Source organism: Chenopodium album, chromosome 26 (assembly GCF_948465745.1).
Source record: "Chenopodium album chromosome 26, dcCheAlbu1.1, whole genome shotgun sequence".
Classification (NCBI taxonomy): Eukaryota; Viridiplantae; Streptophyta; class Magnoliopsida; order Caryophyllales; family Amaranthaceae; genus Chenopodium; species Chenopodium album.
The window spans coordinates 22,996,905-23,068,993 of NC_137859.1; the positions used below are offsets into that span (position 1 = coordinate 22,996,905).

The following is a 72,089-nucleotide window of genomic DNA, read 5'->3' on the forward strand; positions in this document are numbered from 1 at the left end:
TTGATTCAAATGAAAGTCAAATGCATTCAACAAAACTAATTGAGTCAAATGAAAGTCAAACAATTTCAACAAAGCTTTTAGAATCAAATTAAAGTCAAACACATTCAAACAAGCTTTTTGAATCAAACGAAAATTAAATGAATTCAACAAAGCTAATTGATTCAAATGAAAGTCAAACACTTTCATCAAAGCTTTTAGAATCAAATGAAAGTCAAACACATTCAAACAAGCTTTTTGAATCAAACGAATATAAAATGAATTCAACACAGCTAATTGAGTCAAATGAAAATCAAACACTTTCAACAAAGCGTTTAGAATCAAATGAAAGTCAAATACATTCAATCAAAGTTTTTTGAATCAAATGAAAGTCAACTGCACTCCACAATGCTAATTACGTCAAATGAAAGTCAAACCCATTCAACAAAGTAAATTGAGTCAAAAGAAAGTCAAACACATTCAAACAAAGCTTTTTGAATCAAATGAAAGTCAAATGCATTCAACAAAGCTAATTGAGTCAAATGAAAGTCAAACACTTTCAAACAAGCTTTTTGAATCAAACGAAAATAAAATGAATTCAACAAAGCTAATTGAGTTAAATGAAAGTCAAACACTTTCATCAAAGCTTTTAGAATCAAATAAAAGTCAAACACATTCAAACAAAGCTTTTTGAATCAAATGAAAATCAAATGAATTCAACAAAGCTAATTGAGTCAAATGAAAGTCAAACACTTTCAACAAAGCTAATCGAGCCAAATGAAAGTCAAACACTTTAAACAAAGCTTTTAGAATCAAATGAAAGTCAAACACATTCAAACAAGCTTTTTGAATCAATGAAAATCAAATGAATTCAACAAAGCTAATTGAGTCAAATGAAAGTCAAACACTTTCAACAAAGCTTTTAGAATCAAATCAAAGTCAAACACATTCAAACAAAGCTTTTTGGTTCAAATGAAAGTCAAATGCATTCAACAAAGCTAATTGAGTCAAATGAAAGTCAAACACTTTCAACAAAGCTAATTGAGTCAAATGAAAGTCAAACAATTCAAACAAAACTTTTTTTTTAAATGAAAGTCAAATGCATTCAACAAAGCTAATTGAGTCAAATGAAAGTCAAACACTTTCAACAAAGCTTTTAGAATCAAATGAAAGTCAAACACATTCAAACAAGCTTTTTGAATCAAACGAATATAAAATGAATTCAACACAGCTAATTGAGTCAAATGAAAATCAAACACTTTCAACAAAGCGTTTAGAATCAAATGAAAGTCAAATACATTCAATCAAAGTTTTTTGAATCAAATGAAAGTCAAACACATTCAAACATGCTTTTTGAATCAAACGAAAATAAAATGAATTCAACAAAGCTAATTGAGTCAAATGAAAGTCAAACACTTTCATCAAAGCTTTTAGAATCAAATGAAAGTCAAACACATTCAAACAAAGCTTTTTTAAATCAAATGAAAATCAAATGAATTCAAAAAAGCTAATTGAGTCAAAAGAAAGTCAAACACTTTCAACAAAGCGTTTAGAATCAAGTGAAAGTCAAATGCATTCAACAAAGCTAATTGAGTCAAATGAAAGTCAAACACTTTCAACAAAGCTTTTAGAATCAAATGAAAGTCAAACACATTCAAACAAAGCTTCTTGATTCAAATGAAAGTCAAATGCATTCAACAAAACTAATTGAGTCAAATGAAAGTCAAACACTTTCAACAAAGCTTTTAGAATCAAATTAAAGTCAAACACATTCAAACAAGCTTTTTGAATCAAACGAAAATAATATGAATTTAACAAAGCTAATTGAGTCAAATGAAAGTCAAACACTTTCATGAAAGCTTTTAGAATCAAATGAAAGTCAAACACATTCAAACAAGCTTTTTGAATCAAACGAATATAAAATGAATTCAACACAGCTAATTGAGTCAAATGAAAGTCAAACACTTTCAACAAAGCGTTTAGAATCAAATGAAAGTCAAATACATTCAATCAAAGTTTTTTGAATCAAATGAAAGTCAACTGCATTCCACAATGCTAATTAAGTCAAATGAAAGTCAAACACATTCAACAAAGTAAATTGAGTCAAAAGAAAGTCAAACACATTCAAACAAAGCTTTTTGAATCAAATGAAAGTCAAATGCATTCAACAAAGCTAATTGAGTCAAATGAAAGTCAAACACTTTCAACAAAGCTAATTGAGTCAAATGAAAGTCAAACAATTCAAACAAAACTTTTTGATTTAAATGAAAGTCAAATGCATTCAACAAAGCTAATTGAGTCAAATGAAAGTCAAACACTTTTAACAAAGCTTTTAGAATCAAATGAAAGTCAAACACATTCAAACAAGCTTTTTGAATCAATCGAAAATAAAATGAATTCAACAAAGCTAATTGAGTTAAATGAAAGTCAAACACTTTCATCAAAGCTTTTAGAATCAAATGAAAGTCAAACACATTCAAACAAAGCTTTTTGAATCAAATGAAAATCAAATGAATTCAACAAAGCTAATTGAGTCAAATGAAAGTCAAACACTTTCAACAAAGCTAATTGAGTCAAATGAAAGTCAAACACTTTAAACAAAGCTTTTAGAATCAAATGAAAGTCAAACACATTCAAACAAGCTTTTTGAATCAATGAAAATCAAATGAATTCAACAAAGCTAATTGAGTCAAATGAAAGTCAAACACTTTCAACCAAGCTTTTAGAATCAAATGAAAGTCAAACACATTCAAACAAAGCTTTTTTAAATCAAATAAAAATCAAATGAATTCAACAAAGCTAATTGATTTAAAAGAAAGTCAAACACTTTCAACAAAGCGTTTAGAATCAAATGAAAGTCAAATGCATTCAACAAAGCTAATTGAGTCAAATGAAAGTCAAACACTTTCAACAAAGCTTTTAGAATCAAATGAAAGTCAAACACATTCAAACAAAGCTTCTTGATTCAAATGAAAGTCAAATGCATTCAACAAAACTAATTGAGTCAAATGAAAGTCAAACAATTTCAACAAAGCTTTTAGAATCAAATTAAAGTCAAACACATTCAAACAAGCTTTTTGAATCAAACGAAAATTAAATGAATTCAACAAAGCTAATTGATTCAAATGAAAGTCAAACACTTTCATCAAAGCTTTTAGAATCAAATGAAAGTCAAACACATTCAAACAAGCTTTTTGAATCAAACGAATATAAAATGAATTCAACACAGCTAATTGAGTCAAATGAAAATCAAACACTTTCAACAAAGCGTTTAGAATCAAATGAAAGTCAAATACATTCAATCAAAGTTTTTTGAATCAAATGAAAGTCAACTGCACTCCACAATGCTAATTACGTCAAATGAAAGTCAAACCCATTCAACAAAGTAAATTGAGTCAAAAGAAAGTCAAACACATTCAAACAAAGCTTTTTGAATCAAATGAAAGTCAAATGCATTCAACAAAGCTAATTGAGTCAAATGAAAGTCAAACACTTTCAAACAAGCTTTTTGAATCAAACGAAAATAAAATGAATTCAACAAAGCTAATTGAGTTAAATGAAAGTCAAACACTTTCATCAAAGCTTTTAGAATCAAATAAAAGTCAAACACATTCAAACAAAGCTTTTTGAATCAAATGAAAATCAAATGAATTCAACAAAGCTAATTGAGTCAAATGAAAGTCAAACACTTTCAACAAAGCTAATCGAGCCAAATGAAAGTCAAACACTTTAAACAAAGCTTTTAGAATCAAATGAAAGTCAAACACATTCAAACAAGCTTTTTGAATCAATGAAAATCAAATGAATTCAACAAAGCTAATTGAGTCAAATGAAAGTCAAACACTTTCAACAAAGCTTTTAGAATCAAATCAAAGTCAAACACATTCAAACAAAGCTTTTTGGTTCAAATGAAAGTCAAATGCATTCAACAAAGCTAATTGAGTCAAATGAAAGTCAAACACTTTCAACAAAGCTAATTGAGTCAAATGAAAGTCAAACAATTCAAACAAAACTTTTTTTTTAAATGAAAATCAAATGAATTCAACAAAGCTAATTGAGTCAAATGAAAGTCAAACACTTTCAACAAAGCTTTTAGAATCAAATGAAAGTCAAACACATTCAAACAAGCTTTTTGAATCAAACGAAAATAAAATGAATTCAACAAAGCTAATTGAGTTAAATGAAAGTCAAACACTTTCATCAAAGCTTTTAGAATCAAATAAAAGTCAAACACATTCAAACAAAGCTTTTTGAATCAAATGAAAATCAAATGAATTCAACAAAGCTAATTGAGTCAAATGAAAGTCAAACACTTTCAACAAAGCTAATTGAGCCAAATGAAAGTCAAACACTTTAAACAAAGCTTTTAGAATCAAATGAAAGTCAAACACATTCAAACAAGCTTTTTGAATCAATGAAAATCAAATGAATTCAACAAAGCTAATTGAGTCAAATGAAAGTCAAACACTTTCAACAAAGCTTTTAGAATCAAATCAAAGTCAAACACATTCAAACAAAGCTTTTTGAATCAAATGAAAGTCAAATGCATTCAACAAAGCTAATTGAGTCAAATGAAAGTCAAACACTTTCAACAAAGCTTTTAGAATCAAATGAAAGTCAAACACATTCAAACAAGCTTTTTGAATCAAACGAAAATAAAATGAATTCAACAAAGCTAATTGAGTTAAATGAAAGTCAAACACTTTCATCAAAGCTTTTAGAATCAAATAAAAGTCAAACACATTCAAACAAAGTTTTTTGAATCAAATGAAAATCAAATGAATTCAACAAAGCTAATTTAGTCAAATGAAAGTGAAACACTTTCAACAAAGCTAATTGAGTCAAATGAAAGTCAAACACTTTAAACAAAGCTTTTAGAATCAAATGAAAGTCAAACACATTCAAACATGCTTTTTGAATCAAACGAAAATAAAATGAATTCAACAAAGCTAATTGAGTCAAATGAAAGTCAAACACTTTCATCAAAGCTTTTAGAATCAAATGAAAGTCAAACACATTCAAACAAAGCTTTTTTAAATCAAATGAAAATCAAATGAATTCAAAAAAGCTAATTGAGTCAAAAGAAAGTCAAACACTTTCAACAAAGCGTTTAGAATCAAGTGAAAGTCAAATGCATTCAACAAAGCTAATTGAGTCAAATGAAAGTCAAACACTTTCAACAAAGCTTTTAGAATCAAATGAAAGTCAAACACATTCAAACAAAGCTTCTTAATTCAAATGAAAGTCAAATGCATTCAACAAAACTAATTGAGTCAAATGAAAGTCAAACACTTTCAACAAAGCTTTTAGAATCAAATTAAAGTCAAACACATTCAAACAAGCTTTTTGAATCAAACGAAAATTAAATGAATTCAACAAAGCTAATTGATTCAAATGAAAGTCAAACACTTTCATCAAAGCTTTTAGAATCAAATGAAAGTCAAACACATTCAAACAAGCTTTTTGAATCAAACGAATATAAAATGAATTCAACACAGCTAATTGAGTCAAATGAAAATCAAACACTTTCAACAAAGCGTTTAGAATCAAATGAAAGTCAAATACATTCAATCAAAGTTTTTTGAATCAAATGAAAGTCAACTGCACTCCACAATGCTAATTCAGTCAAATGAAAGTCAAACACATTCAACAAAGTAAATTGAGTCAAAAGAAAGTCAAACACATTCAAACAAAGCTTTTTGAATCAAATGAAAGTCTAATGCATTCAACAAAGCTAATTGAGTCAAATGAAAGTCAAACACTTTCAAACAAGCTTTTTGAATCAAACGAAAATAAAATGAATTCAACAAAGCTAATTGAGTTAAATGAAAGTCAAACACTTTCATCAAAGCTTTTAGAATCAAATCAAAGTCAAACACATTCAAACAAAGCTTTTTGAATCAAATGAAAATCAAATGAATTCAACAAAGCTAATTGAGTCAAATGAAAGTCAAACACTTTCAACAAAGCTAATCGAGCCAAATGAAAGTCAAACACTTTAAACAAAGCTTTTAGAATCAAATGAAAGTCAAACACATTCAAACAAGCTTTTTGAATCAATGAAAATCAAATGAATTCAACAAAGCTAATTGAGTCAAATGAAAGTCAAACACTTTCAACAAAGCTTTTAGAATCAAATCAAAGTCAAACACATTCAAACAAAGCTTTTTGATTCAAATGAAAGTCAAATGCATTCAACAAAGCTAATTGAGTCAAATGAAAGTCAAACACTTTCAACAAAGCTAATTGAGTCAAATGAAAGTCAAACAATTCAAACAAAACTTTTTTATTTAAATGAAAGTCAAATGCATTCAACAAAGCTAATTGAGTCAAATGAAAGTCAAACACTTTCAACAAAGCTTTTAGAATCAAATGAAAGTCAAACACATTCAAACAAGCTTTTTGAATCAAACGAAAATAAAATGAATTCAAGAAAGCTAATTGAGTCAAATGAAAGTCAAACACTTTCATCAAAGCTTTTAGAATCAAATAAAAGTCAAACACATTCAAACAAAGCTTTTTGAATCAAATGAAAATCAAATGAATTCAACAAAGCTAATTGAGTCAAATGAAAGTCAAACACTTTCAACAAAGCTAATTGAGCCAAATGAAAGTCAAACACTTTAAACAAAGCTTTTAGAATCAAATGAAAGTCAAACACATTCAAACAAGCTTATTGAATCAATGAAAATCAAATGAATTCAACAAAGCTAATTGAGTCAAATGAAAGTCAAACACTTTCAACAAAGCTTTTAGAATCAAATCAAAGTCAAACACAATCAAACAAAGCTTTTTGATTCAAATGAAAGTCAAATGCATTCAACAAAGCTAATTGAGTCAAATGAAAGTCAAACACTTTCAACAAAGCTTTTCGAATCAAATGAAAGTCAAACACATTCAAACAAAGCTTCTTGATTCAAATGAAAGTCAAATGCATTCAATAAAACTAATTGAGTCAAATGAAAGTCAAACACTTTCAACAAAACTTTTAGAATCAAATGAAAGTCAAACACATTCAAACAAAGCTTCTTGATTCAAATGAATGTCAAATGCATTCAACAAAACTGATTGAGTCAAATGAAAGTCAAACACTTTCAACAAAACTTTTAGAATCAAATTAAAGTCAAACACATTCAAACAAGCTTTTTGAATCAAACGAAAAATGAATTCAACAAAGCTAATTGAGTCAAATGAAAGTCAAACACTTTCATCCAAGCTTTTAGAATCAAATGAAAGTCAAACACATTCAAACAAGCTTTTTGAATCAAACGAAAATAAAATGAATTCAACAAAGCTAATTGAGTCAAATGAAAGTCAAACTCTTTCAACAAAGCGTTTAGAATCAAATGAAAGTCAAATACATTCAATCAAGGCTTTTTGAATCAAATGAAAGTCAATTGCATTCCACAATGCTAATTAAGTCAAATGAAAGTCAAACACATTCAACAAAGCAAATTGAGTCAAAAGAAAGTAAAACACATTCAAACAAAGCTTTTTGAATCAAATGAAAGTCAAATGCATTCAACAAAGCTAATTGAGTCAAATGAAAGTCAAACACTTTCAACAAAGCTTTTAGAATCAAATGAAAGTCAAACACATTCAAACAAGCTTTTTGAATCAAACGAAAATAAAATGAATTCAACAAAGCTAATTGAGTTAAATGTAAGTCAAACACTTTCATCAAAGTTTTTAGAATCAAATGAAAGTCAAACACATTCAAACAAAGCTTTTTTAATCAAATGAAAATCAAATGAATTCAACAAAGCTAATTGAGTCAAATGAAAGTCAAACACTTTAAACAAAGCTTTTAGAATCAAATGAAAGTCAAACACATTCAAACAAGCTTTTTGAATCAAACGAAAATAAAATGAATTCAACAAAGTGTAGGGAATATTTCAAGCATTATGATAACCCCAAACTTGAACCCCACTGTGATCATACACTAAAGTACGGTGGCGTTCCAAAGGGAAAGACAAAGAGCTAAAACGAGTCGCCAACAAGTTTTAAGGAACTTGTACCCAAAAGACAATCCAAAAGGACCATCAACTACTCCATAAGGTCTTGAACCAAACAGGGTCCGGGGATGAGGGTACGAATCCAATCTACAAAAGAAAGGACCCGCCCTATAAAAATAGGCCTCTATTTTGTTCTGCTCGTATTCATGCGCGCTTTTCGAATAACATACAAACATTATATTAAACCTACCCTGTTTATCTATGTTGGTTGAATATTAATGCACAAATAATACTATTATTGGCGATCACTTGAGTTAAAATCACATTAGCCTAAACCAAATTATTAATTATCTTATTAAGCGTGATTTCAAGTACAAATTCCCTTTAAACCTGCATAAAAGGCGTGATCAAGCAATAACAATAAAATATCAAGCAACATAATAATAAACAATATTAAATAACGATGATAATAACATGATAAGGTATAATAAAGCTTAATAATAATAGCAAGATCCTAGGCATGATACTAACAAGATTAATAACAAATCCTAGCATGTCACTAAACAATAAAGATCGAAGCTTTAAACCTAACATGGTACTAACATGATATCATGATATAAGAAAAGATAAGAGGCACCCTAAACATGATACTAGAAAGCATAAAATAACATCCTAACATGACACTAGAAATCATTAAAAGCATCCTAACATGATACTAGGAATTAAACAATAATAAGCATGCAATCTACATTGTGAAAGAAATAGGGAGTAAGCTAATCTACTTACTTTGAAGCCTCGTACCTCTTTCTAATAACAAAATACACAAGTTAGTAAACTTCAATGAAAATCAAATAAAGAACAATTAAAGAATTAAATTGAAATCAAAATTAAATAAAGTTTTGACTAGTTTTGGACCAAACCCTCAGAAATTATCAAACCTTGTACGTCTAGGGCGAAGGAAACTTCGAACTTGGCTAGATGACTCTAAGTCTAATGTATGCGGAATATTGTAAAACTAGAAAAGAGAGAAAGAAAACATAAAGTGCTCAAGAGAGAAAAGAGAGAAAGAATTGATTGTTGTTGATGAAAGTTGATGATTCTGAAAACAGGGAATCCGGACACTATTTATAATGAAAATAATCCGGAAAAACACGGAATTTGATAAGGAATAAAACTCCACGCTGTCGCCAAGACTGGACTCTGTCGCGACACGACAATGTCTGTCGCGAGGCGACAGGGTCTGTCGCGTGGCGACAGACTTGTCGTCTGGCGACAGCCTGTATAAGCGCGTTTTTATCTTTACACAGAATCCGATCTTTAATCAACTTGATCTACGGAATCCGTACAGAAGATGAAATACATTTTTAGGATAATAAAATAATATTTTATTCCAAATAAAAAACCTTTAAAGATAATTAACTATTAATCCTATCAATATTAGAACTAAGAAGAACTTTCTAGAAACTTCTAGAAAACTATAATTAATCCTAATAGCTTTAGGAATAATAATTAACATTGGGCCCTCTTCTAGATCATTGGGCCGCATTAAAATAGAACTCCGGGCCCAGTTTAGTATTTTGGCCATAACTTCCTCAATATTCATCGGAATTGGGCTTATAATATATCGTTGGAAAGGGTCTTTTCAAGCCCCATCCAACTACACTATTATTGGACCTTAATCATGGACCAAAATAAACTGAAATGGACGTTTTCAAATAAATAAAGTCATTTTCAAAAACAGAGAGAAAAGAAATTAATTAAAACTAAACCGCGACACTTGACTTTCGAACCACTTTCACCTAATTCGGTTATGTTTCGACGTACAAGGCATTCATCACTGGGTTTGGTTTTGGGGAGACACAAATGGGTGTCTACAGAAGCTCCCACTTTGACTGAGTTTGAAGAAACTTATGTTTCGAAAAACGATAGTCAAAGTATCAATAGGGACGGAGAATGATTCAAAACGTTCTGCAATTCCAAATCATTCTTATAACGCCGATACTTGCAAACTAATCATTAGTTAAAACAGATAAAAGAGTTATGAAACGCGTATCTTGCACCGTCGAGCACACGTCTCTGAAAGTAACCATTTTACTGCATTTCATTTGTTGTTTGTGACAACCTCCACTGTGCCTCGTGAACGCCATCCTTGAAGATAACCATATGTCGCCGTCTTCAATATTCTTGATCCTCCACAGTATTTCGGGAACATCATCGAAAATAACTGTATGTCGTCATCTCCTGGGTGTGGCCATACGTCGCCACAGCAGTATGTCGCCGCTATAGACAATCTCTTCTTTACCTCGAGGGACCGCCGAAGGTGATCTTACTTTGCCATCTCCATTATTTGTGACATTACCTCGTCACGACCGTACTTCGCCGCTAAACAATTTCCCTTTATGTTGAGACATTGCCAAAGAATCACTTTACCTATTGACCCTTAATATCATTATTTATCATCACTTTTGTATTCGTGCCAGTGCTTCGATGCTTTTGCCTTTATAAACCATTACTTTGGTGCATTTGCCTTTGTAAACCATTACTTTGGTGCATTTGTTGAACTAATATTTCGGTGCCCTGAACCATTATTTCGGTGCCTTATTTATTGAACCATTATTTCGGTGCCTCATTTATGAGCCAATACTTAGGCGCTTTAAGCTAAAGTGAGACGATCTTTCATCAAGTCGATCACTTAGTGCATTTGATCAAACTGATTAAATCATGTCAATTACTCAAGGGGCTAACTGGCGTACCAAGGAACCCAAGTCACCAAACTGGACCCAAAAAACCATAAGGAAGAGCCCAGACCTCTGTCGCCGCACCAGCGCCGGCCAGAAGCATCTGTCTCGAGCATTTGCCTCTGTCGCCACGCGACAGGGTCTGTCGCCTCGCGACAGAGTCTGTCGCCTCGCGACAATTCTGTCGTTTGGTGACAGAATCGGGGTTTTAAAACCCGTCTTCTTCTTCTTTCTCATTTCGCTGCTCTGCTTCACGAAATTCACAAAATCTTCATTTTGCTCGTTCTTGCTCATTTTTCAACCGAATTCGCTCAAACTTGTTGCAAATCGAAGCTTTTCTCATCTATTTTCCCGATCTATGTAAGTTTTGCTCAAACTCTACTCGGTTTTTGATGAATTGCACGTTCTTTTTTGCGGTTTTTTCAAAAATTCGAAACTTATTTCGCTTAATTTGCTTTGTTCGTTAAATTTTATGCCTTGAATTTGTTTAATTATGTTTGTATATTACCTTGGGAGTATTTTGAGACTTGTTTGACTCAATTTGGTGAAGAAACGAACGATTCACCATTGTTGGACCTCTTAAGGTCGTGAAGAACAAATGTGAACCATTCTTGGTATTTTAACTGCTTTTTCTTGTGCAATTTGTCACAGATATTCATCATATGTTTGCAAGAAATTGTTTGTTTGCTCAAAGAATAATTCCATGCTTGTTTGAGATTTTTACTCTGTTTTAGTACTACGTACTCTTTTTTGTTGAACATAGTATCATGCGGCTTAGGCGAACTTTAGATACTGTAGAGACTTAAGTTTAATTACTTTTACAAACTTTAGCATGGCTAGACGCGTGGTTTGAGTTCTCGGTCGAGGGACACGCGTCGAGAGGACGAGCCCACCAGTGAGGGCGAGGACGTGCCTTCTACCTCCGGGTTGGGCGCGATGCCTGATTGGGATGAGCGCACTTTGTTTCACGCGCCAGTTCATCATCTGTCGGAGAGGATCCGACGAGGTTTAGCGAGTGGGAGGACCCGTAGCCATGGCTCGGGTAATTCCACCATCGGTTCTTTGTACGACAGTTTCATCTGCCGTGACGAGGAGCTTCGACATCTTTGGGAGTCATGTGGGTTGACTCCCATGTTGCAGGCCACCCGGGCCATGTTTTCATACGATGGGGGCAACCTCGTCGTTCGGACTTTGGTGGAGTTCTTTTGGGACACCACCAACACCTTTCACTTTCCCTGGGGTGAGATGACAGTCACTCCAGCTGACTTTAGTCTCATCACGGGGCTAGATTTCCAGTCTACTCCACTTCCCTCGACGCTGGCGTTACTGTCTATTCGCCAGAGGTTTTGGAGTTGTTGGGGCCGATCGTCGTTCGGGCCCGGGCTGAGGTTCAGTCGGGACAGCTGAGTTCCCGATGTATTCGTCGCTGCACATTGGCTGCAGCTTTTGAGGATGATGCGACAACCCGAGAGCAGCGGGTGCGCATCTTTGTACTGATTCTGCTATCAGGGACATTTTCCCCTGATCGAGGTAGTAGAGTACTACTTTACTACCTGCCTGCCGTCCGCGACCTAGGATTGGTCGGGACATATGATTGGGCCAGCATGGCCTATGCTGATTTCTTATTGGGCTTACGGCGTTCCTGTCGCCACAAGGCCCTATCTGGAGAGGTCGCCCTGTCCAGTTTCTGGAGGGTCGTAGAGGTATGCCTCTTTTTTATCACTTAGATTTTGCTTTAGATGTTTAGGAACATGTTTTCACTAATTTTTGCTTTTGTATAGATTTGGTTCTACGAGTACTTTCCCTCTCTCGCGCCAGCGAGGCCTTCTCCTCGCGTGCTCCCCATTGCTGCTAGCTGGGGAGGCCGCAGGGGTCCGCCGGAGGTGTTACGCCTTCGAGAGATGATCCTCACGGTGATTTTTTGTCTTAACTCTTACTTTTGGCTTCGTTACCTTTAGCATTAGTGTCTTACTTAGTGATATTTCAGGAGCCTAGCCCGGTGTATCGACCTTGGGCTGGTTTCCCCGTCTCTGCGCTAGCGGCGCAATACACAGCTGAGCGTCGCTACTTTCTAGGGACGTATGATGCGGTGGTCTACCTAGGGGAGCGGGTAGCCATCCAGCACTCCTCAGATTCTTTCGTGGTCCCAGCTCCTCCACCCAGGCACATGTTCCATGATGCCTTGCAGCGGGATCGTGCTGGTGGTCCTTCGCGAGGTACTCATTGGAGGTCCCACATTCTCCTCGAGCAGAGCTATGAGGAGGACCTGCTGCCGCTGCTGGCGCCGGCTCCTGTCCCTTCAGAGGAGGCAGCGGTATGTTTTCATTGGTTTAGTTTTATTTGTCTTAGGTAGCCCCCAAGTATCCTTTTTAACCTTCTATTTTTAGCAGGCTGGTCCTAGGGAGTTCATTCCTCCGAGGATGTCTATACGTTATCAGGGTACGTATGGACCGATCGAGGAGCTTATTCCGCCTGCTCTAGAGGGGGAGCAGTTTGTGGAGCGGTCTATCCCTCGTCACCAGACTCGGGTAAGTAGTTAGGCCATTTCATGTGATCATTGTACTGGCTTTATGTTTGCTATTCTGACTTGATTGTTTCGATAGTTTTCTCGCGAGGTGGTGACGGCTATGGCTAGGTGCATTGACGCCTTTCGCAGCCAGCTTGTGAGGTTGCGGAACCGTGCTACCTGTCGTAGCAACGACGTTGAGGAGGTATTATTTTACTTTCAGTGTTTTGGTTTTACTTTTGTTATGTTGGCTAATTTTGGATTTATTTTTGCAGGGGCAGCTTATTCCTTCTCCACGCACTCGGTCGAGGCCCGAGCCTAGGAGGGAGACTACTAGGTCCGACTCAGGCGTCGCCGGACTACCTCTAGTGGACGAGGTGGTCGTTCCGAGGCCGCCGCTGTAGAGGATTCGGCGTCATCGCCGGAGGATGCTCCGACTGGGCCGACTGTTCGAGGTGGGATGGGTGGTGGGACATACGAGTTTGGCTCGTCATCGCAGCAGCCCCAGCCTCTTTCTGTCGGGTTTCAGGGTAAGGTTAGGTGGCCTGGCCCTGAGCTGCAGTTTGCGTCATCTGGTGGTCCAGGGGACGATGATGGACATACTCCGCGGAGTAGGGCATTTTTTGATACCTTTGGTATCCCTCGCGATCTGCGACCGCCGGCACCATAGTTGTACCTGTATTTATTTTTATGTTTGACTTTTGTAGGACTTTGTCTGGTGTATTTATGCGACTCATGTACTAGACACTTGTATATATGCATTTATTTTATTATTATTATTAAACATTTTACTTAGTTTGTCATTTTATAATGTATGCATCGTGTGTGGAAAAGTGTGATTTTTGCGCGAAATTTTTCCGTCATTTTTAATATTAGTGGAGGGTATACCGACTCTCTCCCCCAAAAGAAAAAAGGAAAAAATGAGGGCAAGCTTGAAAAATGAAGCTTTATTATTATAATATTGATAATGATGGCTATAATAATAATAAATAATAATGTTAAGAATAAAGAATAATAAAAAATAATAATAATAATAAGGAAAATAATAATAATAATAAGGGATAATAATAATAATAATAATGATAATGATAATAATAAGGGATAAAACAGTAAGTCAAGTCAAATTCGAAGTCGGATACGTAAAAATACGGTTTCCTACGCGCAATAGGTGACGCTGTTTAAGGAAAATACTGGCGCCGCGTCATCCAGTCTGTCGCCACGCGACAGACTCTGTCGCCAGGCGACAGCCTCTGTCGCCACGCGACAGTTTTGTCGCCTGGCGACAGACACGTTTTCCTATTTCCTTGAGGAATGGAAGTCTGTCGTGCAGGAAAAGTTATAAATAGCCCCAAATAGTCCGTTTACTGCATAATACGATCAGCTTATCAAATAATTAAATTAATTAGTGATCATGTCTCTAGCTAAGAAAACCTTTTGTGGGTACATGGATGAGTGGTGTCGTCGTATGACTGCTAAAGATAAGAAATCATTAGAACTTTCTCATATGGGGGGTATGTTTGGGGTCAGGGGATGATTCTTGATACTGATTTTATTTATTCTGCTATAGATTATTGGAATATTGATACTCATTGTTTTAGATTTTTCCATGATGAAATATGTCCTTTACCGGAAGAATTTGGAGCCATTATAGGTTATTATTCTACTAATCTTGCGGTAATGCCTAGAGTCAATGAGTATTACTATAAAGATTTTGAGCACTTCTTTGATTTGAGGGGAACGGCTTTAAAAAACATGGTGCACGGGAATGTAGTTAATCTGACAGATTTTGCGCATTATTATTATGATAATCCTAATCCCGATTTTCGCATGTATAAAAGAAGGGCCTTTCTTTATTGTTTATTTAATCAATTGCTCTTAGTTAGTGGTAAAGATAACGAGGGGCAATCAATAATCATATCTGTTATAGAACAAGTTGAAACTGGGAGAAATCCAATGCCGTTAATTGTTGGGGAAACTATGCTATGGTTAGATGCATTGAGAAAAAACCCAAAAGCACCTTTTAGAGGTTCTCCAATCTTATTACAGGTATAAAATAATATTATTATTATTTAATCATTAAAGCATATTATTTTTACACTTGTAATATTAATGTAAACAAATATTTTGCAGATATGGCTCATGGAGAGATTGAAGCTTATTAATCCTCCTGACGACATTCAAACTTATGTTCCAAACTGCATCATCCGCCGAAAGAAGCGATTCTTGAAGATCGGTCCCCGTGAATGGAGCAAGGTGTTTGCTGCTGGTGATTTTACCATAAACTGGGTTGTTCCTTGGTGGAGGATCGACGCGATGATTGGTTGTAGTAACCAGGCATATTGTCGTCTCCCAAGCTTATCAAGACTAACTTTTTATTTTCCTTGTAGAGTCTTGAGACAATATGGTCTTGCACAAACCATCCCTACAGGAGATCTTCGCCGCCCTTATGAATTCCCTGTATCACAAGAGATTGAGCGCTTCGATAGATACTGGAGTGGTAGGCCTTTATTGGAGGTGATTGCCTATAAGGAACCGCCTTGTCTGTCAAACAAAGTGAAGCAGTGGCTTGATGGAAGATTTCAAAGACCTCAAGAGACCAACGTGAAAGATCGACTGGGTGACAAGAAGATTCCTGCTAAAGAGCGTCTTGGGGAAAGAATTGAATTCAAAACTCCTATTATGCCTAAGAAGAAGAGTGCTAAAAAGAATAAAGGAAAAAGAAAGGTGGATTCTTCCGAAAAGGAAGCTTGGGTAGAGAAGAAACATGGAGTCCTAGCGGAGGGAGAAACTATTGATACCAAAATAGAATGCAGATCTTCTAACGGTTGTCTCCTAGCGAAAGTTATGGATCAAGAGGAAGAGAAAGAAGACATAAACTGGAAAAGAATGAAGAAAGAGAAGAAAGATTAGAACACTGCTTGTCTTTTGATTTATTAGACAAATTTAAATTTTGTTTTAGTTAATTTTCAGCTTTTATTTTATCAATAATGTACTTTTCTTTATTAATTAATAAAATTCCAGCTTTTATTTTAATTAACTTTTAATTAAAGCAATGAAGACAATTACACATTTATTTTTCGGAAAATTAATTCGACTACGGAGAGTCGAAAAATTTTCCAGAATACATGAAATTTGTCCAGACACTCGCAGAAGATTGGCGTCGTTGCCTGAGGTACTGTCGCCGGCGATTTGACTCTGTCGCCTGGCGACAAACATTGTCGTCTGGCGACAGAATCTATTTTCTGGCGCCAGTCGCGAGACTTTGCAGACGTCGGCTTTTTGCCTCGGGGATACAGGATCTGAAAAAATTAAAGTGGCCGCACCCAATTCGGGTTGCCTACGTATCCTTTATTTAAGGAATCAGGCCGAACGTAGCTCTTTTGAGTGTTTACTCAAATATTTATGGGTAGTATTTTTTAAGTTGGTCAAGATTTGTCATGTTTGAAAATTCATTGCCATCCATGTCAGTTAATTTAGTTGCGCCTCCTGACAGGATTGTTTTGACAATGTATGGTTCGGACCAATTAGGGCGGAATTTGCCCCTTGGGTCTAATACATTTTTCCTTAATGCTTTTAATACCAAGTCTCCAACCTTGATATTTCTAGTCTTGACTTTTTTGTTGAAATGTCTAGCCATACGGGTTTGATAACATTGGGTATGGTGTAGAGCTTCTAGTCGTTTTTCATCGAGTAGGATTAGCTCTTCGTATCGTGCTCTGGTCCACTCAACCTCATCGAGTTTACTTTCTAACGCGATGCGTAAAGAAGGTATTTCTAATTCTACAGGTTGTACAGCATCCATCCCGTATACTAAATTGAATGGTGTATTTCCTGTTGATGTTCGGATTGACGTGCGATATCCCCACAGTGCAAAGTGGAGTTTGTCAGGCCAATCTTTATAATTTTCAGTCATTTTCTCGATGATTGTTTTTAAATTCTTATTAGCAGCCTCAACTGCCCCATTTGCTTGAGGTCTATATGGAGAAGAATGGTGATGTTGAATGCCATATTTTTGTAGTAATTCTTCACATTCTGCTTGAAAGTGAGTTCCATTGTCACTTATCATCTCATGTGGGACTCCGTACCGGCAAATTATGTTTCTTTCGATAAAGAGTGCTACATGTTTGGCGGTGAGTTTAGCATATGATTGTGCTTCCACCCACTTTGTGAAGTAATCTATTGCAACCAGGATGTATTCATGACCTCCTGTTCCCGGGGGTGTAATTTTTCCGATTATGTCTATTCCCCATGTAGAGAAAGGCCATGGTGAAGTATAGGTGTAGAGAAGAGATGGCGGAATATGTTGCAAATTTGCATAAATTTGACACTTGGGGCATCTTTTTACATATTGATGACAATCTTTGTTCATGGTAGTCCAGTAATATCCTTCTCGCATTATCTTTTAGACTAGCATTTTACCGTTAATATGTGTTCCGCATATACCCTCATGGATAACTCTCATAGCCCTTTGAGCATCCTTTTTACCTACACATAATAGAGCTCGTCCATTAGGTACCCTTTTGTGTAGTTCATTTCCTATGAGTACAAATTGGGAAGCTAAAAGCCTTAATGCTCTTTTTGCTCTTTTGTCAGCATGAGGAGGGTATTCTCCCTTAGTGACATAATTCAATATATCTACGAACCATGGTTCCTCCTCTGGTTCTTCTTCTTGAATTATTTCATCATCCTCTATAGCTTGAATGTATGCAGGTTTATGCCTTTTCTCTATGGTTAAAGGCATTTGTTCAATTTCTTTAGGTATTCTAACCATTGAGGCTAGCCTTGCCAGAGCGTCGGCGAATTGATTTTCTTCTCTAGGTAGATAAGTGTATTCTACCTTTTCCAGTTGATCGGTGAGAGTTTCCAAATATGTCTGGTAAGGAGCTAAACTCTCACTCCTAACTTTCCATCTTTTGGAAATTTGATTAATAATTAAGGATGAATCTCCAAATATGCGGAGTTTTTTCACGCCTAAGGCTAAAGCGGTTTCGAGGCCTACGACGCATGCTTCATATTCAGCTGCGTTGTTAGTGACGTCGAAATCTAATTTGATGGATATAGGAACATGTTCTTCCATAGGTGATACTAATAAGACTCCTACACCGCACCCTTTTTGGTTCGAAGCTCCATCGAAGTATAGAGTCCACGTGTCATCTTCTGTCATCATTAAATCTTCGTCCGGGAATTCGTTGTCTTCTAAGGGTGTTGAATCTTCTATCGGGAAATCTGCTAGAAAATCCGAAACCATTGATCCTTTGATTGCTTTTTGAGGCATAAATCTTATGTCAAATTGGGCTAAATTTACTATCCATCTTGAGATTCGTCCATTAAGTGTAGATCTTTCGAATAGATATTTTAAGGGATCCATTCGTGAGACTACATAGACCGTGTGTACGAGCATGTAATGTCTTAGTTTAGTTGTGGCCCATACCAATGCGAGGCACAACTTTTCCAGCGGTGTGTAGCGTGTTTCGTATTCGAGCATTTTCTTACTTAGATAGTAGATGGCATTTTCCTTGCTTTCTACCTCTTGTGCGAGCATAGCCCCCATTGTTTCCTTTGTGACAGTTAAGTATAGCCTTAAGGGTATTCCAGGGAGTGCTGGAGCTAATACGGGAGGATTTGCAAGATAGGCTTTGATCTTTTCAAAGGCTTTTTGACACTCATCGTCCCATATAATTGGTACATTTTTCTTGAGCTTCTTAAATATTGGTTCGCATATTGTTGTCAACTTAGATATGAACCTACTTATATATTGCAACCGGCCAATAAATCCTCGAATTTGTTTTTCGGTTTTGGGCGGTGGCATGGACATGATTGCTTTTATCTTTGTAGGATCTATTTCTATTCCTCGAGAACTTATGACATAGCCTTAAAGTTTCCCTGACGTAACCCCAAAAGCACATTTAGAAGGGTTTAGCCTCATGTTGTACTTTCTTAGTCTTTCGAAGAATTTCTTTAAGGCTATTGGATGTCCTTGACGGTCTTTTGATTTTACAATCATATCATCCACATAGACTTCCACCTCCTTATGCATCATATCGTGGAGTAGGGCAGTTGCTGCTCGTTGGTAAGTGGCACCCGCGTTTTTTAGTCCGAATGGCATTACCGTATAGCAATAAGTACCCCACGGTGTTATGAATGTTGTCTTCTCCATATCTTCTTCGGCCATGAGGATTTGATTGTACCCTGCGTATCCATCCAAAAACGAGAGAAGTGCATGGTTTGCCGTATTATCTACCAAAATATCGATGTGTGGCAAAGGGAAGTCGTCCTTTGGACTTGCCTTGTTTAAATCTCGATAGTCGACACACATTCGAACTCTACCATCTTTTTTCGGAACTGGGACCACATTAGCGACCCATTCGGGGTATTTGGATACCCGAATAAAACCTGCAGTTATTTGTTTTTGTACTTCTTCTTTTATTTTAAGGGCTACGTCGGGTTTCATTCGACGTAACTTTTGTTTTACAGGTTTCATTCCTGGAATTAATGGTATAGTGTGTTGAGCTATTTCTCTATTAATGCCTGGCATATCTTCGTATGACCAAGCAAATACATCGATAAATTCTTTTAGTAGATTAATTAAATCGGTTCTTTCTTCTTTGTTTAATGTCAATCCGATTTTAACTTCTCTTTTAATGGTTGGATCTTTTGAGATGTCAACCGTTTCTGTATCCTCAATTATTGGCGTTTTATTTTCAAGTGTTTCCATTGCTTTAATAATTTCTTTGTCATTTTCATCATTAGCCAAGCAATGTTCGTCATCTTTAGATAAAGAAAAACAAGAGAGATAAGGGGAAGAAGACATATTATTGAACTCGGAAATCATTACATCAAATAAAGAAATATCCGTCGGGATTTGATTACTAACTATCCTAGGAGTAGGAGAAGAAGAGGAAGATGCTACAACTAAGGACTTAGAAGACTCAATAGGGGGAGACTCTAATTCAGACTCTGACTCAGACGACTCTTCGAAAATTGGTCCTTGTCCTGTGGTTACTGAAATCTCCCTTCCACTTGTAGTGATGATTCTCACCGTCTTGCGCCATCCACGCTCTTGATCTTCTACAGGAGTGATAAGTTTGGAAGGATCGAAATTTTCGCTTTGAAGCACTGCTTGGATAAGTGATGAATTATCCTCCACATGTTTTGGTTCGTTCTTTTCCCTTCCAAAGAGGAGTCCCATGACATTAAAGTCAAAACAAGGAGGTGCTTTTTCCTTATATGTTGGAGCTGGGATCTCGTCTAGGAAACAACAATCCAAGAAGATTTCAAATCCAGGCTGCCTTATACAATTCACGACAAAGGGTTCGGGAAATTCATGACAAGGGTAATCCTCTCCTTCTCTTATAAATTGTCCATTTAAAGTGAGAGGATATTGGTCCATGGGTATTTCCCTTTTTTGTATGCGGGCATCTCTTCGTGCCTTTAATTTTTCCTGGGCCCATTTGAAATCTTCGCGAGTTGGTTCGAAACCAAGTCCGAAAGTATCCAATCTAGGAAGGCTAGGAAAAACCATGTGTTTAGCTATTCCCTTTTTCTTTCCTAGAGTCATTCCGGGAAAGTGTCCTTGTTTTCTTAGGATAGCATTTGTCACCATGTTTGAGTGGAGGTCATAAGGAAGAGGGGTCCTTTCGTCTTCCTCTATTAAGGAGACCTCTTCGCTAAAGCCCCACAAATCTTCGTCATCTTTATCATGTTCCACATTAATTAGTGGATTTTCTATTGTTTTGATCCTCATAGGTGAAGCATCGATGGTGATTGGAATGCCTCCCACTATAGCCTTTACTTGTTGATGAAGAGATGAAGGGACGGCCTTTAGATCATGAAGCCAAGGGCGTCCTAGTAGCAGGTTGAAAGAAGCTTTGATATCTACTACTTGAAACGTAGTGGCATGTTCAATTGCGCCTGCTGTTATATTCATAGTGATTGTCCCTAATGCCTGTCGTCGTGAATTATCATAGGCTCTTATTCCTTGGGTTGATGGGGATAAATCTTCATCTCTTATTCCCAGCATCCTGGCGGTTCTAAGAGGGCATACGTTAATTGCTGAACCATTATCGACAAGGGTCATAGGGACATTCATTCTTTTGCATATGACCGTGAGATTTAGAGCCTTATTGTGTTTGTCACCTTCCGGGGGTAGATCTTTATCTGAAAAGGTGACTAGATTAATTGGACTTGGGAGATCACTCGTGAGAAAGTTTGCGAGTCCCTCAGGAGTGGTGTCCGAATCAATACCTACTTTAGCCAAAGCATCCATAACTTCTATTTTATGCTCTCGAGACGTGGCTAAAAGCTTCCATACGTTCATCTCTACCTTAGTCTTTTTCAACTGTTTGACAACATCGTTGTCTTCTATGATAGGCATGGGAATTTGTTGGATAGAAGGTATGGGCTGTGTTGGAATGGGAGGTTGTACTTTCCCGGATCTAGTGAGAACATCTATAGGTGAATCTTCCTCATCCCATATGTCACTTACTGGATAAATTATTGATAGAGGAGTTTCTTCAATGTCTTTAAGGTAAACATCCTCATCATCACTGTCCGATACTCCATTTATTGTGGCATCCTGTGGTAGTTGAACTAGCTTTTTCTCATCAATCAAGCGTTGAACCAAATCTTTAAAGTGCTAACATTATTTGAGTGGGTAGATTTAGATGAAGAAGGATTGTCGTTCTTCTTATTTTTCCAGCCACTACTTGAGCTATTACTAGCAAGTTTTTGTTTAGTGAGGTCATCCTCAATGTTAATTCCAATGTCATATACTGCTTTGAATGTGTTTAGGTTGCTTTGGTATTTTAGATGCTTGGAATATTTTTCTTGGAGGTTCTTAATGAACATCCTAACGGATTCCTTTTCACTAGGCACTTCAACCATTTTTGCAGTGGTTTCCCTCCATTTATTGAAAAAGGAGGTAAAACCTTCATTTTCTTTTTGTTTCAGCATTTCTAATTCTCTGTGATCGGTTTCAACTTGTATATTGCATTTGTACCTTTCAATGAAAGCGGTCACAATAGATTCCCAACTAGAGGTCTTTTCTTTATCAAGTGAAAAGTACCACTGTTGACATACAGCTTCCAAGGACAACGAGAATACAGAATGGAAAGCTTTCCTATCTATTCCCTTAATACCCATTACAGTTTCAAAAGCCCTTAAATGAAGGTAAGGATTATCCATAGCCTTAAACTTAGGGATGTCGTTGGGATTGAATTTTTGTGGAAGGAGATCCTTATCCACCGAGACCCCTTGAGAGCTAATCTCTTGAAATCTGAAATCATTGGATAGCTTGCCCAAACTTTCCTGGATTAGGTCCATTTGTTTCTGTTTCTCAGGATTGTTAATTTGCAGTGATAGGTTTTGCAACATCTCAGCCAAGTTGGCTACCTGTCCCCTGACTTCATTAAGTTCTTCTTGACTAGCCATTGCCTTCTTAGCCTTTCTTTTCCTACCGATTGGTTTGTCGAAAAGTAAGACTTGAACGAAAGTGTTGTCTTTGATTAAACGCCCTTCCTTTCTTGACCACGCGCTGTAATTTAAACCATATTTCTTTTAATATTTGACTCTAATTGACTTGACTTTATGTTTATAATAAAAAAAAATGATGGGGTATATATTATGTATATATTAAGGGAAATTATATTGGAGGATTAATATCCGACTTACCCCCCCCCCCCCAAAAAAAATGACGGAAAACACGCATTCAAGACTCTCTAATCATGGTTATAACGTGACAAACATGTTATGTGTGTGCTTTATGTGAATGTGAGTGACATGCATTGACTACTAGTGTGTAACCATGAGACTTTTAGATGCCTAAATTCAATTAAAGACTTGAACATGGTTTAAATAACTAACAAATTGATTAATTCGATTAGCAGATCCATTAATTAGACTCATTGTGATGACTCGAGTAAGAAAACTGGACTGTTGCCAAAACAACAGAACTGTCGCCACTGTTTAGAGCCTGTCGCCAGACGACAAAATTGTCGCCAGGCGACAGACACTAAACTGCAGCGCCACAGTCCAAACTTCTGCGCCATTGCTGGAACATTAATCTGGACTGTTTCCAGTAATTTTACTCTAAGTGGACATGCCTAAAGTCGTACTAAGTCGAATTGATTAAATTATTAGTCTTTAATTAATTCAAGATTAATTAATTAATTAGTTAGACAAAGTCCTTTTAGTCATTAGTCAATTTATTAGTCTTGAACACAAGTCAAACAAACGGTTAGCGCACATATAATATATTCAAGCAAGAGGTACACATAGTTCACATAGTCACAAGATGAGTTTGCAACCTAACCATGGCTCTAGTTCTCTAAAGTTCGAGGATATGGGTTGAGTCAAAAGAAGGTCCATGGTTAAGAATCCACATGCATTGCACACAAGCCTGCCAAGAGGGTTGGAGCGAATGGACAAGATTCCGCGAGTGCGGTGTGAGACCGGACTCGACGCCATGGTCGGATAGATTCACAAGACTTACACGTCCCCAAATCTGAGCTTTGCACAAAATAGTGGAATACTCCATTGGGCAGGCGAAGCAAGGAACCCCCAGAGGGTTATATCCATATGTAGAACACATATGGGTTTCAGAAAAGTGAGAAAACGATTCAATCAATAAGCAAAATCGAGCCAACAACACTAGAAAAGGTCAAAGCAAGAAGACAGAACCCTGGCTCGGTATTGGAAGAACTTGGCGCCAGACAACAGGGACTGTCGCCGCAAAAAAGTCTCTGTCGCCAGGCGACAGAAACTTTTTACGGGCGACAAGCCCTGCTTTCTAGACGCTAGTTCCTACATGCCTTGGCAAGTTTCTGTGTTCTTCGAATTTTCCAGTTTTCGTATTATTTTTTCGATTCTAGTCATGAAAGATATTTCCCAAATTTCCTACGTGTAAAATTCCTATGGATTGACTCATGGGGTGCTCCCATGAGGACCTTTTAATGCATATGACAATAATGTTAATCAAATCACGCACATGAAATACTTAGAATTTTTCGAGTCTCATCCGCTCATTCTAAATAATTGCCAAAATTAAATAAATTTCAGGAATATAAATAGAAATCCTCCCCAGCAGAGTCGCCAAAAACTGTAGGGAATATTTCAAGCATTATGATAACCCCAAACTTGAACCCCACTGTGATCATACACTAAAGTACGGTGGCGTTCCAAAGGGAAAGACAAAGAGCTAAAACGAGTCGCCAACAAGTTTTAAGGAACATGTACCCAAAAGACAATCCAAAAGGACCATCAACTACTCCATAAGGTCTTGAACCAAACAGGGTCCGGGGATGAGGGTACGAATCCAATCTACAAAAGAAAGGACCCGCCCTATAAAAATAGGCCTCTACTTTGTTCTGCTCGTATTCATGCGCGCTTTTCGAATAACATACAAACATTATATTAAACCTACCCTGTTTATCTATGTTGGTTGAATATTAATGCACAAATAATACTATTATTTGCGATCACTTGAGTTAAAATCACATTAGCCTAAACCAAATTATTAATTATCTTATTAAGCGTGATTTCAAGTACAAATTCCCTTTAAACCTGCATAAAAGGCGTGATCAAGCAATAACAATAAAATATCAAGCAACATAATAATAAACAATATTAAATAACGATGATAATAACATGATAAGGTATAATAAAGCTTAATAATAATAGCAAGATCCTAGGCATGATACTAACAAGATTAATAACAAATCCTAGCATGTCACTAAACAATAAAGATCGAAGCTTTAAACCTAACATGGTACTAACATGATATCATGATATAAGAAAAGATAAGAGGCACCCTAAACATGATACTAGAAAGCATAAAATAACATCCTAACATGACACTAGAAATCATTAAAAGCATCCTAACATGATACTAGGAATTAAACAATAATAAGCATGCAATCTACATTGTGAAAGAAATAGGGAGTAAGCTAATCTACTTACTTGGAAGCCTCGTACCTCTTTCTAATAACAAAATACACAAGTTAGTAAACTTCAATGAAAATCAAATAAAGAACAATTAAAGAATTAAATTGAAATCAAAATTAAATAAAGTTTTGACTAGTTTTGGACCAAACCCTCAGAAATTATCAAACCTTGTACGTCTAGGGCGAAGGCAACTTCGAACTTGGCTAGATGACTCTAAGTCTAATGTATGCGGAATATGTAAAACTAGAAAAGAGAGAAAGAAAACATAAAGTGCTCAAGAGAGAAAAGAGAGAAAGAATTGATTGTTGTTGATGAAAGTTGATGATTCTGAAAACAGGGAATCCGGACACTATTTATAATGAAAATAATCCGGAAAAACACGGAATTTGATATGGAATAAAACTCCACGCTGTCGCCAAGACTGGACTCTGTCGCGACGCGACAATGTCTGTCGCGAGGCGACAGGGTCTGTCGCGTGGCGACAGCCTGTATAAGCGCGTTTTTATCTTTACACAGAATCCGATCTTTAATCAACTTGATCTACGGAATCCGTACAGAAGATGAAATACATTTTTAGGATAATAAAACAATATTTTATTCCAAATAAAAAACCTTTAAAGATAATTAACTATTAATCCTATCAATATTAGAACTAAGAAGAACTTTCTAGAAACTTCTAGAAAACTATAATTAATCCTAATAGCTTTAGGAATAATAATTAACATTGGGCCCTCCTCTAGATCATTGGGCCGCATTAAAATAGAACTCCGGGCCCAGTTTAGTATTTTGGCCATAACTTCCTCAATATTCATCGGAATTGGGCTTATAATATATCGTTGGAAAGGGTCTTTTCAAGCCCCATCCAACTACACTATTATTGGACCTTAATCATGGACCAAAATAAACTGAAATGGACGTTTTCAAATAAATAAAGTCATTTTCAAAAACAGAGAGAAAAGAAATTAATTAAAACTAAACCGCGACACTTGACTTTCGAACCACTTTCACCTAATTCGATTATGTTTCGACGTACAAGGCATTCATCACTGGGTTTGGTTTTGGGGAGACATAAATGGGTGTCTACACAAAGCTAATTGAGTCAAATGAAAGTCAAACACTTTCATCAAAGCTTTTAGAATCAAATGAAAGTCAAACACATTCAAACAAAGCTTTTTGAATCAAATGAAAATCAAATGAATTCAACAAAGCTAATTGAGTCAAATGAAAGTCAAACACTTTCAACAAAGCGTTTAGAATCAAATGAAAGTCAATGCATTCAACAAAGCTAATTGAGTCAAATGAAAGTTAAACACTTTCAACAAAGCTTTTAGAATCAAATGAAAGTCAAACACATTCAAACAAAGCTTCTTGATTCAAATGAAAGTCAAATGCATTCAACAAAACTAATTGAGTCAAATGAAAGTCAAACACTTTCAACAAAGCTTTTAGAATCAAATGAAAGTCAAACACATTCAAACAAAGCTTCTTGATTCAAATGAAAGTCAAATGCATTCAACAAAACTAATTGAGTCAAATGAAAGTCAAACACTTTCAACAAAGCTTTTAGAATCAAATTAAAGTCAAACACATTCAAACAAGCTTTTTGATTCAAACGAAAATAAAATGAATTCAACAAAGCTAATTGAGTCAAATGAAAGTCAAACACTTTCATCAAAGCTTTTAGAATCAAATGAAAGTCAAACACATTCAAACAAGCTTTTTGAATCAAACGAATATAAAATGAATTCAACAAAGCTAATTGAGTCAAATGAAAGTCAAACACTTTCAACAAAGCGTTTAGAATCAAATGAAAGTCAAATACATTCAATCAAAGTTTTTTGAATCAAATGAAAAGTCAATTGCATTCCACAATGCTAATTAAGTCAAATGAAAGTCAAACACATTCAACAAAGTAAATTGAGTCAAAAGAAAGTCAAACACATTCAAACAAAGCTTTTTGAATCAAATGAAAGTCAAATGCATTCAACAAAGCTAATTGAGTCAAATGAAAGTCAAACACTTTCAACAAAGCTAATTAAGTCAAATGAAAGTCAAACAATTCAAACAAAACTTTTTGATTCACATGAAAGTCAAATGCATTCAACAAAGCTAATTGAGTCAAATGAAAGTCAAACACTTTCAACAAAGCTTTTAGAATCAAATGAAAGTCAAACACATTCAAACAAAGCTTTTTGATTCAAATGAAAGTCAAATGCATTCAACAAAGCTAATTGAGTCAAATGAAAGTCAAACACTTTCAACAAAGCTTTTCGAATCAAATGAAAGTCAAACACATTCAAACAAAGCTTCTTGATTCAAATGAAAGTCAAATGCATTCAACAAAACTAATTGAGTCAAATGAAAGTCAAACACTTTCAACAAAGCTTTTAGAATCAAATTAAAGTCAAACACATTCAAAAAAGCTTTTTGAATCAAACGAAAAATGAATTCAACAAAGCTAATTGAGTCAAATGAAAGTCAAACACTTTCATCCAAGCTTTTAGAATCAAATGAAAGTCAAACACATTCAAACATGCTTTTTTAATCAAACGAAAATAAAATGAATTCAACATAGCTAATTGAGTCAAATGAAAGTCAAACACTTTCAACAAAGCTAATTAAGTCAAATGAAAGTCAAACACTTTAAACAAAGCTTTTAGAATCAAATGAAAGTCAAACACATTCAAACAAGCTTTTTGAATCAAACGAAAATAAAATGAATTCAACAAAGCTAATTGAGTCAAATGAATGTCAAACACTTTCATCAAAGCTTTTAGAATCAAATGAAAGTCAAACACATTCAAACAAAGCTTTTTGAATCAAATGAAAATCAAATGAATTCAACAATGCTAATTGAGTCAAATGAAAGTCAAACACTTTCAACAAAGCGTTTAGAATCAAATGAAAGTCAAATGCATTCAACAAAGCTAATTGAGTCAAATGAAAGTCAAACACTTTCAACAAAGCTTTTAGAATCAAATGAAAGTCAAACACATTCAAACAAAGCTTTTTGATTCAAATGTAAGTCAAATGCATTCAACAAAGCTAATTGAGTCAAATGAAAGTCAAACACTTTCAACAAAGCTTTTAGAATCAAATGAAAGTCAAACACATTCAAACAAAGCTTCTTGATTCAAATGAAAGTCAAATGCATTCAACAAAACTAATTGAGTGAAATGAAAGTCAAACACTTTCACCAAAGCTTTTAGAATCAAATGAAAGTCAAACACATTCAAACAAAGCTTCTTGATTCAAATGAAAGTCAAATGCATTCAACAAAACTAATTGAGTCAAATGAAAGTCAAACACTTTCAACAAAGCTTTTAGAATCAAATTAAAGTCAAACACATTCAAACAAGCTATTTGAATCAAAAGAAAATAAAATGAATTCAACAAAGCTAATTGAGTCAAATAAAACTCAAACACTTTCATCAAAGCTTTTAGAATCAAATGAAAGTCAAACACATTCAAACATGCTTTTTTAATCAAACGAAAATAAAACGAATTCAACAAAGCTAATTGAGTCAAATGAAAGTCAAACACTTTCATCAAAGCTTTTAGAATCAAATGAAAGTCAAACACATTCAAACAAGCTTTTTGAATCAAACGAAAATAAAATGAATTCAACAAAGCTAATTGAGTCAAATGAAAGTCAAACACTTTCATCAAAGCTTTTAGAATCAAATGAAAGTCAAACACATTCAAACAAAGCTTTTTGAATCAAATGAAAATCAAATGAATTCAACAAAGCTAATTGAGTCAAATGAAAGTCAAACACTTTCAACAAAGCGTTTAGAATCAAATGAAAGTCAATGCATTCAACAAAGCTAATTGAGTCAAATGAAAGTCAAACACTTTCAACAAAGCTTTTAGAATCAAATGAAAGTCAAACACATTCAAACAAAGCTTCTTGATTCAAATGAAAGTCAAATGCATTCAACAAAACTAATTGAGTCAAATGAAAGTCAAACACTTTCAACAAAGCTTTTAGAATCAAATTAAAGTCAAACACATTCAAACAAGCTTTTTGATTCAAACGAAAATAAAATGAATTCAACAAAGCTAATTGAGTCAAATGAAAGTCAAACACTTTCATCAAAGCTTTTAGAATCAAATGAAAGTCAAACACATTCAAACAAGCTTTTTGAATCAAACGAATATAAAATGAATTCAACAAAGCTAATTGAGTCAAATGAAAGTCAAACACTTTCAACAAAGCGTTTAGAATCAAATGAAAGTCAAATACATTCAATCAAAGTTTTTTGAATCAAATGAAAAGTCAATTGCATTCCACAATGCTAATTAAGTCAAATGAAAGTCAAACACATTCAACAAAGTAAATTGAGTCAAAAGAAAGTCAAACACATTCAAACAAAGCTTTTTGAATCAAATGAAAGTCAAATGCATTCAACAAAGCTAATTGAGTCAAATGAAAGTCAAACACTTTCAACAAAGCTAATTGAGTCAAATGAAAGTCAAACAATTCAAACAAAACTTTTTGAGTCAAATGAAAGTCAAACACTTTCAACAAAGCTTTTAGAATCAAATGAAAGTCAAACACATTCAAACATGCTTTTTGAATCAAACGAAAATAAAATGAATTCAACAAAGCTAATTGAGTCAAATGAAAGTCAAACACTTTCAACAAAGCTAATTAAGTCAAATGAAAGTCAAACACTTTAAACAAAGCTTTTTGAATCAAATGAAAATCAAATGAATTCAACAAAGCTAATTGAGTCAAATGAAAGTCAAACACTTTCAACAAAGCTAATTGAGTGAAATGAAAGTCAAACACTTTAAACAAAGCTTTTAGAATCAAATGAAAGTCAAACACATTCAAACAAGCTTTTTGAATCAATGAAAATCAAATGATCAACAAAGCTAATTGAGTCAAATGAAAGTCAAACACTTTCAACAAAGCTTTTAGAATCAAATGAAAGTCAAACACATTCAAACAAAGCTTTTTGATTCAAATGAAAGTCAAATGCATTCAACAAAGCTAATTGAGTCAAATGAAAGTCAAACACTTTCAACAAAGCTTTTCGAATCAAATGAAAGTCAAACACATTCAAACAAAGCTTCTTGATTCAAATGAAAGTCAAATGTATTCAACAAAACTAATTGAGTCAAATGAAAGTCAAACACTTTCAACAAAGCTTTTAGAATCAAATTAAAGTCAAACACATTCAAAAAAGCTTTTTGAATCAAACGAAAAATGAATTCAACAAAGCTAATTGAGTCAAATGAAAGTCAAACACTTTCATCCAAGCTTTTAGAATCAAATGAAAGTCAAACACATTCAAACATGCTTTTTTAATCAAACGAAAATAAAATGAATTCAACAAAGCTAATTGAGTCAAATGAAAGTCAAACACTTTCAACAAAGCTAATTAAGTCAAATGAAAGTCAAACACTTTAAACAAAGCTTTTAGAATCAAATGAAAGTCAAACACATTCAAACAAGCTTTTTGAATCAAACGAAAATAAAATGAATTCAACAAAGCTAATTGAGTCAAATGAATGTCAAACACTTTCATCAAAGCTTTTAGAATCAAATGAAAGTCAAACACATTCAAACAAAGCTTTTTGAATCAAATGAAAATCAAATAAATTCAACAATGCTAATTGAGTCAAATGAAAGTCAAACACTTTCAACAAAGCGTTTAGAATCAAATGAAAGTCAAATGCATTCAACAAAGCTAATTGAGTCAAATGAAAGTCAAACACTTTCAACAAAGCTTTTAGAATCAAATGAAAGTCAAACACATTCAAACAAAGCTTCTTGATTCAAATGAAAGTCAAATGCATTCAACAAAACTAGTTGAGTCAAATGAAAGTCAAACACTTTCAACAAAGCTTTTAGAATCAAATTAAAGTCAAACACATTCAAACAAGCATTTTGAATCAAACGAAAATAAAATGAATTCAACAAAGCTAATTGAGTCAAATGAAAGTCAAACACTTTCATCAAAGCTTTTAGAATCAAATGAAAGTCAAACACATTCAAACAAGCTTTTTGAATCAAACGAATATAAAATGAATTCAACAAAGCTAATTGAGTCAAATGAAAGTCAAACACTTTCAACAAAGCGTTTAGAATAAAATGAAAGTCAAATACATTCAATCAAAGTTTTTTGAATCAAATGAAAAGTCAATTGCATTCCACAATGCTAATTAAGTCAAATGGAAGTCAAACACATTCAACAAAGTAAATTGAGTCAAAAGAAAGTCAAACACTTTCAAACAAAGCTTTTTGAATCAAATGAAATTCAAATGCATTCAACAAAGCTAATTGAGTCAAATGAAAGTCAAACACTTTCAACAAAGCTAATTGAGTCAAATGAAAGTCAAACAATTCAAACAAACTTTTTGATTCAAATGAAAGTCAAATGCATTCAACAAAGCTAATTGAGTCAAATGAAAGTCAAACACTTTCAACAAAGCTTTTAGAATCAAATGAAAGTCAAACACATTCAAACAAGCTTTTTGAATCAAACGAAAATAAAATGAATTCAACAAAGCTAATTGAGTTAAATGAAAGTCAAACACTTTCATCAAAGCTTTTAGAATCAAATGAAAGTCAAACACATTCAAACAAAGCTTTTTGAATCAAATGAAAATCAAATGAATTCAACAAAGCTAATTGAGTCAAATGAAAGTCAAACACTTTCAACAAAGCGTTTAGAAACAAATGAAAGTCAAATACATTCAATCAAAGCTTTTTGAATCAAATGAAAGTCAATTGCATTCCACAATGCTAATTAAGTCAAATGAAAGTCAAACACATTCAACAAAGCAAATTGAGTCAAAAGAAAGTCAAACACATTCAAACAAAGCTTTTTGAATCAAATGAAAGTCAAATGCATTCAACAAAGGTAATTGAGTCAAATGGAAGTCAAACACTTTCAACAAAGCTAATTGAGTCAAATGAAAGTCATACAATTCAAACAAAACTTTTTGATTCAAATGAAAGTCAAATACATTCAACAAAGCTAATTGAGTCAAATGAAAGTCAAACACTTTCAACAAAGCTTTTAGAATCAAATGAAAGTCAAACACATTCAAACAAAGCTTTTTGATTCAAATGTAAGTCAAATGCATTCAACAAAGCTAATTGAGTCAATTGAAAGTCAAACACTTTCAACAAAGCTTTTAGAATCAAATGAAAGTCAAACACATTCAAACAAGCTTTTTGAATCAAACGAAAATAAAATGAATTCAACAAAGCTAATTGAGTTAAATGAAAGTCAAACACTTTCATCAAAGCTTTTAGAATCAAATGAAAGTCAAACACATTCAAACAAAGCTTCTTGATTCAAATGAAAGTCAAATGCATTCAACAAAACTAATTGAGTCAAATGAAAGTCAAACACTTTCAACAAAGCTTTTAGAATCAAATTAAAGTCAAACACATTCAAACAAGCTATTTGAATCAAACGAAAATAAAATGAATTCAACAAAGCTAATTGAGTCAAATAAAAGTCAAACACTTTCATCAAAGCTTTTAGAATCAAATGAAAGTCAAACACATTCAAACATGCTTTTTGAATCAAACGAAAATAAAACGAATTCAACAAAGCTAATTGAGTCAAATGAAAGTCAAACACTTTCATCAAAGCTTTTAGAATCAAATGAAAGTCAAACACATTCAAACAAGCTTTTTGAATCAAACGAAAATAAAATGAATTCAACAAAGCTAATTGAGTCAAATGAAAGTCAAACACTTTCATCAAAGCTTTTAGAATCAAATGAAAGTCAAACACATTCAAACAAGCTTTTTGAATCAAACGAATATAAAATGAATTCAACAAAGCTAATTAAGTCAAATGAAAGTCAAACACTTTCAACAAAGCGTTTAGAATCAAATGAAAATCAAATACATTCAATCAAAGCTTTTTGAATCAAATGAAAGTCAATTGCATTCCACAATGCTAATTAAGTCAAATGAAAGTCAAACACATTCAACAAAGCAAATTGAGTCAAAAGAAAGTCAAACACATTCAAACAAAGCTTTTTGAATCAAATGAAAGTCAAATGCATTCAACAAAGCTAATTGAGTCAAATGAAAGTCAAACACTTTCAACAAAGCTAATTGAGTCAAATGAAAGTCAAACAATTCAAACAAAACTTTTTGATTCAAATGAAAGTCAAATACAATCAACAAAGCTAATTGAGTCAAATGAAAGTCAAACACTTTCAACAAAGCTTTTAGAATCAAATGAAAGTCAAACACATTCAAACAAGCTTTTGGAATCAAACGAAAATAAAATGAATTCAACAAAGCTAATTGAGTTAAATGAAAGTCAAACACTTTCATCAAAGCTTTTAGAATCAAATGAAAGTCAAACACGTTCAAACAAAGCTTTTTAAATCAGATGAAAATCAAATGAATTCAACAAAGCTAATTGAGTCAAATGAAAGTCAAACATTTTCAACAAAGCTAATTGAGTCAAATGAAAGTAAAACACATTCAAAAAAAACTTTTTGATTCATATTAAAGTCAAATTCATTCAACAAAGTTAATTGAGTCAAAATAAAAGTCAAACACTTTAAACAAAGCTTTTAGAATCAAATGAAAGTCAAACACATTCAAACAAGCTTTTTGAATCAAACGAAAATAAAATGAATTCAAGAAAGCTAATTGAGTCAAATGAAAGTCAAACACTTTCATCAAAGCTTTTAGAATCAAATGAAAGTCAAACACATTCAAACAAAGCTTTTTGAATCAAATGAAAATCAAATGAATTCAACAAAGCTAATTGAGTCATATGAAAGTCAAAGACTTTCAACAAAGCGTTTGGAATCAATTGAAAGTCAATTGCATTCCAGAATGCTAATTAAGTCAAATGAAAATTAAACACATTCAACAAAGCAAATTGAGTCAAAAGAAAGTCAAACACATTCAAACAAAGCTTTTTAAATCAAATGAAAGTCAAATGCATTCAACAAAGCTAATTGAGTCAAATGAAAGTCAAACACTTTCAACAAAGCTAATTGAGTCAAATGAAAGTCAAACACATTCAAACAAAACTTTTTAATTCAAATGAAAGTCAAATGCATTCAACAAAGCTAATTGAGTCAAATGAAAGTCAAACACTTTAAACAAAGCTTTTAGAATCAAATGAAAGTCAAACACATTCAAACAAGCTTTTTGAATCAAACGAATATAAAATGAATTCAACAAAGCTAATTGAGTCAAATGAAAGTCAAACACTTTCAACAAATTGTTTAGAAACAAATGAAAGTCAATTACATTCAATCAAGGCTTTTTGAATCAAATGAAAGTCAATTGCATTCCACAATGCTAATTAAGTCAAATGAAAGTCAAACACATTCAACAAAGCAAATTGAGTCAAAAGAAAGTCAAACACATTCAAACAAAGCTTTTTGAATCAAATGAAAGTCAAATGCATTCAACAAAGCTAATTTAGTCAAATGAAAGTCAAACACTTTCAACAAATCTAATTGAGTCAAATGAAAGTCAAACAATTCAAACAAAACATTTTGATTCAAATGAAAGTCAAATACATTCAACAAAGCTAATTGAGTCAATTGAAAGTCAAACACTTTCAACAAAGCTTTTAGAATCAAATGAAAGTCAAACACATTCAAACAAGCTTTTTGAATCAAACGAAAATAAAATGAATTCAACAAAGCTAATTGAGTTAAATGAAAGTCAAACACTTTCATCAAAGCTTTTAGAATCAAATGAAAGTCAAACACATTCAAACAAAGCTTTTTGAATCAAATGAAAATCAAATGAATTCAACAAAGCTAATTGAGTCAAATGAAAGTCAAACACTTTCAACAAAGCTTTTAGAATCAAATGAAAGTCAAACACATTCAAACAAAGCTTTTTGATTCAAATGAAAGACAAATGCATTCAACAAAGCTAATTGAGTCAAATGAAAGTCAAACACTTTCAACAAAGCTTTTAGAATCAAATGAAAGTCAAACACATTTAAACAAAGCTTCTTGATTCAAATGAAAGTCAAATGCATTCAACAAAACTAATTGAGTCAAATGAAAGTCAAACACTTTCAACAATGCTTTTAGAATCAAATTAAAGTCAAACACATTCAAACAAGCTTTTTGAATCAAACGAAAAATGAATTCAACAAAGCTAATTGAGTCAAATGAAAATCAAACACTTTCATCCAAGCTTTTAGAATCAAATGAAAGTCAAACACATTCAAACAAGCTTTTTGAATCAAACAAAAATAAAATGAATTCAACAAAGCTAATTGAGTCAAATGAAAGTCAAACACTTTCAACAAAGCGTTTAGAATCAAATGAAAGTCAAATACATTCAATCAAGGCTTTTTGAATCAAATGAAAGTCAATTGCATTCCACAATGCTAATAAAGTCAAATGAATGTCAAACACATTCAACAAAGCAAATTGAGTCAAAAGAAAGTCAAACACATTCAAACAAAGCTTTTTAAATCAAATGAAAGTCTAATGCATTCAACAAAGCTAATTGAGTCAAATGAAAGTCAAACACTTTCAACAAAGCTTTTAGAATCAAATTAAAGTCAAACACATTCAAACAAGCTATTTGAATCAAACGAAAATAAAATGAATTCAACAAAGCTAATTGAGTTAAATGAAAGTCAAACACATTCATCAAAGCTTTTAGAATCAAATGAAAGTCAAACTCATTCAAACAAAGCTTTTTGAATCAAATGAAAATCAAATGAATTCACCAAAGCTAATTGAGTCAAATGAAAGTCAAACACTTTCAACAAAGCTAATTGAGTCAAATGAAAGTCAAACACTTTCAACATAGCTTTTCGAATCAAATGAAAGTCAAACACATTCAAACAAAGCTTCTTGATTCAAATGAAAGTCAAATGCATTCAACAAAACTAATTGAGTCAAATGAAAGTCATACACTTTCAACAAAGCTTTTAGAATCAAATGAAAGTCAAACACATTCAAACAAGCTTTTTGAATCAAACAAAAATAAATGAATTCAACAAAGCTAATTGAGTTAAATGAAAGTCAAACACTTTCATCAAAGCTTTTAGAATCAAATGAAAGTCAAACACATTCAAACAAGCTTTTTGAATCAAACGAAAAATGAATTCAACAAAGCTTATTGAGTCAAATGAAAGTCAAACACTTTCATCCAAGCTTTTAGAATCAAATGAAAGTCAAACACATTCAAACAAGCTTTTTGAATCAAACAAAAATAAAATGAATTCAACAAAGCTAATTGAGTCAAATGAAAGTCAAACTGATGAGTGACATTTTTGGCACTCATTTGGTTCCTTTTTGGATGATTTTTATTCCATTTTATCTCTCCTTTCTTTAGTTTTCCTTAGTTTTATTCTTATTTTCTTCATTTTATGCATTTTGTAGTTAGTTTCTCTATTTTGTGCCTTTTTCTAGTTTATTTGTTATTTTTCCCTTTTATTTGCGTTTTCTCCTTTGTTTGTAGGTTGTAATTGATTGTCCAAGGATTCCCGAGCTTCCTCTCCATGATCTTTCATTGTTTTAATGCCTAAAGCTTGTGCAAGAAGTATCAAGTCAAAAGAGGGATCAAAGGGGCATGCTTCAAGGCCTTATAAATGCCTTCCTCATGCCTCATTTTCTTCAAGAAATTCAAGGAAGTTGCTGCCTACCTCGTCCTCCATCATCATCATCTAGGATGCGTGCACCTCGTGAGCAAGGGCAAAGAAGAAAGGAGGGCGTTGCAGCTATGTGCGGGCGCACATGAGGAGTGTGCGGCCGCACATCAGTCGTGTGCGGCCGCACATATGGTGTGTGCGGGCGCACATGGGGTATGTGCGGGCGCACATGGGGTATGTGCGGGCGCACATCCCTGGGTGTGCTCCCGTGCGCACCGTTCTCTCTCCTCCGAGCGCCCGCACCTGCGTGGGTCTATTTTTGGGCGTCATTTCCGACCTCCTCCTTGTATATATAGTTATTTCTACCTATTTTTAGGGGAGTTTTTAGATTGAATTAGTAGTTAGTTTTTGGAGAATTTTTAGAGAGACAAACTCAAGAACTAGAGAGAGAAACTCATGATCTTTGGTATTTGTTCAAGAATTCATCATTGTATTTGATCTTTTGATCAAAGTTTTGTAAGGATCTTCTTCTTAATCTCAATTCAAGTTTGATTTTAGTTGATTTCATTAGTTTTTCATATCGTTGATGATTGATTTGGTTATTGATTGAATTTTGATTGATTTTGATTGATTGTTGGTTTGATATTTGAATTCAAGCATGTTGATGATTAATTTGATGAATGTTGTAGTTTTGATTTCCATTTCCATGGCTAGTGAGTAGTTCTCTAGCTAGGGAGATGGTGAAGCATGCATGAATGATGGAATAGTGTAATTTGGGGAATATTGATGGAGTGGATGATATGATTAAATTGGTTGATTTTTCATGTGCATGTGTGTGATTAATTGAGGTTTGGCCATCTTTGATTAACACACTAGATTGCATTGTAAGTATGCTATGACACGGACAATCGATTAGTAGACTTGCAATTTCACGATTGAGGTGCTTTGTTATGTTCCCTAGTTAGAGTTTAGCATAGTTGACGCTAGTTAGACCTCTAGGTGAACCACCATAGCATGCTCTTTTGGATACATGATAGTTTTCCCTCATATCGATTGACTTAGTTAATTTGACCTCCCAAATCACCAATTCCATTGTTAATGTATGTGGATCCGTTGCCCTAGTTCTTTAGATCAATTGAATACAAGGTTGCATACTTAGTTTAGACCTAGTTCTACTTCAAACCCCCTTTTGTTTCCGAAATAGCTTAATCTAGACTTCGTGCATTTAACACCATTCCCTTGGGATTCGACCTTGACTTACCGCTAGACTAATAGGGGTTGGTTAAGCATATAAATATTGTTTGATAGGGCAAGGTGGTAGCCCAACGACCTACCATTCCGAGCCACGTCAAAATGGCGCCGTTGCCGGGGAATGGTGCTTGAGTGTATGTTGTTTTTGAGTCTATTTCATTTTGATAAAATACAAAAAGATTTTACACTTAGGCTACACTTGTAGCCGTGCTACTAATATTGTCTTTAAGTTTTGTGTGTGTAGATCCCAAGTCATGGGAAGTAATTCAAGAGTTACCTTGAAGGAGCTTGGAGTGCCCGGGGCTTATAGGTATGAGAGCGCCATAGCTCCACCTATATCACCGGAGAATGACTTTGAAATTAGGCCGGAAATGATCACCTTGATCGAGAGAAGGCAATATGGTGGGGCAAAGAACGAGAGCCCATTGAACCATCTTAAGGAGTTTGAAAAATATTGCAACACTATCAATGTCAATGGAGTTTCTCAAGAGTTTATTCGCCTTAAGTTGTTCCCTTTCTCTCTCATAGGAAGATCTTTGGAATGGCTAGAAAAAGAAGTGAAGCCTAATTCCTTGAAGACATGGGATGATGTCACAAAGGCTTTCTTGTCCCGTTTCTACCCACCAAAGAAGACGGCGGAGGCTAGAGCCTTAATCCAAAGTTTTAAGCAATTGCCTAGAGAGAATCTCTATGAAGCATGGGAGAGATACAAGGACTACCAAAGGGAATGCCCTCACCACGGAATTCCAACATATCAAGTGATCCAAATCTTCTATAGTGGTTTGAGCTTTCAAGGTAGATCGAGCCTAGATGCCGGAGCCGGAGGCCCAATCATGAACAAGACGGAAGAAGAGGTTGTGGATGTAATAGATGATGTGGTAAGGAATTACATGGATTGGCATGATGAAGAGAGAGACTCGGCAAGCACAATTTGCTCAACCGATCAATCTTATGTCATCAACGAATTGTCCACAATGGTCTCGGAGTTAGGAAAGGAGGTGAATTTTCTCAAGAACAAGCTCGAGAGCCCTTCACAAGCTTCTAGTCTTCCCTCCCAATTTAAGGGGAGAGGTACATCTTCCTACTCTAACCCTCGTTTTGCTTCTTGTTGCATGATTAGAGAATGCTTGGTTTGTGATATATGTGGCAAGAATGATCATGATGCTTCTAATTGCTCCAATGTTCCTTGTGATAGATATGATGGATATGAGAATGTGCATGTGAATTGTGATGATAATAATGATTTTGGACCTAGATTTAATGCTCAGAAGATTGTTGGGAATAGGAATTATCACAATAATGGGAGCTATGATAATTACAACCAAAAGAGTGGTAATGGTAACCGTGTGACCCAAGAATTTTGTGGTAACCGTAACAACTTTTGTTGTAATGATCAAAGCTATGGCCAAGAATATGGGGATCATAACCAAGGTTATGGTAACCATAATCAAAATTTCGGCCAAAATCATGGTAAGGGTAATTGGAGTAATCAAGGTAGGGGAAATTTTCAAAATGATTTTCAAAGAGACACCCCACCCCAAATTACTCCAAAGACTCAAAGCCAAGGTGATGATTTCTTTACTCAACAATCCCAATTGAATAGGCTAGAAAATTTCATGATGGATCAATCTAGGATGTTGAATGAATTCGCATTGTCTTGTAACAAAATGTTTGAGGTCCTATTAACTCATGGAAAGATGCTTGAGAACCAAATTGTTCAACTAGCCACCCCTTTGAAAGATTGTGCTAGTCCATCTCTTTTTCCCTCACAAGAAGTTGATTTTAGGGAACCGATGTGTGCTATGACCACTAGGAGTGGTAAGGTCCTTAAAGAGAGTGTTCCTAAGAAGAGTGAGGAGAGTGAAAAAGAGAATGATTTGAGTGAAGAGAATAAGAATGAAGAGCCTAGAAAGATGAGTGAGGTTTCCAATGATAAGCCTAAGGAGAAAGAGCGGAAGCAAGATGAGGTTTACAAACCTAGACTTCCTTACCCCCAAAAGCACACTAGGCATAAATTGGATGAGCAATTTGGGAAATTCATCGACATGCTTAAGCAACTTCATCTTACTCTTCCTTTTACCGATGTTGTAGAACAAATGCCAAACTATGCTAAGTTTCTTAAGGAAATTTTGAGCGGTAAGAGAGATTGCAATTTGGCGGAACCGGCGAATCTAGGGGAGTGCTTTAGTGCTTTTTTTCAAAGTGACCTACCCCAAAAGTTGAAGGATCCCGGAAATTTCTCCATACCTTGCAAAATTAAAGGAAAATTGTTTCAAAATGCTCTTTGTGATCTTGGTGCTAGTGTTAGTATCATGCCTTATTCCGTTTTTAAGAAACTTAAGCTAGGTGAACTTCTTCCATCCAAAATGACCCTTGAATTGGCCGATCGGTCTATCAAGTTTCCTAAGGGGAGAGTTGAGGATGTTCCTCTCAAGATAGGAGAGTTTACCATTCCCGTTGATTTCATTATGCTTGAGATTGCGGAAGATGACCATATCCCTATCATCTTAGGAAGGCCTTTCTTAGCCACTTCGGGAGCCTTGATAGATGTTAAGAGAGGTCGTATTACCTTGAGAATTGGTAAGAATGAGGAAAGTTTTGATTTGAAACCAACACATGAGTCTTTGTCCCTTGTAAAAGGAATTATGTGTGTTAATTCCCCTCGCCCTATTGATGATGTATGCACTATTGATTCTTCACATACCGATTTTCTTGAGAATTATGATGATGTGCTTTTGAGTTGTGATAGCAAGAAGGTTAGTGAAGATAAAGTGATGATTCCCAAGCTTATGGACGAGGAGGAAGTTGATATTCCTCATTGGTTTGAACTCCATCCTCAAGATGAAGGTGGTCTTTTTATGAGTTTAAATGGTGAAGGACCATTTACGAAGAAAAACAAGGCAAAGAAAAGAGCACGAGTTTCTAAGAAAAAGAGAAAGAGAATGAAGTTGAGGAAAGAAAAGCTCGCATTCGAAAGGTCTTTGCATGAAAGCTTATCAAGCAACAACGGAAAGTTGCTAGAAAATGAAGAGGAATTTGTTCTTTATACTAACTTGAAGAAGGTGGTGTTCTTTGACCCTCCATGATTTGGAGGAAGGGTCGAGCTTAGGACCTTAAGCAAGCGCTTCCCGGGAGGAAACCCGGAGATTCTAAATTTTCCTTTTGATTTTTGAGTTTTCTTATTTTTGTTTCTTTTATTACTTTTTCTTTGCTTTTACTTTTCTACTTGTTTGGATTTTTAGGATGAACTTTGCGAGATTGGATTTTGATGTGAATTATTGATCCGAAAACCAACAAACACATGAGATATGTTTAAGCTTAATTCTATACAGGAAATCCACCAAGAATTAAACAAAAACTAAGAGTAATTAACTAAGAATCCACCTAATTAATTAACCCTAAACGAATGTTTTAACTAAAACAAGCAAAACAGCAATTGATCGCAATCAACAAAAACTCAAGTATGCAACTTAAGAAGTAAATCTGAATATTAATTTTTATGTCCCAAAACTCACGAATTACATGATTATTTATAGACTTAAACTAAGTATTAGAAACCTAATAGGACTAGGAAAAATCCCTAGCCTTTAGCTCCAAGTAACCTAAGTGGAATAGGAATACTAAACCGACTTAGATAAGGAAACTAACCAAACCGACCTACCTCCAGCTTTGCGCGGTTTTAGTTTTTGTCTTCGTTGACTGACCAAATGAACTCCGATTCTCATGACACCACCTTCATTGGTTAGCTGACTTCCTGGCGTTTCCAAAAACATATTATACAACATATGTTTTCCTTGAGCTTCAAGTCCGTTTCTGCAGTTCTTTGGACCTCTTCAAAACTGCTACGAAACTACTAGAAAACCTAGTTCTAAACAAACTCTAACAAACTAATATCTTTCCTAATAACTAAGGACGTCTAACCAATCTTAAAATAACAGAAAAATAAATCCTAATGTGCTTAAAACAAGAAAAACCCTTTCAAGTGAAAGGTAAAAACTTGTAAGCAAAATCTAAGTAAAGAAAGTATACTAGACTCCAAGAAACGCTACTAAGCAAACTGTAGCTTTGCTTTGATATCCAAGAAAATGTCCATGCAATGCTTGGCTTGAATCAATGTTTAAGGACAAACTATCTTGATGCATGATAAGCAAATCTTCGAAGTTCTCCATGCTTAGACTTGCATCAGATTTCTTCAAGAATGCATGGTGAATGGAAGGTGTTCGTGGCGCATATCATATTTTGTTCGATTCCAATCGAAATTCGAGGTAAAAGGGGTACGAATTTTAGAGAGGTAAGATAGGAATTTCATGTTTTAAAGGTTGGAGGAAGTTGATACTTAGTGAATTTTTGAGGTGTGCACATGAATTTTCAACTTTGAGGACTTTGAAAATGATTTTAGCTACTGCCTATGTTGTTCCTCATCACCATCATGATTCATGTGTGCACCAAAATAGGCAGTATGTATCAAATTTTTGAGAAAAAGGAGGGAAGGGGCACGAACAGGCATGTGCGGGCGCACAGCCTGCGTGTGCGGGCGCACACCAGTCTTGTGCGGCCGCACATGGCTAAATGTGCCATATAACTTCTTCTTCCTCCTTTTTCCCTTCATTTCCTCATTGCATCTCCTTCCTCACGAGCATTCCCCCTTTCACAACCCTCCTCACTTGTGCACACTCCTCACTTACCATTCACAATCAAAAATCCCTTTAATCCATATCTTGTAGTTTAGAGTAGTTCTTTAGTTAGTTTAGTTTTAGTTTTTCTTTCCCTTAGTTGTATATATTTCTTGCTTTGTTTATTTTTTTTTCTTTTATTTGTTGTTTTCTTTTCTTTGTTTTGAAGTTACTAACCATTTTCTTTGTTCATAGTTTCTTTTATTTCATTTTCTCACTTGGTTCCTTGAAGCACTTATGGATATGGAATACTACGAGGTGGTTTCTTATTGCTTCGTTTATTTTGCTATGCTTGGAATCCCGGTGAGACCTTTCTTATTTTTCTCTTTATTTTCTTTGGTTGCATAGAATAGGATTAGTTTAGGAGAAGTTGAATGGTTCGAGGATGGATGCTTGTTAACACGTAATGTGTTTGGGATCGGTGACTTTGTTGTCTATCGATCACTTGTTTGTCGATTGGGATTTTTATGTGTTTAACATGCTTTCTAGACCTTTGCATGATTTTCTCCTATGTTTTCCTTCCTATGTCTCCATTTTCTTTTCTTTTACTTTCTTTTATTTTACCTTTTTCTCTTATTTTCTTTTATTTTTCTTTTTATTTTTGATGTGATTTTGAGGCATTGTTTTTCATTTCTTTTCTTTTGAGATGAACATTGTACATTGGACTTGTCTTTTGCATGACTTTCTTCCTAGGTCGTAAAGGTATGCACGGTTTGAGACTATGTTTGGTTGACTCTAGGATAGTGTATGCTAGGGTAGTTGGTTTGAACTAGGAGGATCATGAAACCGGATTCTACTGGTTTGTGGTATGTTGGTAGTTGCTTCCTATAGTTGATTTGACACCATTGGTGAGTTTTTGCCACGACCTTGTGAGATTACTTGTTTTTCTAGCCTTCAACATTACTTGTGTGAGCGGCGTGGATCCTTGACTATGCAAACCTAATCTAATAAAGCTTGATGTATGATTCTCAAACACGAGACCGAACGATCTAGGGAGGACAAAGGCACCTTTTTCGGGGTGGTATTTTTCTATTTTTAGGATACTTTTATTCATTTTCTTTATTTTTGGGTTTACATTTGCCTTCTTGCAACCATTTGAGCCTTATCCCTTCTTTTCAAGCCACATCTTTAGATCTTTGGCCTTTTGTTTCATTTTCTTTCTTTTATTGGTTTTTGTGAAGCAATTGATCATTCTTGATGGAGCTTGTGGTGGAGAAGTTGAAATGTTAGGTTTTTATGAAAGCAAGATTGTGTTATGATTTCCTTGTGAATAATGGCAAATGAGTTTGAGTAAAAGCCGTCCTACATTACAAAAGGCATGGACAAATAAGTGCAAAATCGAAAAAGCCGTCCAAAGTTAAAAGAGGCGAGGACAAAGCACTATTAAAAAAGAAAAGAAAAAAAAAAGTGAAAAATGAAAAAAATTCAAAAATATTTTGATGTGAGTTTTCTCCCTTTTTGAGCATTGAGGACAATGCTCCATTTAAGCTTGGGGGGAAGCGTTCTCACGCTTTTTGTATATATTTTTGTGAGTATAGCTTCGAGTAAGCTTGGGGGTGTTGTTTTTGTTTGGTGACAACTTAGTCTTGGTGTAAAGATATGCGCAATCTTTGCTTCACTATTAGGAAAATCACCAAATTTTTAAATTTTTTAGCCTACCTTCACCCTTTATGCCTTACGTTACAACCTTGGGGAAAGACCTTTCGACCTAGATAGTTGAGTCACTATTCGGGGGAGAGCATCATGGGTCATTGCCTAAGGAAAGGGGATGCATAGTCAAGATGTCGAGTAGCCTAATAATATTTCTTTTCCGGTTCCTTCGAGGAATCATTGGGACACTCACTAAAGGGAGATTTGAGACTAGTGGGAAGAACGCGGTAAGATTGTTTGGGATGAAAGTGAATTGTGATAACTAGTTCCTATGCCTAGCATACCCTATGTTTCAATCAACCTTGGATATCTTGAAACGTGCATACCTTAACTACTTGAGAAAGATTGTCATTCATTTGCTTAATAGTCTTTATGTTGATTCATTTCGTAAAGGTTTGTTTTTCTTTTATTTTTCTTTCTTTTAATCCTTTGGTTTGCCTCATTGATGTTTGGTTGAGAGTTATGGGTCAAACTCTTAGGATACCCTTACGAGACCTCACTCGTCCTCATAGGCGACTTTGGGGTTTAAAGGGCTTGTTGTAGCTAAAAACAACCGTGATTCCTACGACAATGAGTATTAGTGTATATTCTTTTCTTGAGTCTTTCTTTTTCGTTTTTAATAAAATTTTCATCCTCTCTTTTCCTTGCTTGGTTTTGCTCGAGGATGAGCAAAAGTTTAGCTTGGGGGAATTTGATGAGTGACATTTTTGGCACTCATTTGGTTCCTTTTTGGATGATTTTTATTCCATTTTATCTCTCCTTTCTTTAGTTTTCCTTAGTTTTATTCTTATTTTCTTCATTTTATGCATTTTGTAGTTAGTTTCTCTATTTTGTGCCTTTTTCTAGTTTATTTATTATTTTTCCCTTTTATTTGCGTTTTCTCCTTTGTTTGTAGGTTGTAATTGATTGTCCAAGGATTCCCGAGCTTCCTCTCCATGATCTTTCATTGTTTTAATGCCTAAAGCTTGTGCAAGAAGTATCAAGTCAAAAGAGGGATCAAAGGGGCATGCTTCAAGGCCTTATAAATGCCTTCCTCATGGCTCATTTTCTTCAAGAAATTCAAGGAAGTTGCTGCCTACCTCGTCCTCCATCATCATCATCTAGGATGCGTGCACCTCGTGAGCAAGGGCAAAGAAGAAAGGAGGGCGCTGCAGCTATGTGCGGGCGCACATGAGGAGTGTGCGGCCGCACATCAGTCGTGTGCGGCCGCACATATGGTGTGTGCGGGCGCACATGGGGTATGTGCGGGCGCACATCCCTGGGTGTGCTCCCGTGCGCACCGTTCTCTCTCCTCCGAGCGCCCGCACCTGCGTGGGTCTATTTTTGGGCGTCATTTCCGACCTCCTCCTTATATATATAGTTATTTCTACCTATTTTTAGGGGAGTTTTTAGATTGAATTAGTAGTTAGTTTTTGGAGAATTTTTAGAGAGAGAAACTCAAGAACTAGAGAGAGAAACTCATGATCTTTGGTATTTGTTCAAGAATTCATCATTGTATTTGATCTTTTGATCAAAGTTTTGTAAGGATCTTCTTCTTAATCTCAATTCAAGTTTGATTTTAGTTGATTTCATTAGTTTTTCATATCGTTGATGATTGATTTGGTTATTGATTGAATTTTGATTGATTTTGATTGATTGTTGGTTTGATCTTTGAATTCAAGCATGTTTGTTGTATATTTGGAGTATCAACCCGAAATACACAAGGGATAAACCAAGGATAAGTAAGACTAAAACCAAAAAGGCTTCTTAGATACAGACACACCACTAAGAAACGAGTTTGGGTTCCTAAGATCACAAGCCAACTAGTAGTCTAAGCTAGTTAACTAAGCAAAGGAAACGAAATTCCAAATCCAAGAATTTCAAGTTTGTTTCTAATCCAAGAAACGAGTGTAAAAACACAATTTTTTTGTTCAAAATATTCTCTATATTTTTCATTCACATTTGCTTGTTATTTATAGTAAACAAGCATCATAAGTACAAGCTAACTTAAGTGACTTTTTAGCTCACTTGTTACATGCTTAAACTAAGCATCAAAATCTGATTTTTAATGTCTAGATACATCAATTAAAGAAGCTAAACTTAACTAGGTACATAAGCTTAGAAAGTGGCGGTTTGTAACCTCCAAAAGATGCTCCAAAAATCAGAAAATAAGAGAGCTTAACTCCCCCTTAATGCACGTCCAACAAAGCAGCAAATGAAGGCTTAAACTCCCCTTGATTTACGCCCAACAAAGCAGCAAGTGAACAACTTGGTGGGCTAGTGTGTGCGCCAAGAGGGAAAGGCAAGACAAAGAAAAAGTGAGATCATGGGTTAAGATGAAGAAATTGTTGAAGCAAAAGTTTCTTCCCACATACTATGTGCAAGAAAACTTTTCAAAATTCCATAACCTCAAGCAAGGTACAAAATCGGTAGAAGAATATGCTAGGGAATTTGAAGGATTTGTCATGAAATGTGGAGTAGAGGAAGATGAACCTCAAACATTGGTGCGTTTTTTGGGAGGACTTGACCCAAAAATAGCCAATGTGGCCGAGCTACACCCTTACACCACCCTTGAAGAGCTCATTATCTTAGCACATAAGATTGAGCAGCAACAAAAAGCAAGAGGCAAAAGTGAATCATCACGTTTTGCATCTCAAACCTCATTTCCCCAAAGAAAGCAAACATCCAATTTCCCACCTTTCAAACCCACATCCAATCAGCCTACTTCTAAACCACCTTCACAAAACACCCAAAATTCCAACCCAAAACCAGCCCCAAGAAGATGCTTTAGGTGTCAAGGCCTTGGACATATGGCTAGTGATTGTCCAAATAAGAAAATTGTTACTTTGGTGGAGCATGAAGAGGAGAACGAATTAGAAGATGAAGAGGACAACAACCTTGAGGAGAATGATGAGTATGCGTGTCTAGGTCCGGATGAAGGGGAATGTTTGGTGGTTCGACGTACACTAAGCAATATGTTGGACCAAGAAGGGAGCTTGCAACGTGAGGCAATCTTTCACACTCGTTGCACCATTGGAGGAAAGGTATGCACTTTGATTATTGATGGAGGTAGTTGTACCAATGTAGCTTCGCAAGTTATGATAGACAAGTTGAAAATGAAAACTATCCCTCATCCTACACCATATAAAATTCAATGGTTAAGTCATAGTAAAGGGATTTATGTCACACAACAAGTCTTGTTATCATTTAGCATTGGTAAAACTTATGAGGAAGAATTATGGTGTGATGTTGTACCTATGGATGCATGTCATGTTTTACTTGGTAGGCCTTGGTTATTTGATAGACGTGTGATGCATGATGGTTACAAAAACACCTACTCCTTTTCTAAGGATGGAAAGAAAATTGTCCTTACCTCTTTAATCCCCAAAAATGATCACTCCACATCCACGCTTCCCACTTCCCTCACCACTCTTTGCCTCTCAGAAAAAAATCACCCACTCCTTGCCTCTCTTCTCAAAACCTATGCTCATGTTTTCCCCAACGATATCCTTCATGGATTACCCCCAAAGCATATCAAGTATCGGTTTCCTATTCCAATATTGGTTGATAATGCTTACAAAGTTGCATTGCACGGAGAGTATGGTGTTTCTAGCATCTTTAATGTGGCTGATTTATCACTTTACTATGATGAGCTTGAAGAATTGCCGAGTTTGAGGGCAAACTCTTTTCAAGAAGGGGGGAATGTTGTAGCCAAGCCTAACAACTTGGTTATGGACGTTTCTTTGGTCCAAGATGTAGCATCATGCATTGATGCTATGCGTTCTATCTATGTGCAACAAGATATTCAATCCTTTGAGTTTCTTGTTGTTCTTATTAACTAGTTCATTCTAGTTCTTTTTATGCTTTGAATAAATTGTAAACTTTAGTTCTTTTAAGTTTGCAAATTAGTTATATTTTTCTTACTTCTTTTTAGCTAATTTTAGTTCGAAAAATATTGTTACATTCACATAAAGTACAAGTACAAGATACACAAAAGAAGACAGCCATTTAAGCTTGGAAAACAACATAGAATCCGAAATTCTTTTGGAGGAATCTCAAGGCTTCAAAATGGGAGTTACAATCAGTTTTCAAAGAGGAATTACAAGCCATTACAAGCCTTAATTTCAGCCTTTAAGTGGCCGTTAATTTCAGTCAAACTTGGAGCATCTTAAGCCTTAATTTCGGCCTTCATTTGGCTGTTCAATTCGGTCAGCTTTTGGAGCAACTAAAGGGCGTCCAAATACACTTTAGTCCACAGCTACTTTCAAGGCTAGAATCAAGGGGAAATTACTCTTCTTTTGCTGTTTGAATTAGGCGTGAATTATGGGGCTGTTTTGCTTCTAATTTTCTGCTTTGTTGGGCGTAAATCAAGGGGAGTTTAAAGCCTTCACTTGCTGCTTTGTTGGGCGTAAATCAAGGGGAGTTTAAGCCTTCATTTGCTGCTTTGTTGGACGTGCATTAAGGGGGAGTTAAGCTCTCTTATTTTCTGATTTTTGGAGCATCTTTTGGAGGTTACAAACCGCCACTTTCTAAGCTTATGTACCTAGTTAAGTTTAGCTTCTTTAATTGATGTATCTAGACATTAAAAATCAGATTTTGATGCTTAGTTTAAGCATGTAACAAGTGAGCTAAAAAGTCACTTAAGTTAGCTTGTACTTATGATGCTTGTTTACTATAAATAACAAGCAAATGTGAATGAAAAATATAGAGAATATTTTGAACAAAAAAATTGTGTTTTTACACTCGTTTCTTGGATTAGAAACAAACTTGAAATTCTTGGATTTGGAATTTCGTTTCCTTTGCTTAGTTAACTAGCTTAGACTACTAGTTGGCTTGTGATCTTAGGAACCCAAACTCGTTTCTTAGTGGTGTGTCTGTATCTAAGAAGCCTTTTTGGTTTTAGTCTTACTTATCCTTGGTTTATCCCTTGTGTATTTCGGGTTGATACTCCAAATATACAACATTATACAGACACACCACTAAGAAACGAGTTTGGGTTCCTAAGATCACAAGCCAACTAGTAGTCTAAGCTAGTTAACTAAGCAAAGGAAACGAAATTCCAAATCCAAGAATTTCAAGTTTGTTTCTAATCCAAGAAACGAGTGTAAAAACACAATTTTTTTGTTCAAAATATTCTCTATATTTTTCATTCACATTTGCTTGTTATTTATAGTAAACAAGCATCATAAGTACAAGCTAACTTAAGTGACTTTTTAGCTCACTTGTTACATGCTTAAACTAAGCATCAAAATCTGATTTTTAATGTCTAGATACATCAATTAAAGAAGCTAAACTTAACTAGGTACATAAGCTTAGAAAGTGGCGGTTTGTAACCTCCAAAAGATGCTCCAAAAATCAGAAAATAAGAGAGCTTAACTCCCCCTTAATGCACGTCCAACAAAGCAGCAAATGAAGGCTTAAACTCCCCTTGATTTACGCCCAACAAAGCAGCAAGTGAAGGCTTTAAACTCCCCTTGATTTACGCCCAACAAAGCAGAAAATTAGAAGCAAAACAGCCCCATAATTCACGCCTAATTCAAACAGCAAAAGAAGAGTAATTTCCCCTTGATTCTAGCCTTGAAAGTAGCTTGAATGTATGTGGACTAAAGTGTATTTGGACGCCCTTTAGTTGCTCCAAAAGCTGACCGAATTGAACAGCCAAATGAAGGCCGAAATTAAGGCTTAAGATGCTCCAAGTTTGACTGAAATTAACGGCCACTTAAAGGCTGAAATTAAGGCTTGTAATGGCTTGTAATTCCTCTTTGAAAACTGATTGTAACTCCCATTTTGAAGCCTTGAGATTCCTCCAAAAGAATTTCGGATTCTATGTTGTTTTCCAAGCTTAAATGGCTGTCTTCTTTTGTGTATCTTGTACTTGTACTTTATGTGAATGTAACAATATTTTTCGAACTAAAATTAGCTAAAAAGAAGTAAGAAAAATATAACTAATTTGCAAACTTAAAAGAACTAAAGTTTACAATTTATTCAAAGCATAAAAAGAACTAGAATGAACTAGTTAATAAGAACAACAAGAAACTCAAAGGATTGAATATCTTGTTGCACATAGATAGAACGCATAGCATCAATGCATGATGCTACATCTTGGACCAAAGAAACGTCCATAACCAAGTTGTTAGGCTTGGCTACAACATTCCCCCCTTCTTGAAAAGAGTTTGCCCTCAAACTCGGCAATTCTTCAAGCTCATCATAGTAAAGTGATAAATCAGCCACATTAAAGATGCTAGAAACACCATACTCTCCGTGCAATGCAACTTTGTAAGCATTATCAACCAATATTGGAATAGGAAACCGATACTTGATATGCTTTGGGGGTAATCCATGAAGGATATCGTTGGGGAAAACATGAGCATAGGTTTTGAGAAGAGAGGCAAGGAGTGGGTGATTTTTTTCTGAGAGGCAAAGAGTGGTGAGGGAAGTGGGAAGCGTGGATGTGGAGTGATCATTTTTGGGGATTAAAGAGGTAAGGACAATTTTCTTTCCATCCTTAGAAAAGGAGTAGGTGTTTTTGTAACCATCATGCATCACACGTCTATCAAATAACCAAGGCCTACCAAGTAAAACATGACATGCATCCATAGGTACAACATCACACCATAATTCTTCCTCATAAGTTTTACCAATGCTAAATGATAACAAGACTTGTTGTGTGACATAAATCCCTTTACTATGACTTAACCATTGAATTTTATATGGTGTAGGATGAGGGATAGTTTTCATTTTCAACTTGTCTATCATAACTTGCGAAGCTACATTGGTACAACTACCTCCATCAATAATCAAAGTGCATACCTTTCCTCCAATGGTGCAACGAGTGTGAAAGATTGCCTCACGTTGCAAGCTCCCTTCTTGGTCCAACATATTGCTTAGTGTACGTCGAACCACCAAACATTCCCCTTCATCCGGACCTAGACACGCATACTCATCATTCTCCTCAAGGTTGTTGTCCTCTTCATCTTCTAATTCGTTCTCCTCTTCATGCTCCACCAAAGTAACAATTTTCTTATTTGGACAATCACTAGCCATATGTCCAAGGCCTTGACACCTAAAGCATCTTCTTGGGGCTGGTTTTGGGTTGGAATTTTGGGTGTTTTGTGAAGGTGGTTTAGAAGTAGGCTGATTGGATGTGGGTTTGAAAGGTGGGAAATTGGATGTTTGCTTTCTTTGGGGAAATGAGGTTTGAGATGCAAAACGTGATGATTCACTTTTGCCTCTTGCTTTTTGTTGCTGCTCAATCTTATGTGCTAAGATAATGAGCTCTTCAAGGGTGGTGTAAGGGTGTAGCTCGGCCACATTGGCTATTTTTGGGTCAAGTCCTCCCAAAAAACGCACCAATGTTTGAGGTTCATCTTCCTCTACTCCACATTTCATGACAAATCCTTCAAATTCCCTAGCATATTCTTCTACCGATTTTGTACCTTGCTTGAGGTTATGGAATTTTGAAAAGTTTTCTTGCACATAGTATGTGGGAAGAAACTTTTGCTTCAACAATTTCTTCATCTTAACCCATGATCTCACTTTTTCTTTGTCTTGCCTTTCCCTCTTGGCGCACACACTAGCCCACCAAGTTGAGGCATATTTTCGTAGCTTCAAGGCCACAATTTTCACCTTTTTCTCCTCTGGTGTTTGCTTATAGTCAAACACTCTCTCCACCGTTCTCAACCATTCTACAAACTCATCAGCATCGAGTTTGCCATCATATTCAGGAATGTCTGCTTTTATGTCATTGTTAGAACGTGACCTTTCTCTTTCACTAAAAGGTCTCTCATTGTTATTGAAAGTAGACTCACTCATGTCATCTTCACTATGGGTGGGTGAACCTTCTCTATTATGGCGCAACTTAATAGTAAGATCTTTCAATTGATCTTGCATATACTTCATTCGTTGCTCCATATCTTCTTTCTCTTGCTCAACCTTATTGACATATTCTTGCCAATTAGGTGGTGGAACGTTTGTCATGGTTGTGTTTGGGTTTGTGTTTGGGGTAGGTGTTTGGGATATGTGTTTTGGGACGAGTATTTTTTTTTTTTTTTTTTTTTTTTGCTAGTCCCCCTCCTTCTAGCGCCAAATGTTGTATATTTGGAGTATCAACCCGAAATACACAAGGGATAAACCAAGGATAAGTAAGACTAAAACCAAAAAGGCTTCTTAGATACAGACACACCACTAAGAAACGAGTTTGGGTTCCTAAGATCACAAGCCAACTAGTAGTCTAAGCTAGTTAACTAAGCAAAGGAAACGAAATTCCAAATCCAAGAATTTCAAGTTTGTTTCTAATCCAAGAAACGAGTGTAAAAACACAATTTTTTTGTTCAAAATATTCTCTATATTTTTCATTCACATTTGCTTGTTATTTATAGTAAACAAGCATCATAAGTACAAGCTAACTTAAGTGACTTTTTAGCTCACTTGTTACATGCTTAAACTAAGCATCAAAATCTGATTTTTAATGTCTAGATACATCAATTAAAGAAGCTAAACTTAACTAGGTACATAAGCTTAGAAAGTGGCGGTTTGTAACCTCCAAAAGATGCTCCAAAAATCAGAAAATAAGAGAGCTTAACTCCCCCTTAATGCACGTCCAACAAAGCAGCAAATGAAGGCTTAAACTCCCCTTGATTTACGCCCAACAAAGCAGCAAGTGAAGGCTTTAAACTCCCCTTGATTTACGCCCAACAAAGCAGAAAATTAGAAGCAAAACAGCCCCATAATTCACGCCTAATTCAAACAGCAAAAGAAGAGTAATTTCCCCTTGATTCTAGCCTTGAAAGTAGCTTGAATGTATGTGGACTAAAGTGTATTTGGACGCCCTTTAGTTGCTCCAAAAGCTGACCGAATTGAACAGCCAAATGAAGGCCGAAATTAAGGCTTAAGATGCTCCAAGTTTGACTGAAATTAACGGCCACTTAAAGGCTGAAATTAAGGCTTGTAATGGCTTGTAATTCCTCTTTGAAAACTGATTGTAACTCCCATTTTGAAGCCTTGAGATTCCTCCAAAAGAATTTCGGATTCTATGTTGTTTTCCAAGCTTAAATGGCTGTCTTCTTTTGTGTATCTTGTACTTGTACTTTATGTGAATGTAACAATATTTTTCGAACTAAAATTAGCTAAAAAGAAGTAAGAAAAATATAACTAATTTGCAAACTTAAAAGAACTAAAGTTTACAATTTATTCAAAGCATAAAAAGAACTAGAATGAACTAGTTAATAAGAACAACAAGAAACTCAAAGGATTGAATATCTTGTTGCACATAGATAGAACGCATAGCATCAATGCATGATGCTACATCTTGGACCAAAGAAACGTCCATAACCAAGTTGTTAGGCTTGGCTACAACAATGTTGATGATTAATTTGATGAATGTTGTAGTTTTGATTTCCATTTCCATGGCTAGTGAGTAGTTCTCTAGCTAGGGAGATGGTGAAGCATGCATGAATGATGGAATAGTGTAATTTGGGGAATATTGATGGAGTTGATGATATGATTAAATTGGTTGATTTTTCATGTGCATGTGTGTGATTAATTGAGGTTTGGCCATCTTTGATTAACACACTAGATTGCATTGTAAGTATGCTATGACACGGACAATCGATTAGTAGACTTGCAATTTCACGATTGAGGTGCTTTGTTATGTTCCCTAGTTAGAGTTTAGCATAGTTGACGCTAGTTAGACCTCTAGGTGAACCACCATAGCATGCTCTTTTGGATACATGATAGTTTTCCCTCATATCGATTGACTTAGTTAATTTGACCTCCCAAATCACCAATTCCATTGTTAATGTATGTGGATCCGTTGCCCTAGTGCTTTAGATCAATTGAATACAAGGTTGCATACTTAGTTTAGACCTAGTTCTACTTCAAACCCCCTTTTGTTTCCGAAATAGCTTAATCTAGACTTCGTGCATTTAACACCATTCCCTTGGGATTCGACCTTGACTTCCGCTAGACTAATAGGGGTTGGTTAAGCATATAAATATTGTTTGATAGGGCAAGGTGGTAGCCCAACGACCTACCATTCCGAGCCACGTCACAAACACTTTCAACAAAGCGTTTAGAATCAAATGAAAGTCAAATACATTCAATCAAGGCTTTTTGAATCAAATGAAAGTCAATTGCATTCCACAATGCTAATAAAGTCAAATGAAAGTCAAATACATTCAACAAAGCAAATTGAGTCAAAAGAACGTCAAACACATTCAAACAAAGCTTTTTAAATCAAATGAAAGTCAAATGCATTCAACAAAGCTAATTGAGTCAAATGAAAGTCAAACACTTTCAACAAAGCTTTTAGAATCAAATTAAAGTCAAACACATTCAGACAAGCTATTTGAATCAAACGAAAATAAAATGAATTCAACAAAGCTAATTGAGTCAAATGAAAGTCAAACACTTTCATCCATGCTTTTAGAATCAAATGAAAGTCAAACACATTCAAACAAGCTTTTTGAATTAAACGAAAATAAAATGAATTCAACAAAGCTAATTGAGTCAAATGAAAGTCAAACACTTTCAACAAAGCGTTTAGAAACAAATGAAAGTCAAATACATTCAATCAAAGCTTTTTGAATCAAATGAAAGTCAATTGCATTCCACAATGCTAATTAAGTCAAATGAAAGTCAAACACATTTAACAAAGCAAATTGAGTCAAAAGAAAGTCAAACACATTCAAACAAAGCTTTTTGAATCAAATGAAAATCAAATGAATTCAACAAAGCTAATTGAGTCAAATGAAAGTCAAACACTTTCAACAAAGCTTTTAGAATCAAATGAAAGTCAAACACATTCAAACAAAGCTTTTTGATTCAAATGAAAGACAAATGCATTCAACAAAGCTAATTGAGTCAAATGAAAGTCAAACACTTTCAACAAAGCTTTTAGAATTAAATGAAAGTCAAACACATTCAAACAAAGCTTCTTGATTCAAATGAAAGTCAAATGCATTCAACAAAACTAATTGAGTCAAATGAAAGTCAATTAATTTCAACAAAGCTTTTAGAATCAAATTAAAGTCAAACACATTCAAACAAAGCTTTTTCAATCAAATGAAAATCAAATGAATTCAACAAAGCTAATTGAGTCAAATGAAAGTCAAATACTTTCAACAATGCTTTTAGAATCAAATGAAAGTCAAACACATTCAAACAAAGCTTTTTGATTCAAATGAAAGTCAAATGCATTCAACAAAGCTAATTGAGTAAAATGAAAGTCAAACACTTTCATCAAAGCTTTTAGAATCAAATGAAAGTCAAACACATTTAAACAAAGCTTCTTGATTCAAATGAAAGTCAAATGCATTCAACAAAACTAATTGAGTCAAATGAAAGTCAAACACTTTCAACAATGCTTTTAGAATCAAATTAAAGTCAAACACATTCAAACAAGCTTTTTGAATCAAACGAAAAATGAATTCAACAAAGCTAATTGAGTCAAATGAAAGTCAAACACTTTTCATCCAAGCTTTTAGAATCAAATGAAAGTCAAACATATTCAAACAAGCTTTTTGAATCAAACAAAAATAAAATGAATTCAACAAAGCTAATTGAGTCAAATGAAAGTAAAACACTTTCAACAAAGCGTTTAGAATCAAATGAAAGTCAAATACATTCAATCAAGGCTTTTTGAATCAAATGAAAGTCAATTGCATTCCACAATGCTAATAAAGTCAAATGAAAGTCAAACACATTCAACAAAGCAAATTGAGTCAAAAGAAAGTCAAACACAATCAAACAAAGCTTTTTAAATCAAATGAAAGTCAAATGCATTCAACAAAGCTAATTGAGTCAAATGAAAGTCAAACACTTTCAACAAAGCTTTTAGAATCAAATTAAAGTCAAACACATTCAAACAAGCTATTTGAATCAAACGAAAATAAAATGAATTCAACAAAGCTAATTGAGTTAAATGAAAGTCAAACACATTCATCAAAGCTTTTAGAATCAAATGAAAGTCAAACACATTCAAACAAAGCTTTTTGAATCAAATGAAAATCAAATGAATTCACCAAAGCTAATTGAGTCAAATGAAAGTCAAACACTTTCAACAAAGCTAATTGAGTCAAATGAAAGTCAAACACTTTCAACAAAGCTTTTCGAATCAAATGAAAGTCAAACACATTCAAACAAAGCTTCTTGATTCAAATGAAAGTCAAATGCATTCAACAAAACTAATTGAGTCAAAAGAAAGTCAAACACTTTCAACAAAGCTTTTAGAATCAAATGAAAGTCAAACACATTCAAACAAGCTTTTTGAATCAAACAAAAATAAAATGAATTCAACAAAGCTAATTGAGTTAAATGAAAGTCAATCACTTTCATCAAAGCTTTTAGAATCAAATGAAAGTCAAACACATTCAAACAAGCTTTTTGAATCAAACGAAAAATGAATTCAACAAAGCTAATTGAGTCAAATGAAAGTCAAACACTTTCATCCAAGCTTTTATAATCAAATGAAAGTCAAACACAATCAAACAAGCTTTTTGAATCAAACAAAAATAAAATGAATTCAAGAAAGCTAATTGAGTCAAATGAAAGTCAAACACTTTCAACAAAGCGTTTAGAATCAAATGAAAGTCAAATACATTCAATCAAGGCTTTTTGAATCAAATGAAAGTCAATTGCATTCCACAATGCTAATAAAGTCAAATGAAAGTGAAACACATTCAACAAAGCAAATTGAGTCAAAAGAAAGTCAAACACATTCAAACAAAGCTTTTTAAATCAAATGAAAGTCAAATGCATTCAACAAAGCTAATTGAGTCAAATGAAAGTCAAACACTTTCAACAAAGCTTTTAGAATCATATTAAAGTCAAACACATTCAAACAAGCTATTTGAATCAAATGAAAGACAAATTGTTTAGAAACAAATGAAAGTAAAATACATTCAATCAAGGCTTTTTGAATCAAATGAAAGTCAATTGCATTCCACAATGCTATTTAAGTCAAATGAAAGTCAAACACATTCAACAAAGCAAATTGAGTCAAAAGAAAGTCAAACACATTCAAACAAAGCTTTTTGAATCAAATGAAAGTCAAATGCATTCAACAAAGCTAATTTAGTCAAATGAAAGTCAAACACTTTCAACAAATCTAATTGAGTCAAATGAAAGTCAAACAATTCAAACAAAACTTTTTGATTCAAATGAAAGTCAAATACATTCAACAAAGCTAATTGAGTCAATTGAAAGTCAAACACTTTCAACAAAGCTTCTAGAATCAAATGAAAGTCAAACACATTCAAACAAGCTTTTTGAATCAAACGAAAATAAAATGAATTCAACAAAGCTAATTGAGTTAAATGAAAGTCAAACACTTTCATCAAAGCTTTTAGAATCAAATGAAAGTCAAACACATTCAAACAAAGCTTTTTGAATCAAATGAAAATCAAATGAATTCAACAAAGCTAATTGAGTCAAATGAAAGTCAAACACTTTCAACAAAGCTTTTAGAATCAAATGAAAGTCAAACACATTCTAACAAATCTTTTTGATTCAAATGAAAGACAAATGCATTCAACAAAGCTAATTGAGTCAAATGAAAGTCAAACACTTTCAACAAAGCTTTTAGAATCAAATGAAAGTCAAACTCATTCAAACAAAGCTTCTTGATTCAAATGAAAGTCAAATGCATTCAACAAAACTAATTGAGTCAAATGAAAGTCAAACACTTTCAACAAAGCTTTTAGAATCAAATTAAAGTCAAGCACATTCAAACAAAGCTTTTTGAATCAAATGAAAATCAAATGAATTCAACAAAGCTAATTGAGTCAAATGAAAGTCAAATACTTTCAACAATGCTTTTAGAATCAAATGAAAGTCAAACACATTCAAACAAAGCTTTTTGATTCAAATGAAAGTCAAATGCATTCAACAAAGCTAATTGAGTCAAATGAAAGTCAAACACTTTCAACAAATCTTTTAGAATCAAATGAAAGTCAAACACATTTAAACAAAGCTTCTTGATTCAAATGAAAGTCAAATGCATTCAACAAAACTAATTGAGTCAAATGAAAGTCAAACACTTTCAACAATGCTTTTAGAATCAAATTAAAGTCAAACACATTCAAACAAGCTTTTTGAATCACACGAAAAATGAATTCAACAAAGCTAATTGAGTCAAATGAAAGTCAAACACTTTCATCCAAGCGTTTAGAATCAAATGAAAGTTAAACACATTTAAACAAAGCTTCTTGATTTAAATGAAAGTCAAATGCATTCAACAAAACTAATTGAGTCAAATGAAAGTCAAACACTTTCAACAATGCTTTTAGAATCAAATTAAAGTCAAACACATTCAAACAAGCTTTTTGAATCAAACAAAAATAAAATGAATTCAACAAAGCTAATTGAGTCAAATGAAAGTCAAACACTTTCATCCAAGCTTTTAGAATCAAATGAAAGTTAAACACATTCAAACAAGGCTTTTTGAATCAAATGAAAGTCAATTGCATTCCACAATGCTAATAAAGTCAAATGAAAGTCAAATACATTCAACAAAGCAAATTGAGTCAAAAGAACGTCAAACACATTCAAACAAAGCTTTTTAAATCAAATGAAAGTCAAATGCATTCAACAAAGCTAATTGAGTCAAATGAAAGTCAAACACTTTCAACAAAGCTTTTAGAATCAAATTAAAGTCAAACACATTCAGACAAGCTATTTGAATCAAACGAAAATAAAATGAATTCAACAAAGCTAATTGAGTCAAATGAAAGTCAAACACTTTCATCCAAGCTTTTAGAATCAAATGAAAGTTAAACACATTCAAACAAGCTTTTTGAATCAAACAAAAATAAAATGAATTCAACAAAGCTAATTGAGTCAAATGAAAGTCAAACACTTTCAACAAAGCGTTTAGAATCAAATGAAAGTCAAATACATTCAATCAAGGCTAATTGAATCAAATGAAAGTCAATTGCATTCCACAATGCTAATAAAGTCAAATGAAAGTCAAACACATTCAACAAAGCAAATTGAGTCAAAAGAAAGTCAAACACATTCAAACAAAGCTTTTTAAATCAAATGAAAGTCAAATGCATTCAACAAAGCTAATTGAGTCAAATGAAAGTCAAACACTTCAACAAAGCTTTTAGAATCAAATTAAAGTCAAACACATTCAAACAAGCTATTTGAATCAAACGAAAATAAAATGAATTCAACAAAGCTAATTGAGTCAAATGAAAGTCAAACACTTTCATCCATGCTTTTAGAATCAAATGAAAGTCAAACACATTCAAACAAGCTTTTTGAATTAAACGAAAATAAAATGAATTCAAGAAAGCTAATTGAGTCAAATGAAAGTCAAACACTTTCAACAAAGCGTTTAGAAACAAATGAAAGTCAAATACATTCAATCAAAGCTTTTTGAATCAATTGAAAGTCAATTACATTCCAGAATGCTAATTGAGTCTAATGAAAGTCAAACACATTCAACAAAGCAAATTGAGTCAAAAGAAAGTCAAATACATTCAAACAAAGCTTTTTGAATCAAATGAAAGTCAAATACATTCAACAAAGCTAATTGAGTCAAATGAAAGTCAAACACTTTCAACAAAGCTAATTGAGTCAAATGAAAGTCAAACAATTCAAACAAAACTTTTTGATTCAAATGAAAGTCAAATACATTCAACAAAGCTAATTGAGTCAAATGAAAGTCAAACACTTTCAACAAAGCTTTTAGAATCAAATGAAAGTAAAACACATTCAAACAAGCTTTTTGAATCAAACGAAAATAAAATGAATTCAACAAAGCTAATTGAGTTAAATGAAAGTCAAACACTTTCATCAAAGCTTTTAGAATCAAATGAAAGTCAAACACGTTCAAATAAAGCTTTTTGAATCAGATGAAAATCAAATGAATTTAACAAAGCTAATTGAGTCAAATGAAAGTCAAACATTTTCAACAAAGCTAATTGAGTCAAATGAAAGTGAAACACATTCAAACAAAACTTTTTGATTCATATGAAAGTCAAATGCATTCAACAAAGTTAATTGAGTCAAAATAAAAGTCAAACACTTTAAACAAAGCTTTTAGAATCAAATGAAAGTCAAACACATTCAAACAAGCTTTTTGAATCAAACGAAAATAAAATGAATTCAACTAAGCTAATTGAGTCAAATGAAAGTCAAACACTTTCATCAAAGCTTTTAGAATCAAATGAAAGTCAAACACATTTAAACAAAGCTTTTTGAATCAAATGAAAATCAAATGAATTCAACAAAGCTAATTGAGTCATATGAAAGTCAAAGACTTTCAACAAAGTGTTTAGAATCAAATGAAAGTCAATTGCATTCCACAATGCTAATTAAGTCAAATGAAAATTAAACACATTCAACAAAGCAAATTGGGTCAAAAGAAAGTCAAACACATTCAAACAAAGCTTTTTGAATCAAATGAAAGTCAAATGCATTCAACAAAGCTAATTGAGTCAAATGAAAGTCAAACATTTTCAACAAAGCTAATTGAGTCAAATGAAAGTCAAACACATTCAAACAAAACTTTTTGATTCAAATGAAAGTCAAATGCATTCAACAAAGCTAATTGAGTCAAATGAAAGTCAAACACTTTAAACATAGCTTTTAGAATCAAATGAAAGTCAAACACATTCAAACAAGCTTTTTGAATCAAACGAATATAAAATGAATTCAACAAAGCTAATTGAGTCAAATGAAAGTCAAACACTTTCAACAAATTGTTTAGAAACAAATGAAAGTCAAATACATTCAAACAAGGCTTTTTGAATCAAATGAAAGTCAATTGCATTCCACAATGCTAATTAAGTCAAATGAAAGTCAAACACATTCAACAAAGCAAATTGAGTCAAAAGAAAGTCAAACACATTCAAACAAAGCTTTTTCAATCAAATGAAAGTCAAATGCATTCAACAAAGCTAATTTAGTCAAATGAAAGTCAAACACTTTCAACAAATCTAATTGAGTCAAATGAAAGTCAAACAATTCAAACGAAACTTTTTGATTCAAATGAAAGTCAAATACATTCAACAAAGCTAATTGAGTCAAATGAAAGTCAAACGCACTCAACAAAGCTTTTAGAATCAAATGAAAGTCAAACACAATCAAACAAGCTTTTTGAATCAAATGAAAATAAAATGAATTCAACAAAGCTAATTGAGTTAAATGAAAGTCAAACACTTTCATCAAAGCTTTTAGAATCAAATGAAAGTCAAACACATTCAAACAAAGGTTTTTGAATCAAATGAAAATCAAATGAATTCAACAAAGCTAATTGAGTCAAATGAAAGTCAAACACTTTCAACAAAGCTAATTAAGTCAAATGAAAGTCAAACATTTTCAACAAAGCTAATTAAGTCAAATGAAAGTCAAACACATTCAAGCAAAACTTTAAGATTCAAATGAAAGTCAAATGCATTCAACAAAGCTTATTGAGTCAAATGAATGTCAAACACTTTAAACAAAGCTTTTAAAATCAAATGAAAGTCAAACACATTCAAACAAGCTTTTTGAATCAAACGAAAATAAAATGAATTCAACAAAGCTAATTGAGTCAAATAAAAGTCAAAAACTTTCATCAAAGCATTTCGAATCAAATGAAAGTCAAACACATTCAAACAAAGCTTTTTGAATCAAATGAAAATCAGATGAATTCAACAAAGCTAATTGAGTCAAATGAAAGTCAAACACTTTCAACAAAGCGTTTAGAATCAAATGAAAGTCAAATGCATTCAACAAAGCTAATTGAGTCAAATGAAAGTCAAACACTTTCAACAAAGCTTTTAGAATCAAATGAAAGTCAAACACATTCAAACAAAGCTTCTTGATTCAAATGAAAGTCAAATGCATTCAACAAAACTAATTGAGTCAAACGAAAGTGAAACACTTTCATCAAAGCTTTTAGAATTAAATGAAAGTCAAACACATTCAAACAAGCATTTTGAATCAAACGAAAATAAAATGAATTCAACAAAGCTAATTGAGTCAAATGAAAGTCAAACACTTTCATCAAAGCTTTTAGAATCAAATGAAAGCCAAACACATTCAAACAAGCTTTTTGAATCAAACGAATATAAAATGAATTCAACAAAGCTAATTGAGTCAAATGAAAGTCAAACACTTTCAACAAAGCTTTTAGAATCAAATGAAAGTCAAACACATTCAAACAAGCTTTTTGAATCAAACGAAAATAAAATGAATTCAACAAAGCTAATTGAGTCAATTGAAAGTCAAACACTTTTATCAAAGCTTTTAGAATCAAATGAAAGTCAAACACATTCAAACAAGCTTTTTGAATCAAACAAAAATAAAATGAATTCAACAAAGCTAATTGAGTCAAATGAAAGTCAAACACTTTCAAAAAAGCTAATTGAGTCAAATGAAAGTCAAACACATTCAACAAAGCTAATTGAGTCAAATGAAAGTCAAACACATTCAAACAAAACTTTTTGATTCAAATGAAAGTCAAAGGCATTCAACAACGCTAATTGAGTCAAATGAAAGTCAAACACTTTCAACAAAGCTAATTGTGTTAATTGAATGTCAAACACTTTCAACAGAGCTTTTAGAATCAAATGAAAGTCAAACACATTCAAACAAAGCTTTTTGAATCAAATGAAAATCAAATGCATTCAACAAAGCTAATTGAGTCAAATGAAAGTCAAACACTTTCAACAAAGCGTTTAGAATCAAATGAAAGTGAAATACATTCAATCAAAGCTTTTTGAATTAAATGAAAGTCAATTGCGTTCCACAATGATAATTAAGTCAAATGAAAGTCAAACACATTCAACAAAGCAAATTGAGTCAAAAGAAAGTCAAACACATTCATACAAAGCTTTTTGACTCAAATGAAAGTCAAATGCATTCAATAAAGCTAATTGAGTCAAATGAAAGTCAAACACTTTCAACAAAGCTAATTGAGTCAAATGAAAGTCAAACACATTCAAACAAAACTTTTTGATTCAAATGAAAGTCAAATACATTCAACAAAGTTAATTGAGTCAAATGAAAGTCAAACACTTTCAACAAAGCTTTTAGAATCAAATGAAAGTCAAACACATTCAAACAAGCTTTTTGAATCAAACGAAAATAAAATGAATTCGACAAAGCTAATTGAGTCAAATGAAAGTTAAACACTTTCAACAAAGCGTTTAGAATCAAATGAAAGTCAAATACATTCAATCAAAGCTTTTTGAATCAAATGAAAGTTAATTGCATTCCACAATGCTAATTAAGTCAAATGAAAGTCAATCGCATTCCACAATGCTAATTAAGTCAAATGAAAGTCAAACACATTCAACAAAGCAAATTGAGTCAAAAGAAAGTCAAACACATTCAAACAAAGCTTTTTGAATCAAATGAAAGTCAAATGCATTCAACAAAGCTAATTGAGTCAAATGAAAGTCAAACACATTCAAACAAAGCTTTTTGAATCAATTCAAAGCCAAATGCATTCAACAAAGCTAATTGAGTCAAATGAATGTCAATCACTTTCAACAAAGCTTTTAAAATTAAATGAAAGTAAAACACATTCAAACAAAGCTTTTTGAATCAAATGAAAGTCAAATGCATTCAACAAAGCTAATTGAGTCATATGAAAGTCAAACACTTTCAACAAAGCGTTTAGAATCAAATGAAAGTCAATTGCATTCCACAATGCTAATAAAGTCAAATGAAAGTCAAACACATCTAACAAAGCAAATTGAGTCAAAAGAAAGTCAAACACATTCAAACAAAGCTTTTTGAATCAAATGAAAGTCAAATGCATTCAACAAAGCTAATTGAGTAAAATGAAAGTCAAACACTTTCAATAAAGCTAATTGAGTCAAATGAAAGTCAAACACATTCAAACAAACCTTTTTGATTCAAATGAATGTCAAATACATTCAACAAAGCTAATTGAGTCAAATGAAAGTCAAACACTTTCAACAAAGCTTTTAGAATCAAATGAAAGTCAAACACATTCAAACAAGCTTTTTGAATCAAACGAAAATAAAATGAATTCAACAAAGCTAATTGAGTCAATTGAAAGTCAAACACTTTTATCAAAGCTTTTAGAATCAAATGAAAGTCAAACACATTCAAACAAGCTTTTTGAATCAAACAAAAATAAAATGAATTCAACAACGCTAATTGAGTCAAATGAAAGTCAAACACTTTCAAAAAAGCTAATTGAGTCAAATGAAAGTCAAACACATTCAACAAAGCTAATTGAGTCAAATGAAAGTCAAACACATTCAAACAAAACTTTTTGATTCAAATGAAAGTCAAAGGCATTCAACAACGCTAATTGAGTCAAATGAAAGTCAAACACTTTCAACAAAGCTAATTGTGTTAATTGAATGTCAAACACTTTCAACAGAGCTTTTAGAATCAAATGAAAGTCAAACACATTCAAACAAAGCTTTTTGAATCAAATGAAAATCAAATGCATTCAACAAAGCTAATTGAGTCAAATGAAAGTCAAACACTTTCAACAAAGCGTTTAGAATCAAATGAAAGTCAAATACATTCAATCAAAGCTTTTTGAATCAAATGAAAGTCAATTGCGTTCCACAATGATAATTAAGTCAAATGAAAGTCAAACACATTCAACAAAGCAAATTGAGTCAAAAGAAAGTCAAACACATTCATACAAAGCTTTTTGACTCAAATGAAAGTCAAATGCATTCAATAAAGCTAATTGAGTCAAATGAAAGTCAAACACTTTCAACAAAGCTAATTGAGTCAAATGAAAGTCAAACACATTCAAACAAAACTTTTTGATTCAAATGAAAGTCAAATACATTCAACAAAGTTAATTGAGTCAAAAGAAAGTCAAACACTTTCAACAAAGCTTTTAGAATCAAATGAAAGTCAAACACATTCAAACAAGCTTTTTGAATCAAACGAAAATAAAATGAATTCGACAAAGCTAATTGAGTCAAATGAAAGTTAAACACTTTCAACAAAGCATTTAGAATCAAATGAAAGTCAAATACATTCAATCAAAGCTTTTTGAATCAAATGAAAGTTAATTGCATTCCACAATGCTAATTAAGTCAAATGAAAGTCAATTGCATTCCACAATGCTAATTAAGTCAAATGAAAGTCAAACACATTCAACAAAGCAAATTGAGTCAAAAGAAAGTCAAACACATTCAAACAAAGCTTTTTGAATCAAATGAAAGTCAAATGCATTCAACAAAGCTAATTGAGTCAAATGAAAGTCAAACACATTCAAACAAAGCTTTTTGAATCAATTCAAAGCCAAATGCATTCAACAAAGCTAATTGAGTCAAATGAATGTCAATCACTTTCAACAAAGCTTTTAAAATCAAATGAAAGTAAAACACATTCAAACAAAGCTTTTTGAATCAAATGAAAGTCAAATGCATTCAACAAAGCTAATTGAGTCATATGAAAGTCAAACACTTTCAACAAAGCGTTTAGAATCAAATGAAAGTCAATTGCATTCCACAATGCTAATAAAGTCAAATGAAAGTCAAACACATCTAACAAAGCAAATTGAGTCAAAAGAAAGTCAAACACATTCAAACAAAGCTTTTTGAATCAAATGAAAGTCAAATGCATTCAACAAAGCTAATTGAGTAAAATGAAAGTCAAACACTTTCAACAAAGCTAATTGAGTCAAATGAAAGTCAAACACATTCAAACAAACCTTTTTGATTCAAATGAAAGTCAAATACATTCAACAAAGCTAATTGAGTCAAATGAAAGTCAAACACTTTCAACAAAGCTTTTAGAATCAAATGAAAGTCAAACACATTCAAACAAGCTTTTTGAATCAAACGAAAATAAAATGAATTCAACAAAGCTAATTGAGTCAATTGAAAGTCAAACACTTTTATCAAAGCTTTTAGAATCAAATGAAAGTCAAACACATTCAAACAAGCTTTTTGAATCAAACAAAAATAAAATGAATTCAACAAAGCTAATTGAGTCAAATATAAGTCAAACACTTTCAAAAAAGCTAATTGAGTCAAATGAAAGTCAAACACATTCAACAAAGCTAATTGAGTCAAATGAAAGTCAAACACATTCAAACAAAACTTTTTGATTCAAATGAAAGTCAAAGGCATTCAACAACGCTAATTGAGTCAAATGAAAGTCAAACACTTTCAACAAAGCTAATTGTGTTAATTGAATGTCAAACACTTTCAACAGAGCTTTTAGAATCAAATGAAAGTCAAACACATTCAAACAAAGCTTTTTGAATCAAATGAAAATCAAATGCATTCAACAAAGCTAATTGAGTCAAATGAAAGTCAAACACTTTCAACAAAGCGTTTAGAATCAAATGAAAGTCAAATACATTCAATCAAAGCTTTTTGAATCAAATGAAAGTCAATTGCGTTCCACAATGATAATTAAGTCAAATGAAAGTCAAACACATTCAACAAAGCAAATTGAGTCAAAAGAAAGTCAAACACATTCATACAAAGCTTTTTGACTCAAATGAAAGTCAAATGCATTCAATAAAGCTAATTGAGTCAAATGAAAGTCAAACACTTTCAACAAAGCTAATTGAGTCAAATGAAAGTCAAACACATTCAAACAAAACTTTTTGATTCAAATGAAAGTCAAATACATTCAACAAAGTTAATTGAGTCAAATGAAAGTCAAACACTTTCAACAAAGCTTTTAGAATCAAATGAAAGTCAAACACATTCAAACAAGCTTTTTGAATCAAACGAAAATAAAACGAATTCGACAAAGCTAATTGAGTCAAATGAAAGTTAAACACTTTCAACAAAGCGTTTAGAATCAAATGAAAGTCAAATACATTCAATCAAAGCTTTTTGAATCAAATGAAAGTTAATTGCATTCCACAATGCTAATTAAGTCAAATGAAAGTCAATTGCATTCCACAATGCTAATTAAGTCAAATGAAAGTCAAACACATTCAACAAAGCAAATTGAGTCAAAAGAAAGTCAAACACATTCAAACAAAGCTTTTTGAATCAAATGAAAGTCAAATGCATTCAACAAAGCTAATTGAGTCAAATGAAAGTCAAACACATTCAAACAAAGTTTTTTGAATCAATTCAAAGCCAAATGCATTCAACAAAGCTAATTGAGTCAAATGAATGTCAATCACTTTCAACAAAGCTTTTAAAATCAAATGAAAGTAAAACACATTCAAACAAAGCTTTTTGAATCAAATGAAAGTCAAATGCATTCAACAAAGCTAATTGAGTCATATGAAAGTCAAACACTTTCAACAAAGCGTTTAGAATCAAATGAAAGTCAATTGCATTCCACAATGCTAATAAAGTCAAATGAAAGTCAAACACATCTAACAAAGCAAATTGAGTCAAAAGAAAGTCAAACACATTCAAACAAAGCTTTTTGAATCAAATGAAAGTCAAATGCATTCAACAAAGCTAATTGAGTAAAATGAAAGTCAAACACTTTCAACAAAGCTAATTGAGTCAAATGAAAGTCAAACACATTCAAACAAACCTTTTTGATTCAAATGAAAGTCAAATACATTCAACAAAGCTAATTGAGTCAAATGAAAGTCAAACACTTTCAACAAAGCTTTTAGAATCAAATGAAAGTCAAACACATTCAAACAAGCTTTTTGAATCAAACGAAAATAAAATGAATTCAACAAAGCTAATTGAGTCAATTGAAAGTCAAACACTTTTATCAAAGCTTTTAGAATCAAATGAAAGTCAAACACATTCAAACAAGCTTTTTGAATCAAACAAAAATAAAATGAATTCAACAAAGCTAATTGAGTCAAATGAAAGTCAAACACTTTCAAAAAAGCTAATTGAGTCAAATGAAAGTCAAACACATTCAACAAATCTAATTAAGTCAAATGAAAGTCAAACACATTCAAACAAAACTTTTTGATTCAAATGAAAGTCAAAGGCATTCAACAACGCTAATTGAGTCAAATGAAAGTCAAACACTTTCATCAATGCTTTTAGAATCAAATGAAAGTCAAACACATTCAAACAAAGCTTTTTGAATCAAATGAAAATCAAATGAATTCAACAAAGCTAATTGAGTCAAAGGAAAGTCAAACACTTTCAACAAAGCTTTTAGAATCCAATGAAAGTCAAATACATTCAAACAAAGCTTTTTGAATTAAATGAAAGTCAATTGCATTCCACAATACTAATTGAGTCAAATGAAAGTCAAACACATTCAACAAAGCTAATTGAGTCAAATGAAAGTCAAACACATTCAAACAAAGCTTTTTGAATCTAATGAAAGCTAAATGCATTCAACAAAGCAAATTGAGTCAAATGAAAGTCAAACACATTCAAACAAAGCTTCTTGATTCAAACGAAAGTCAAATACATTCAATAAAGCTAATTGAGTCAAATGAAAGTTAAACACTTTCAAAAAAGCTTTTAGAATCAAATGAAAGTCAAACACATTCAAACAAAGCTTTTTGAATCAAATGAAAATCAAATTAATTCAACAAAGCTAATTGAGTCAAAGGAAAGTCAAACACTTTCAACAAAGCTAATTGAGTCAAACGAAAGTCAAACACTTTCAACAAAGCTAATTGAGTCAAATGAAAGTCAAACACATTCAAACAAAACTTTTTGATTCAAATGAAAGTCAAATGCATTCAAAAAAGCTAATTGAGTCAAATGAAAGTCAAACACTTTCAACAAAGCGTTTAGAATCAAATGAAAGTCAAATACATTCAAACAAAGCTTTTTGAATCAAATGAAAGTCAATTGCATCCCACAATGCTAATTGAGTCAAATGAAAGTCAAACACTTTCAACAAAGCTTTTAGAATCAAATGAAAGTCAAACACATTCAAACAAGCTTTTTAAATCAAATGAAAATAAAATGAATTCAACAAAGCTAATTGAGTTAAATGAAAGTCAAACACTTTCATCAAAGCTTTTAGAATCAAATGAAAGTCAAACACATTCAAACAAAGCTTTTTAAATCAAATGAAAATCAAATGAATTCAACAAAGTTAATTGAGTCAAATGAAAGTTAAACACTTGCAACAAAGCTAATTGAGTCAAATGAAAGTCAAACACTTTCAACAAAGCTAATTGAGTCAAATGAAAGTCTAACACATTCAAACAAAACTTTTTGATTCAAATGGAAGTCAAATGCATTCAACAAAGCTAATTGAGTCAAATGAAAGTCAAACACTTTCAACAAAGCGTTTAGAATCAAATGAAAGTCAAATACATTCAACCAAAGCTTTTTGAATCAAATGAAAGTCAATTGCGTTTCACAATGCTAATTAAGTCAAATGAAAGTCAAACACATTCAACAAAGCAAATTGAGTTAAAAGAAAGTCAAACACATTCAAACAAAGCTTTTGGAATCAAATGAAAGCCAAATGCATTCAACAAATCCAATTGAGTCAAATGAAAGTCAAACAAATTCAAACAAAGCTTCTTGATTCAAATAAAAGTCAAATGCATTCAATAAAGCTAATTGAGTCAAATGAAAGTTAAACACTTTCAAAAAAGCTTTTAGAATCAAATGAAAGTCAAACACAATCAAACAAAGCTTTTTGAATTAAATGAAAATCAAATGAATTCAACAAAGCTAATTGAGTCAAAGGAAAGTCAAACACTTTCAACAAAGCTTTTAGAATCCAATGAAAGTCAAATACATTCAAACAAGGCTTTTTGAATTAAATGAAAGTAAATTGCATTCCACAATACTAATTGAGTCAAATGAAAGTCAAACACATTCAACAAAGCTAATTGAGTCAAATGAAAGTCAAACACATTCAAACAAAGCTTTTTGAATCTAATGAAAGCTAAATGCATTCAACAAAGCAAATTGAGTCAAATGAAAGTCAAACACTTTCTTCAAAGTTTTTAGAATCAAATGAAAGTCAAACACATTCTAACAAAGCTTTTTGAATCAAATGAAAATCAAATGAATTCAACAAAGCTAATTGAGTCAAATGAAAGTGAAACACTTTCAACAAAGCTAATTGAGTCAAATGAAAGTCAAACACTTTCAACAAAGCTAATTGAGTCAAATGAAAGTCAAACACATTCAAACAAAACTTTTTGGTTCAAATCAAAGTCAAATGCATTCAATAAAGCTAATTGAGTCAAATAAAAGTCAAACACTTTCAACAAAGCTTTTAGAATCAAATGAAAGTCAAACACATTCAAACAAGCTTTTTGAATCAAACGAAAATAAAATGAATTCAACAAAGCTAATTTAGTCAAATGAAACTCAAACACTTTCAACAAAGCTAATTGAGTCAAATGAAAGTCAAACACATTCAACAAAGCTAATTGAGTCAAACGAAAGTCACACACATTCAAACAAAACTTTTTGATTCAAATGAAAGTCAAATGCATTCAACAAAGCTAATTGAGTCAAATGAAAGTCAAACACTTTCATTAAAGCTTTTAGAATCAAATGAAAGTCAAACACATTCAAACAAAGCTTTTTTGAATCAAATGAAAATCAAAAGAATTTAACAAAGCTAATTGAATCAAATGAAAGTCAAACACATTCAAACAAAGCTTTTTGAATCAAATGAAAATCAAATGAATTCAACAAAGCTAATTGAGTCAAATGAAAGTGAAACACATTCAACAAAGCTAATTGAGTCAAATGAAAGTCAAACACTTTCAACAAAGCTAATTGTGTCAAATGAAAGTCAAACACATTCAAACAAAACTTTTTGGTTCAAATCAAAGTCAAATGCATTCAATAAAGCTAATTGAGTCAAATAAAAGTCAAACACTTTCAACAAAGCTTTTAGAATCAAATGAAAGTCAAACACATTCAAACAAGCTTTTTGAATCAAACGAAAATAAAATGAATTCAACAAAGCTAATTTAGTCAAATGAAACTCAAACACTTTCAACAAAGCTAATTGTGTCAATTGAATGTCAAACACTTTCAACAGAGGTTTTAGAATCAAATGAAAGTCAAACACATTCAAACAAAGCTTTTTGAATCAAATGAAAGTTAAATGCATTCAACAAAGCTAATTGAGTCAAATGAAAGTCAAACACTTTCAACAAAGCGTTTAGAATCAAATGAAAGTCAAATACATTCAATCAAAGCTTTTTGAATCAAATGAAAGTCAATTGCGTTCCACAATGCTAATTAAGTCAAATGAAAGTCAAACACATTCAACAAAGCAAATTGAGTCAAAAGAAAGACAAACACATTCACACAAAGCTTTTTGAATCAAATGAAAGTCAAATGCATTCAACAAAGCTAATTGAGTCAAATGAAAGTCAAACACTTTCAACAAAGCTAATTGAGTCAAATGATAGTCAAACACATTCAAACAAAACTTTTTGATTCAAATGAAAGTCAAATGCATTCAACAAAGCTAATTGAGTCAAATGAAAGTCAAACACTTTCAACAAAGCTTTTAGAATCAAATGAATGTCAAAGACATTCAAACAAGCTTTTTGAATCAAACGAAAATAAAGTGAATTCAACAAAGCTAATTGAGTCAAATGAAAGTCAAACACTTTCATCAAAGCTTTTAAAATCAAATGAAAGTCAAACACATTCAAACAAGCTTTTTGAATCAAACAAAAATAAAATGAATTCAACAAAGCTAATTAAGTCAAATGAAAGTCAAACACTTTCAACAAAGCTAATTGAGTCAAATGAAAGTTAAACACATTCAACAAAGCTAATTGAGTCAAATGATAGTCAAACACATTCAAACAAAACTTTTTGATTCAAATGAAAGTCAAATGCTTTCAACAAAGCTAATTGAGTCAAATGAAAGTCAAACACTTTCATCAAAGCTTTTAGAATCAAATGAAAGTTCAACACATTCAAACAAAGCTTTTTGAATCAAATGAAAATCAAATGAATTCAACAAAGCTAATTGAGTCAAAGGAAAGTCAAACACTTTCAACA

At 33.4% G+C, this 72,089-nt stretch overlaps 1 non-coding gene across 1 annotated transcript; it reads right to left on the minus strand.

Moving 5' to 3' along the window:
* Nucleotides 1–38,578: 38,578 nt before the first annotated feature.
* On the minus strand, nucleotides 38,579–38,684 carry LOC145618729 (small nucleolar RNA R71). Its single transcript, XR_014107990.1, has one exon. It is a non-coding gene; the product is annotated as a small nucleolar RNA R71 (small nucleolar RNA).
* Between the last annotated feature and the right edge of the window lie 33,405 nt (nucleotides 38,685–72,089).